Source organism: Camellia sinensis, chromosome 10 (genome assembly GCF_055761805.1).
Source record: "Camellia sinensis isolate YWXY chromosome 10, ASM5576180v1, whole genome shotgun sequence".
Taxonomy (NCBI): domain Eukaryota; kingdom Viridiplantae; phylum Streptophyta; class Magnoliopsida; order Ericales; family Theaceae; genus Camellia; species Camellia sinensis.
In genome coordinates, this window is record NC_138970.1 from 82,576,616 (window position 1) to 82,648,704 (window position 72,089).

At 37.3% G+C, this 72,089-nt stretch overlaps 2 protein-coding genes across 5 annotated transcripts; one reads left to right on the top strand and one right to left on the bottom strand.

The window, feature by feature from the left end:
• Window positions 1–3,112: 3,112 nt before the first annotated feature.
• LOC114281290 (splicing factor U2af small subunit B) lies at window positions 3,113–24,156 on the top strand. Of its 2 annotated transcripts, none has more exons than XM_028223729.2 (6): window positions 3,113–3,663; window positions 4,479–4,565; window positions 4,653–4,734; window positions 22,396–22,522; window positions 22,635–23,073; window positions 23,219–24,156. In XM_028223729.2, the coding sequence occupies exons 1-5, from the start codon at window positions 3,427–3,429 to the stop codon at window positions 23,050–23,052; spliced, it is 951 nt and encodes a 316-aa protein (XP_028079530.2). In that variant the 5' UTR covers window positions 3,113–3,426; the 3' UTR covers window positions 23,053–23,073; window positions 23,219–24,156. The 2 variants fall into 2 exon arrangements, with proteins under 2 accessions (XP_028079530.2, XP_028079529.2); XM_028223728.2 differs by having other exon boundaries at window positions 3,115–3,663; window positions 23,844–24,156.
• A 1,269-nt stretch (window positions 24,157–25,425) lies between these two features.
• Window positions 25,426–33,252, bottom strand: LOC114281291 (histone deacetylase HDT1). 3 transcript variants are annotated; one of them, XM_028223730.2, is made up of 10 exons: window positions 33,099–33,252; window positions 30,722–30,792; window positions 30,403–30,620; window positions 30,166–30,182; window positions 30,040–30,084; window positions 29,687–29,760; window positions 26,949–27,023; window positions 26,689–26,812; window positions 25,819–25,948; window positions 25,426–25,731 (listed from the first exon to the last, which is right to left on the bottom strand). In XM_028223730.2, the coding sequence occupies exons 1-10, from the start codon at window positions 33,109–33,111 to the stop codon at window positions 25,668–25,670; spliced, it is 831 nt and encodes a 276-aa protein (XP_028079531.2). In that variant the 5' UTR covers window positions 33,112–33,252; the 3' UTR covers window positions 25,426–25,667. The 3 variants fall into 3 exon arrangements, with proteins under 3 accessions (XP_028079531.2, XP_028079532.2, XP_028079533.2); XM_028223731.2 differs by having other exon boundaries at window positions 26,722–26,812; window positions 33,099–33,249; XM_028223732.2 differs by lacking the exon at window positions 30,040–30,084 and having other exon boundaries at window positions 33,099–33,251.
• Window positions 33,253–72,089: the final 38,837 nt, after the last annotated feature.

The following is a 72,089-nucleotide window of genomic DNA, read 5'->3' on the forward strand; positions in this document are numbered from 1 at the left end:
AGCGCCCTATCTTTCCACCAGTCCTACATTGGGAACTCCAACTTCCTGAACTACCTGCAGTAACAGTCACGTCAAAATATTAATGCAATTGTGCAATTGTACAATTAAACAAAAACATAAACGGCACAACGTGCAAAATGACAAGACACCCGCCACAAACACCCAACACATGAACTCCAAGGCAACAACAAGGCATGCAAGACATGGTGTTCACTTAGCAAAACGACAACGCAACGCGCAAAACCAAAAGCGTAACACTATTGAACTAATTAGCAAGCAATAACATTTTGCAAAATTATGCAACATATTACCACGACTCCTTCCGTTGCCAAACAAACACAAACACAAATGTACAATTACATGAAATGTTCATTATAATTGATTTAAACAACACCACCCATTTAATAACATTACAGTAATTCTTATTACAAATCCACATAACGCAACCAGACTCAATTAATAGGGGACCCCAATGATATTACAACGCAACGACAAACCCCTCTCACCGAATGCCACTTACACTACATAAAACCAAATGGGTTTCAAACACAGTTATTATCAAACAGACGGAACCACAACCCCACCAGTACTATTATTGAAAACAACCCCTTCCAACTAAACGTCTACTGTGCCGTAACAAAAGCATTACTAGTAGCATGCATCAACTTGCATTACAACAATGTTCGTACCATTTATGTGGAATATTCACTAACATGGACTTAAACACCATCACACATTGACTACCATGTCAGTAATTCATATTTCAAATCAACACTACAATGACAGACTCAAAAAACAAGGGATCGTAAGGACATTACAACACAACGACACTCCATTCCCCATTCATGCCATTGCAAATACACTTCATAACATGGGTGTGGTCAACATAACACTTCAACTACAATTGACAACATTGACAATCCAAATGTTAATTGCCGTACATACTTTCGGAAAACAGGTAATGCGGAGACACATTACAACATAACAACGCCACAATCACAACAAATAATCCTAACATTAGCTCATGCTAACACAACAACCACATACACCCACAAACAACACATTATTGGCGTATACAATGTTGGTTGAAACATAACTAAAACCCCAAAACCAATTGCTAATACACGACCATAACCCCAATGAAAATCGAAACCCACATTACCAACAACACCAAGCAATGTCATAGTCGACTATCTAACATCATGCCATCAACATCAAAACCATACAATATAACATTAACCACACAACGTATCGAACTAGCATAAAAAATAAATCAACATGGGCAACACATATCTAACGCCATACGTCACAAACACCAACCACAGACGCCGATGAAGATAGCATGCAAGCTCAATAGCAATACCTCGTCAACATCAACCATAGCAACGAAGCTATTCCGTGCCGCTCCTAATTGCTGACCCAAATTCTCCTAGAAAAGGGTCCTCATGTATCTAGGGTTTGGGAGAGGGAAACCAAATGTTAAATTAGGAAAAAACAGGATGTGGATTCAACGTTGTCAAATCTGTTGATTGAACTAATGGAGGATTCTACATCACATTAACATCAGAATTCTAGAACTTTCCATATTTGTTCTTCCGTTATGATCGGATAGGAGGGGAACCAAAAAGCTGTATAGTACGTTATTCTGGACACATTAGTAATTTCAACATCACCAAAAAACCCCTTTACCCCTAACATTCTAGGAAACACTGGTTCAAAATATGTGCAAATGTGTCATTAACATTGGAATGGGACTTGTTAGTTTATAAGAAAAAATGCAGGACTAAATGGTACACAACATTTTGATTTGGGATTTATTAATGCTTCACTCTTTAATGTTTGTCCGAAAAATTTGTAAAACCAAATCTGTTATTGATGAGACAAAATTGGTAAGGAAAATAGCATGAAGAAGTTCACTTAGGTGATGATAGTTCTCGTTGCTCTTTTTGTTGTTTTTGTCCTCAATTAAGAAGTTAAAATAAGCATAAAAAGCAAAGAGCTTGGTAATTTGTACAGTTCACACTCTTTAGTTTTACTTATGAATTATCCAGTAAAAGGTCCTAGTCTGGACAAGAGCTCAAACAAATCGTCTGTGATAGTCTAACCTGGATTAAAGGTATAGTTCTTTTCCTGATCTAGGTTAAGGTTCCAATTCTCTTCTCTTCTAGTATCAAAGGGAAAGTGAATTATAATTATTTTTTTATGATGATAAAATAGAGTTATATATTTTTATTCATGTTCACTCCTAGTTCTAATGGGAAAATATGAGTCATAATTAATTATAATCAAAATAAAATAAAATGACAGAAAATGAGTTAGAGCATCTCCAATCGTTCACATTTCCTTTCGTCAAATTTAAATTTGATAATAAAAAAACTCAAAAATCATTTCTAATCTTTTCATCAAATGTTTATGAAATCAATGTACATCCATTTCTTTCATCAAATTGAGAACTCATCACATTTGATGAAAATAGAAATTCATGATAAGAGGAGGATTTTTATAAAGATTTTGATTAAAAGATTGAAATAGTTTATATCAAAACAAGTTTTTTTTACTCTAATTTAGAATCAAATTGATGAATGGTTGCAAATACTTTTACAATTATTTTTTTTATCAAAACAGATGATAGTGTTTGGTTTGAGTTTTCTGGATTAAGTTTTTTGAAAATTGAGTTTTTTAGTTTTCGTGTTTTTTTTATTTTTAGTGAATATTTTTTAAATTTTAAACATTTTTTTTACTTTTTTAGATGTACCTTACTTAGATATATCTAAAAAGTAAAAAAAAATGTGAAAAAATATTTTAAAAAATTAAGAAATACATAAAAATACAAAAAAATGTACTGAATTCTTGTATTTTTTTATATTTTTGGTATTTAGTAAATTTTTAAAAGATTTTTTTAATAATTTTTTTTACTTTTTAGGTGTATTTATGTTAAGTGTGTCTAAAAAGTAAAAAAAAATTGCACAAAATATTTTAAAAATTCAATAAAAATAAAAAATATAGAAAATAAGAAAGTGGAATTTTCTGAAAATTAATTTTAAAAAAATGGAACCAAATTTTTTTTAAAAAAAATTATGAACGATATGTTTACAATAATTTTTCTTTTTTCTTTTTTTTTTTGGTCAAAACAAAATGAAATATATTTGATAAACAAAGTGAAAAATTGCTGGCTATGGGCTCGAACCCATGCGCACTTTTGTGCTCAAGATCTCGTGTCTCCCCCCCTTAACCTCTCGGGCAAACCAGCTACTGACTGTGATAGGCCTTGTGATTATTATTAATGTCAAATAATTAATACAATTTTGGAGCTAAAAACCCTTGATTACCTGATTCGAGAGAGAGAGAGAGAGAGAAACCCTAGATGAACAAGAAGAGGTGACTTCTGAGTTTGTGTGTGTATTGGAAGGAATTGAGTTTGTGTGAATGGCGGAGCACTTGGCGTCGATATTCGGAACAGAGAAGGACAGAGTGAACTGCCCTTTCTACTTCAAGATCGGAGCTTGCAGGCATGGCGATCGCTGTTCAAGGCTCCATACCAAGCCCAGCATCAGCCCTACTCTCCTCCTCTCCAATATGTACCAGCGCCCCGACATGGTCACTCCCGGCGTCGACCCCCACGGCCACCCTCTCGACCCCCGCAAAATCCAACACCACTTCGATGTCTCTCTCTCTCTCTCTCTCTCATTGTGTTTTCCTGTTCCAGTCATATTGATTTTCAAATGTGCTTCTTTATTTTTCATTTTCTGTTTTTATTTTTGAAAATTTTTCACTCTTCACTAATTTTTTTTACTCATAAAGACATTGCAATGACATATGACAGTTCATGGTCTAATTTTGATATGTCTCAAGCTGAACAATCATGTGGTGAATTTGATGATTTCAATTCTAAGATTGTTGCTCAGTCTCATGCAATACTTATCTGATTGTTTGATTGATTCTGTTGTCACTCATTCTCCATGATTTAGATTTTATGTTACATTTTTCCTCCCTCTTGTCGTTGACGGAAAAAAAATGTTGATCCCACTAAAGCGGGGTTTGGGGAGAGCTAGATGTATACTATGCAACCCTATCCATTTTTTTGTAGAGACTATTTCTGTGACTCGAACTCATGTCACTAAGGATGCTAACAGTTGAGAGAATGGAAATCGAAATAAATTTGATTTTGTTCATGTTTTATCGAGCTTCTTGGCAATCAAGCATAGTTTTGATGTAGCTCAAGGTTAAGGTTATAATTGTTCATAGCTATTGTGTGCCTTACTTGCTCAAATTTTACAATCTTTAGTTATATGTTGCTCTAGCAAGTTGATGGGTTGTTCGTTTTGGTGTGAATTGAGACTCTTGAAGATGATCTCATTCTCTATGTTTGATGGGTTGACTGTTTTAACTATTGTTTTTAAATTGCTAATGCTTTTAAGTATAGCCAAAAGATTAGTCTGCTATTTGCTTGAATTTGCAAGAGCTGCATTGAAATGCAGGATTTTTATGAAGATTTGTTTGAGGAGCTGAGCAAGTATGGAGAGATAGAGAGCCTGAACATCTGTGACAACTTGGCTGACCACATGGTATTTGTTAATTTTTAGTCTTTGTACTTTGTTAATTCCAATTCCAAGATTGAAATTCACTGTATTAGCTTTTATGGATTTATGCAGGTGGGTAATGTATATGTTCAGTTCAGAGAAGAAGAACACGCTGCAAATGCACTTCAGAATCTGAGTGGGAGGTTTTATGCAGGCTAGTTAGTCTCATCCTCATAGACACCATATATATATATATAGAAATAAACATAAACCAAATATATACATACATGTTGGTATGCACATTGTTTCCACCGGCCACTTCTGCACATATACATACATGTTGATATGCGAGTTCAATGTTTGTTGTTTTGCTATATTTTTAAACGCTACAGTTTTTTATGGGGAGACATTTGATTTTATCTTCCAAATATGATTCCCCTGTCAAGCTGCTAAACATAGATGGTCTAAATGTGGCGCAACTTGATGTATATGGGTTGCTTGAGTATTGCACCATGTAAAGATGGCCGAGCACGCGTTGAAGACCTGTCTAACAGAAGTTTGGTTGGTTATGAAAATCCTACGTGATTTGTGATTAGATCAAGATTAACTTATTCCAAATCCCAATTAATTCAAAACACTCAACCTAAAATCATCAAACACTTACGAGAGTGATTTTAGTTTGTTTGTTTTTGAGAATAAACAATAAATCGACACAAACGATTTTTTACGTGGAAAAAACCACAATTGAAGAACCTTCAATTGTAATAAAAAACCACGGGCGAACCGCCACTATCAATCCACTACTGAAGAACGAAAAGATTACAAAGATACCATACAAATTACCCAACCCAGTCAATTTGTCTCTGAATCTTCTGTAACTCTTTCACCACGCCTTCGTCATGGAATTGATCCTGAAGTTGATTCCACACCACAACTTCACTTGTCGAATTAACGACTGCGTAAAATCAAATGCCTTTTGGATTCTACGCTTTAATCTTCGGAATCCTCCAAAGAGAACTTACTTGAAACTTAAGAAGCAACCTCCTTGATGTATGAATCTCAATGCATAAGTTCAGAACTCTCTCAAAAACATCAAGGAAAACTATGAAAAATCTCCAAAGAAAACTTTAAACACAACTCTAGTGCTTGTAGATCAGATCTAGGAAAAACTACTTCAAAAAAACATCCTTAACAGCTTTAAATAGGAATCTGGATCCGCGATCTCCGCTCGAGCTCAACACAGCCCGCTCGAGCGGACTGACCAAAAACTGCGTGCGAACAAACTGAGATGCGCTCGAGCGTAGGAGAATCCGCTCGAGCGTAAAATCACACCCACCAGTATTTTTTGCTTGCCCTGACAAAATACTGAGACCTGCTAATCTACGCTCGAGCTCACAAGGATCCGCTCGAGCGGACAGAACAAAAACACAAAAAATTACATTTGTATCAACACAATGTTTTGTCTCCGGATTTGACAACATAGGGACCTAACAATCTTCCCCTTTGTCAATTCCCGGACAAAACCTTTCTAACCATTGTTCCTTACACACACGCACTATAAAAGTTTCAAAACAAATAAACAAAACATTCTTTTAAAACCCGAAAACACACAACTTGGGAAAGAATTCATTCATTCAACTTCATCCACTTATGCGCTTGTTTCATGAGCCTGAAAAAGAACACCCAAACACAAGCCAACCAAAAACAGGTGGAACTGGATTAAATAATAAACCATTAAGCCAATCATAAGCAAACCAGTTTAAATAATAAACCATTAAGCCAATCATAAGCAACCAGTATCCATCCATCCATAAACATATATCCAAAATAGAACCAAAAACTATATAAAATCCAACTGTACCAAGGAAGGATAACCAGAGAACAACTGTACCAAAAAAGTGGAATCAAAAGCTGTGTACCCAACATCAGAGGACAACTGTACCAAAAAAGTGGAATCAAAAGCTGTGTACCCAACATCACTCCCCCTTTTTGGCCGGGGATCAGAAATCAAGCATCGGGTGGCCGTGGAGACTGAATGAGACGGGCGAGATGGGTGAGAGTCTCCTCAATCTGACCAAGACGACCATCAAAGGCATCGAAGCGAGCATCCAAAAAATCCAAGCGTCTGATCATGGCCTCCGCGAACTGCTGAAACAGAGCAGGAAGATCCGGAGGAGGAATAGTAGCCTCATCATCATCACCGGCTGCGGTGGCATCAAACTCGGCTTCTTCAGCAAGACCAGCAGCAACTCCTGCAGAAGGACCAACCCGGGATGACTTCCCCTTAATATGAGCCCAACTTTGAGACACAGTTTTCTTGGTAAAAGGGCGAGAAGGAGAGGCGAACTCATCATCTTCTAGGATAGGGGTCCCAAGGTCAGACAAAATTCGGTTGATCAAGCAACCGTAGGGAAGGCCAAGCTTTTTATCCCCATGAGCACCGATCATCTTTTTTATAATAAGGGAGGCGAGATCAATAGACCGGTGACGGGCAATACAGGACAAAATGAATCCTTGGTCTTGTTTGACCTCGGATGAGTGTGTGGTGACAATGATATTGGCGCAGACAATCAGATTAAGCAGTCTGAACTCCGGAAGAAGTTCAAACTGTTTAATCAAACCTCTTTTAGGCCAATGACGGGCAACACCACACAGTTCCAAAGCCACATCATCAAAGTTACAAGTAGGACGATCAGGAACAGGGAAAGGATAGTATACGGGAAAGACTTGCTCAATCTTAAGAAGTTGGCGAATCAATACAGGGGTGACGGAAATGGATTTTGACCGAACCCATGTAGTGAAAGATGGCTCATAATCACGAATACCCTCCATATTACAATAGAATTCTCGAACCCAATCGAGATTCTGACGCCCAGAAAACAATAAAACAAGGTCACCACCTAGAGGGTCGAACAAAGAACGAATGTGGATGGACTCAAATGTATCAGGTTGAACATTCCGTTCTAAATGAACTGTGTGGTGTTGCCCGTCATTGGCCTAAAGGAGGTTTGATTAAACAGTTTGAACTTCTTCCGGAGTTCAGACTGCTTAATCTGATTGTCTGCGCCAATATCATTGTCACCACACACTCATCCGAGGTCAAACAAGACCAAGGATTCATTTTGTCCTGTATTGCCCGTCACCGGTCTATTGACCTCGCCTCCCTTATTATAAAAAAGATGATCGGTGCTCATGAGCATAAAAAGCTTGGCCTTCCCTACGGTTGCTTGATCAACCGAATTTTGTCTGACCTTGGGACCCCTATCCTAGAAGATGATGAGTTCGCCTCTCCTTCTCGCCCTTTTACCAAGAAAACTGTGTCTCAAAGTCGGGCTCATATTAAGGGGGAGTCATCTCGGGTTGGTCCTTCTGCAGGAGTTGCTGCTGGTCTTGCTAAAGAAGCCGAGTTTGATGCCACCGCAGCCGGTGATGATGATGAGGCTACTGTTCCTCCTCCGGATCTTCCTGCTCTGTTTCAGCAGTTCGCGGAGGCCATGATCAGACGCTCGGATTTTTTGGATGCTCGCTTCGATGCCTTTGATGGTCGTCTTGGTCAGATTGAGGAGACTCTCACCCATCTCGCCCGTCTCATTCAGTCTCCACGGCCACCCGATGCTTGATTTCTGATCCCCGGCCAAAAAGGGGGAGTGATGTTGGGTACACAGCTTTTGATTCCACTTTTTTGGTACAGTTGTTCTCTGATGTTGGGTACACAGCTTTTGATTCCACTTTTTTGGTACAGTTGTTCTCTGGTTATCCTTCCTTGGTACAGTTGGATTTTATATAGTTTTTGGTTCTATTTTGGATATATGTTTATGGATGGATGGATACTGGTTGCTTATGATTGGCTTAATGGTTTATTATTTAAACTGGTTTGCTTATGATTGGCTTAATGGTTTATTATTTAATCCAGTTCCACCTGTTTTTGGTTGGCTTGTGTTTGGGTGTTCTTTTTCAGGCTCATGAAACAAGCGCATAAGTGGATGAAGTTGAATGAATGAATTCTTTCCCAAGTTGTGTGTTTTCGGGTTTTAAAAGAATGTTTTGTTTATTTGTTTTGAAACTTTTATAGTGCGTGTGTGTAAGGAACAATGGTTAGAAAGGTTTTGTCCGGGAATTGACAAAGGGGGAGATTGTTAGGTCCCTATGTTGTCAAATCCGGAGACAAAACATTGTGTTGATTCAAATGTAATTTTTTGTGTTTTTGTTCTGTCCGCTCGAGTGGATCCTTGTGAGCTCGAGCGTAGATTAGCAGGTCTCAGTATTTTGTCAGGGCAAGCAAAAAATACTGGTGGGTGTGATTTTACGCTCGAGCGGATTCTCCTACGCTCGAGCGCATCTCAGTTTGTTCGCACGCAGTTTTTGGTCAGTCCGCTCGAGCGGGCTGTGTTGAGCTCGAGCGGAGATCGCGGATCCAGATTCCTATTTAAAGCTGTTAAGGATGTTTTTTTGAAGTAGTTTTTCCTAGATCTGATCTACAAGCACTAGGGTTGTGTTTAAAGTTTTCTTTGGAGATTTTTCATAGTTTTCCTTGATGTTCTTGAGAGAGTTCTGAACTTATGCATTGAGATTCATACATCAAGGAGGTTGCTTCTTAAGTTTCAAGTAAGTTCTCTTTGGAGGATTCCGAAGATTAAAGCGTAGAATCAAAAGGCGTTTGATTCTACGCAGTCGTTAATTCGACAAGTGAAGTTGTGGTGTGGAATCAACTTCAGGATCAATTCCGTGACGAAGGCGTGGTGAAAGAGTTACAGAAGATTCAGAGACAAATTGACTGGGTTGGGTAATTTGTATGGTATCTTTGTAATCTTTTCGTTCTTCAGTAGTGGATTGATAGTGGCGGTTCGCCCGTGGTTTTTTATTACAATTGAAGGTTCTTCAATTGTGGTTTTTTCCACGTAAAAAATCGTTTGTGTCGATTTATTGTTTATTCTCAAAAACAAACAAACTAAAATCACTCTCGTAAGTGTTTGATGATTTTAGGTTGAGTGTTTTGAATTAATTGGGATTTGGAATAAGTTAATCTTGATCTAATCACAAATCACGTAGGATTCAAGTATGTTAATGGGACCTTGGGGTTTGGTTTTCCACTGATACTACAGCCGAAATTACTGGTTTTTCTGATGCCGACTGGGCAGGGTGTGCTGATGATAGGAAAAGTACCTCCGGGGGGTGTTTTTACCTTGGGAATAATTTGGTTTCTTGGCATAGTAAAAAGCAGAATGCCATCTCTCTTTCCACTGTTGAGGCTGAGTACATTGCTGCAGGGAGTTGTGCACAAATGTTGTGGATAAAGCAAATGCTTCATGATTATGGAATAGAACAGAATACCCTCACTCTTTTTTGTGATAACACAAGTGCCATAAACATTTCAAAAAATCCAGTCCAACACTCTCGCACCAAACATATTGACATCCGTCATCATTTTATTCGAGAGTTAGTGGATGAAGGCCTTGTTGTTTTGGAACATATCCCTACTGAGCATCAAAAAGCTGATATTTTTACAAAACCCCTTGATCTTCTTCGATTTGAGTTTCTTAGAAAGACCTTGGGTGTAATGCTCAGTATCTAGGTTGTTTCCTGTGCTCGTGAGGTGAGTGTGAGTGGCTGACTTACTGTTCTTAGATGTGTTAATCTCATTGTGATTGAGTCCTGGTAACTTTTGCATCAAAATATTAAATGAACACTGCTCATGTTTCTTACAAGATTTGTTTTACATCTTTGTTCATAGCTCATTCTGAATGCCCATACTCATTTACTTCGTGATCTCATTCTGTACACATTCTTGAGCTAAACTGTTGCAGGGGTTTCCGCATAAGTAATCAAAGTTCTCTATGGACCACTGACAGCGTTTCTTGTACTTTTGCGGAGAAATTGACCTATACTAGTATATCATGGGTAATGTTAAGTCTCTTAACCATCTACCGCCTTAGTTCACTTCCATGGTTTCTCCCTCAGTACATGATCTCCGGGCATTAGGAAAAGGCTACCTCAGAGGCACCAACCAGGCCATCATTTTGAATTCATTCTTCTCTAGTTGGAATCCATACTCTTGAGCGTGCATGCCACCAGTGAGTGCTCACAAGAAAAAAATAAAAAATAAAAAAAATAATAATAATAATAATAAAAAAAAACAGTGTCTGAGGGGGAGCTTCCGCATTTACTTACCAAATACCCCGTGATTCCTAGTGGTTTGACTTTTCTCTATGATAGTCAGTTACTCGTGTCGGAGGTCCAGCCATCCGATCACTACTAGGATTAACTCTAGCTTTGTGGCTCTCAAGGATTGCACACACACACATTTTTTACATGAGCTCTCATGTGTGTTTTTGAGTTATGCATTCTCATGATGCGTGTGGCTTTGATTTAATACTATCTGTGTTGTTCATGAGCTGGTGTTTCATCTCTTTTCTCAAAATTTGCAGGACTCATAATTTGATGGATTTTCTTGTCTTTGTGGTTTAGTCTACACTTGCTCTTCTTGCTTGTTACAGAACTTTCTAGGTGTGTTTTGTTATTAAAAAAAAAAAAAAAAAAGTTTTTTTCCGCTCGAGCGGAATGTTTTACGCTCGGGCGCGTTTTTCACTCTTGCAGCAGTTTGTTCGTGATTTGGCAGTTCTGAGAGATGGGTTTTTGAGCTCGAGCGGCCCTATGCACGCTCGCGCGGGAGTCTGCTTGCATTGTTTTACGCTCGAGCGGTTATATGTACGCTCGAGCGGACCATTTTCATACTTAACTCCCTCTCTCGACTCTTCAAGTCATTTTTTTTCCCTTTTTCATTCTTTCGATCTAGGGGTTTGTTTTGTGGCTGCATTGTGGTCGATTTTCCCTCTCATCCTCCATCCTGCCTGCCGATTTGCTCTTTGGTAAGTTTTACCCTCTTTTATTTTCGTTGATTTTTGTTCTATTTGGTTATAGTGGGTGTTGGGTTTGTGATTTTGTGGGTTTTGTGTGTCGTTTTTGTGATTCTCTCTCTCCCACACCTTTTCCTCGTCCTATTGTCTGATTTTTGTGTGTTTTCTTTATTGTGTCTGTGGTATTCGGGTTTATCTGTGTTCCTGCTTTCATGTCTTTATGGGCTGTTGAGGTCACTGTGCGTGCGTATGGGTCTGGTCTTGAATACATTGCTTTGATTTTCTCATGATTCATACTTATACTTTGCAATTTCTCTCATATTGGGTGTATTAGTTATGAGTTCTACAATACCATGCTCCTCTTTGTTCATGCTTGATCTTTTGCATTGCACATTGAGGATTTCATGCCCTGTTTTTTTTTAATTTGGTTATTGAACTAATGATTTGCTTTGGTTTTGTTTTGGTGTGGTTTGGGTTTTGGGTTTGTTGGTTTGTTGGGTGTTATAGTGTCTTTTTCGGCATGTCTGCTCCTGCTCCTAAACGCCGAAAGGCCACCGTCTCTCGCCCTACCTATAACCCTGTTAGGTTTCAGTCGGCCACACAATCCAAGTCCTTCCACAAGTCTTTTGTGACTCGCACAGTTCATTTAGAACGGAATGTTCAACTTGATACATTTGAGTCCATTCACATTCGTTCTTTGTTCGACCCTCTAGGTGGTGACACGAACAAACTGCTGCAAGAGTGAAAAACGCGCCCGAGCGTAAAACATTCCGCTCGAGCGAAAAAAAACTTTTTTTTTTTTTTTTTTTTAAATAACAAAACACACCTAGAAAGTCCTGTAACAAGCAAGAAGAGCAAGTGTAGACTAAACCACAAAGACAAGAAAATCCATCAAATTATGAGTCCTGCAAATTTTGAGAAAAGAGAAGAAACACCAGCTCATGAACAACACAGATAGTATTAAATCAAAGCCACACGCATCATGAGAATGCATAACTCAAAAACACACATGAGAGCTCATGTAAAAAAATGTGTGTGTGTGCAATCCTTGAGAGCCACAAAGCTAGAGTTAATCCTAGTAGTGATCGGATGGCTGGACCTCCGACACGAGTAACTGACTATCATAGAGAAAAGTCAAACCACTAGGAATCACGGGGTATTTGTTAAGTAAATGCGGAAGCTCCCCCTCAGACACTGTTTTTTTTTTATTTTTTTTTATTTTTTTTTTCTTGTGAGCACTCACTGGTGGCATGCACGCTCAAGAGTATGGATTCCAACCAGAGAAGAATGAATTCAAAATGATGGCCTGGTTGGTGCCTCTGAGGTAGCCTTTTCCTAATGCCCGGAGATCATGTACTGAGGGAGAAACCATGGAAGTGAATTAAGGCGATAGATGGTTAAGAGACTTAACATCACCCATGATATACTAGTATAGGTCAATTTCTCCGCAAAAGTACAAGAAACGCTGTCAGTGGTCCATAGAGAACTTTGATCACTTATGCGGAAACCCCTGCAACAGTTTAGGTCAAGAATGTGTACAGAATGAGATCACGAAGTAAATGAGTATGGGCATTCAGAATGAGCTATGAACAAAGATGTAAAACAAATCCTGTAAGAAACATGAGCAGTGTTCATTTAATATTTTGATGCAAAAGTTACCAGGACTCAATCACAATGAGATTAACACATCTAAGAACAGTAAGTCAGCCACTCACACTCACCTCACGAGCACAGGAAACAACCTAGTTACTGAGCATTACACCCAAGGTCTTTCTAAGAAACTCAAATCGAAGAAGATCAAGGGGTTTTGCAAAAATATCAGCTTTTTGATGCTCAGTAGGGATATGTTCCAAAACAACAAGGCCTTCATCCACTAACTCTCGAATAAAATAATGACGGATGTCAATATGTTTGGTGCGAGAGTGTTGGACTGGATTTTTTGAAATGTTTATGGCACTTGTGTTATCACAAAAAAGAGTGAGGGTATTCTGTTCTATTCCATAATCATGAAGCATTTGCTTCATCCACAACATTTGTGCACAACAACTCCCTGCAACAATGTACTCTGCCTCAGCAGTGGAAAGAGAGATGGCATTCTGCTTTTTACTATGCCAAGAAACCAAATTATTCCCAAGGTAAAAACACCCCCCGGAGGTACTTTTCCTATCATCAGCACACCCTGCCCAGTCGGCATCAGAAAAACCAGTAATTTCGACTGTAGTATCAGTGGAAAACCAAACCCCATACCCCAAGGTCCCATTAACATACTTGATGATGCGTTTTACCGCAAGAAGGTGAGACTCTTTAGGACTGGCTTGGTAACGAGCACAAACACCGACACTGAAAGAAATATCAGGACGACTGGCTGTGAGATACAAAAGACTCCCTATCATACTCCTATAAAGGGTAGGATCAACATCAATACCAGAGGAATCTTTGGAGAGGTGAAGACTGGTGCTCATGGGAGTGCGTGCATGCTTGGAAGACTCAAGACCAAACTTAGACACAAGATTTTTCGCATACTTAGACTAAGACACAAATATACCTGAAGGAGACTGTTTAATTTGAAGACCCAAAAAATAAGACAACTCTCCTATCATGCTCATCTCAAACTCATGTGTCATGCAATCCGAAAAATATTTCACAAGATGATCAGCAGTGGATCCAAACGCAATATCATCAACATAAATCTGAGCAACAAGAATATGAGACTTAGTATGTTTTACAAATAAAGTCTTATCCACACTACCCCTTTGAAAATCATTGTCAAGAAGAAAGGTAGTAAGCCTATCATACCAAGCTCGAGGGGCTTGTTTCAATCCATACAAAGCCTTGTCTAACTTGTAGACATGATTAGGACATTTAGGGTCCTCAAACCCTTTTGGTTGCTCAACATATGCCTCTTCTTTTAAGTACCCATTCAGAAAAGCACTTTTCACATCCATTTGAAACAATTTAAAGCCAAGAAAACATGCAACACCAAGCAAAATACGAATGGATTCAAGACGTGCAACTGGGGCAAACGTCTCATCATAGTCAATACCCTCTATTTGTGTGTAGCCTTGAGCAACCAACCTGGCTTTATTTCTCACTACAGTACCATTCTCATCAGATTTATTTTTAAAGATCCACTTGGTACCTATCACATTCATGTTTCTAGGTCTGGGAACAAGAGTCCAAACTTTGTTACGCTCAAATTGACCTAATTCTTCATGCATAGCATTGACCCAACTATCATCTAGCAAGGCCTCTTTAATATTCTTAGGTTCAATTAAAGAAACATAACACATGTGTGATACCTCATTCCGAATCTGTCTTCGGGTTTTCATTCGATCCGAAACACTTCCAATCACCTGTTGAACTGGATGATTCAGTTTCACCCTTGCAGATGGTTTTAGTTCAGGACTTGCGGTGATAGAAGCATCAGGAGTGATGTTCCTTTGAGCACTCTTGGGACTTGAACTTACCTGTGAGGATGGTGCTGTAACTTTTTCTTGTGATTGAACCTCAGCTTCTCCTAGATTTTGTGGTTGAGTATCCAAGATTGGAAACTCACCATTGTCATCCTCATTTGTTGCTGGAGTAGGAGAACCTGTATCATCTATAACCACATTGATAGATTCCGTTATTGATGAAGTTCGCAGGTTATAGACACGAAAAGCCCTATTGTTGGTTGAATACCCTAGAAAAATACCTTCATCACTTCGTGAGTCAAATTTGCCCAAAGGCTCTCTATCTTTAAAGATGTAACACTTACTCCCAAAAGTTTTGAAGTATTTTACATTAGGTTTCAAGCCCTTCCACAATTCATATGGAGTTTGTAAAGTGCCGGGCCTTAAATACACGCGATTTATGACATAAACAGCAGTATTTATGGCTTCGGCCCAAAATTTTGGAGGAAGTTTCTTACTAAGGAGCATGACCCTAGCCATTTCTTGAACAACCCTGTTCTTCCTCTCAACAACTCCATTTTGTTGTGGAGTAATGGGTGCAGAAAATTCATGCTTAATTCCATGTATATCACAAAAATCCGAAAACGAACTATTTTCAAACTCACGACCATGATCGGTTCGGATTCTTATGATACAATCAATGGAAATACCTTGTTCATTCTGGATTTTAAAGACTAAGGCCTAGAAAGCATCAAACGTATCAGATTTTTCCTTTAAAAAATTTACCCATGAAAATCGAGTAAAATCATCAATAGTTAAAAAAATGTATCTTTTACCTCCGATGCTTTCAGTGCGAGTAGGACCCATTAAATCCATGTGAACCAATTCGAGAGGACGTTTGGTTGTAAAGCTGTTCACCTTTTGATGAGGGGCACGGGTTTGCTTTCCAAGTTGACATGGTCCACACACATGGCTCAAATTCTTACCCAATTTAGGTATTCCCCTCACAAGCTCTTTGTTGGCTAATCTTAGTTAGGTCATTGAAATTCATGTGACCTAATCTTTGATGCCACAGGTCAATGTTACTAATGATGGCAGAGTGACAAGTGAGATCATTAGTAGTAACAATCCCATAGCAGTTATCAGATGTGCGAACCCCATGTAAGACAGTATTTCCCTTTTTATCCAAAATTTCACATTTATTTTTTGAAAACAATACTTCATGATCGGAATCACACATTTGACTAATGTTTAAAAGATTTGCTTTAAGACCATCAACTAGTAGAACATTATCTAGCTTGGGAAGACCAGCAACACTTATAGAGCCCTTACCAATGACTCTCGAAGTGCCGCCATCTCCAAAGGTAACAATTCCTCCTTCATATTTTTCAAGAGAGGTGAAGTAGGATTTGTTACCGGACATATGACGAGAACACCCACTATCAAGATACCACATGTGTGAATCACGTGCTTTTAGAGCAGTGTGAGCAACAAAACAAGTCAAATCCTCTTTTCTAATCCAAATCTTTTTAGTCTTGGTGTTCTGCCTAGACATGTAAGGTTGTCTCCTAACCCAAAAAGTAATAGAATTTTTACCCTTTTGAGACACCTTACCAAACAGTTCAAAACAGTAAGGACGAATGTGGCCATACCTACCACAGTGATGACAAATAAAAACAGGTTTTACCTCCTTTTTGTTGATCTTACCTACTTTTGCTTGATGAAGTGAAGGATCAACCTGGTCTATCTTCAGTTTTCCTTTTGCTTGAGTCTTCAAGTTCTCAGAGGTAGAGGCCTGTCCTTTGTGAGCCGTCGCACCATAGCCTAGCCCTCTTTTGTCAGAACCCATTTGTTGAGACCCGAGTATGTCTTCTAGAGATCTGGAACCTTTGTTCCACATGGCAATTGTTGCTCTAGCAATACGGAGTTCTTCATCTTTCTGACTGACTTTCTCTTCCAATGCAGCTTGTGACAACTCAAGACTTTCAAGCTTTTCTTCATATGTGGAATACACCTTCAGAAGTTCATTCCTTTCAGTTTCACAGGATAGAAGTTTTTCACATAAGTCTTGCCTGTCACTCGAGATCTTGATGACATTCTGTTTTGCTGTCTAGAGTTCTCCTTTGAGCCGGACATTCTCACTCTCACATATTTTGAGCTTGAGAGAGAGTTTGTCATTGGTTTTAGACAAATTCAGAGATTCCTCGTACAGCTTCTCGTAGGCTTGTTGTAGTTCTTCGCCATTGGTCTCATCCATGTCTTCAGATGTTTCATCATCCTCTCTTTGCTCCTCATTCTCCTTGACCTCATCCAATTTAGCAACCAAGGCAGACAAGTTGCTGGATGGAGGTGGAGGTGAATCTCTTCTTTCATGGAATTGGCTCAGAATTTCCCATGCATCTTTAGCCTTTGTGCAGTGAACAACCCGTTGTTGTTCTTCATTAGAGATTGCTCTACGAATAATGATCAGGGCTCTCAGATTGCCGGATTATCTGCACTTTCTGTATCTTCTTCAATGGCTTGCCAACCTTCTGGTTCAAAAGCTCTGAGAAACGCCCTCATTCTGATTTTCCAATACAGATAGTTAGCCCCATCAAAGGTGGGAGCATGATGCAGGTTCTGGCCACGAGCTGATTCCAAAGGCTTTGGAAGAGGTTGAGAAACCGTGGCCCAAAATGCCATGAATGCACTATCCCCATCTTCACCGGATTCAGGTTCTTCGGGTTCTTGCTCCGACCCGCTTTCATCATCCCAAGTTACGGTGTAGACTTTCTTCCGATTCTTTTTCGAAAGACATTCAAGAGACATATGGCCAAACCCTTGACATTCATAACACTTGACCCCTGGTCCCCTTACAATCTTTTTTTCAGTAGTTTGAGCAAATTTTGGTGGAACAGTTTTGGGTTTGTCATTACTCTTATCTTTTGAAATAGGGGCTCTGAAATTCGGCTTCTTTTTTAAAAAAATTTTAAACTGTTTTGTAAGCATAGCCGTCATCTCAGACTCTAAATCAAATTCAGTCTCCGGAGGTTTTGCAGTCTCATGGGCACTCGTGAAAGCCATATTTTCTTTTTGCTTTTTCTTAGAAATTTGGTGGGCTTCATAAGTCTGCAAATTTCCAACCAATTGATCGAGCTTGAGGGTATCAACATTCTGAGCCTCCTCAATGGCTGTCACCTTTGGTTGGAACCTCTCGGGAAGGGACCTCAAAATTTTTCCAACAACTTTTGCTTCCGGGATTTTTTCACCAAGAGTGAAACAGGAATTCACGATATCACTGAGTTTTGCATAAAATTCATCGAACGTCTCATCGTCGTGCATAAAAATGGTTTCAAAGGCGGACGTGAGACGTTGAAGTTTTGACCTTTTAACAGAGGTAGTACCTTCGTGAATCGTTTCAAGAATATCCCACGCCTCTTTTGCTATTTCACACGTGCAAATTCGACGGAATTCTTCAGGTGTGACAGAGCAGAAGAGGGAGTTGAGAGCTTTGCTGTTCCAACTCGAATTCTGGTAATCGGTTGTGTCCCATTTATCAAGGGGTTTAGGAATATCAATCCCATCAATGGTGATTGTAGGTTCACTCCACTCAAAGATTACGGAGTGCCAAACTTTCTCATCGATGGATTTTAAAAATGCTCTCATACAAGCTTTCCAATAAGAATAGTTTGTACCGTCAAGTAATGGGGGTCTATGAGTCGAGTTACCTTCACGAATAGAATCCATGATACTAATCACACAAAATCACACTCCTATAGTTTTGAAAAAACAAAGAGTGACCTGCTCTGATACCAATTGAAAATCCTACGTGATTTGTGATTAGATCAAGATTAACTTATTCCAAATCCCAATTAATTCAAAACACTCAACCTAAAATCATCAAACACTTACGAGAGTGATTTTAGTTTGTTTGTTTTTGAGAATAAACAATAAATCGACACAAACGATTTTTTACGTGTTGAAGAACCTTCAATTGTAATCAAAAACCACGGGCGAACCACCACTATCAATCCACTACTGAAGAACGAAAAGATTACAAAGATACCATACAAATTACCCAACCCAGTCAATTTGTCTCTGAATCTTCTGCAACTCTTTCACCACGCCTTCGTCACGGAATTGATCCTGAAGTTGATTCCACACCACAACTTCACTTGTCGAATTAACGACTGCGTAGAATCAAACGCCTTTTGGATTCTACGCTTTAATCTTCGGAATCCTCCAAAGAGAACTTACTTGAAACTTAAGAAGCAACCTCCTTGATGTATGAATCTCAATGCATAAGTTCAGAACTCTCTCAAGAACATCAAGGAAAACTATGAAAAATCTCCAAAGAAAACTTTAAACACAACCCTAGTGCTTGTAGATCAGATCTAGGAAAAACTACTTCAAAAAAACATCCTTAACAGCTTTAAATAGGAATCTGGATCCGCGATCTCCGCTCGAGCTCAACACAGCCCGCTCGAGCGGACTGACCAAAAACTACGTGCGAACAAACTGAGATGCGCTCGAGCGTAGGAGAATCCGCTCGAGCGTAAAATCACACCCACCAGTATTTTTTGCTTGCCCTGACAAAATACTGAGACCTGCTAATCTACGCTCGAGCTCACAAGGATCCGCTCGAGCGGACAGAACAAAAACACAAAAAATTACATTTGAATCAACACAATGTTTTGTCTCCGGATTTGACAACATAGGGACCTAACAGGTTATAAGGTTGAACTTGCTTTCAGCTTTGTAATTGAACATGATGGTAGAAATCCTCAAGTTATGTTATTTTACTGTTGTAAAACTTGTTAGCATCATGTAGATGGAGATGTTTGATTGGAATATCTGCCACAAATTTTGGTACTTCCTACATATACACAAGGACTAATTACTGTAATAATCTCCAAAGTATGTATTTTATGACATTTTGGTCCTTAATCTTCCAATTGTGTCAATTTAGTGTCCTAAATACAAAATGTGCGTTTATGTAGTCTCAACCCTAAACTAGGGGTATTTTTTAGGAAACACCATTTTTAAAATTTTAATGTGGCAATTAAATCCTTATTCAACAAAATTTAATAAGAAATATGTATACATTCATATACATAAAATAATTTAAACAAATTTAATTTATGTTTTAGTCATATTTTGCTACGTAAACAGTTGCAAAGTTGGCTTGATGAGCAGAGATGAGGAAGCGGGACCAAGAAAACCAATAATATCTTTCTTGTCCACACTAGATCAAAACCACGCACTATCAACCTTAAGATCAAGTCAGATCACCCAATCCTACCCATGCACTTGGCCTCAAAATATCCTTCCTTTTCTCTCCCCCCGTCAACGTCAACCACCACCCCTTTTTTCTTTGTTACCCGTCCCTCCCCCCCCTCCCCCTGACGTGCCGATCCACCTTAGCCTCTCTCTCTCTCTCTCTCCCGTTAGTTGCCCATGCCCATATATCGTCGACCTTTTTCCGCCCTACAACTCCTCTGCCCCTCCTCTCCCGCTTGCATTTTGTCATCCTACTATCACCATACCTTTTCACTCTCTTCTCTTTTGCCCCCATCTTTGGTCGGCACCATTGCTTGCCAGCTCTCTCTCTCTCTCTCTCTCTCATCTTCAATGGCAATCATCTATCGCGGGTGGGCTTCTTTTTGTGTATGTTTATGGAAGATGAGTGAGAGAGAGAGAGGAAGAGAGATCGGGGGGGGGGGGGGGGGACACTCTATGGGTGTTGTCAGAGAAAGAGACCATGACGGTGATGGTGATGTCAAAGGTGGATGAGAAAGAGAGATAAAGATCAGAAAGAGAGATCATGGCAGTGATGGTGGTGTCATTGATGGTATGGTGCATGACTCTCAGTTGTGGTTTGGCTATGTATCTCAACGACAATGGGGACGGTGATTGGTGGTTGCTGGTTGGTGGTCCGAGGGTGATGAAAAGGTGAGCCGAGTCAACAATTGGGTTAACTTGGAGTGAGTGAACTTAGTAATTTTGATTGATGTTTAGGTGTTTTTTCCAAAAATATCATTGGTTCCATTGACAAATTTGGACAGTGTCTAGCGTGGGGACCACATAAACACACATTTTGTATTTTGGGCACTAAAATGACACCATTTGAGGATTGGTGACCAAAGCACCACATAGCTCATACATTAGGGACGATTAATGTAATTAGTATTATATATAATCATGTTTGCAGTCTCTACCATTTTTTTCATATTCTCATTTGTGTTTGTTGAGGATCTAATTCCAACATGGTTCCACTATTTCTTTCCTCTGCAATAGAAACATTGAATTCATTAGATATTGATTCCTGAAATAAATGGAAAACATTAGGCCATGGAATTGTATGTATTCCTCAGTGTTGTGAAAAGCGCACTGAGGTGATTGCCTAAGTGTGAGGCGATGCAAGGCGAGGCTTTGGTGCCTTGGAGGGACTGAGCCGAGGCAATATAGAGAAAGTCTTACTTAGGTGCAAATAGCAAGTGCCTTTCGATGTCTATTTTTTTTATCTTTTAATCTGGGCTTTTTTTTTATCTTTTAATCTGGGCTTTTTATTTTTTGACTTTTACATTAAATCCCTATTACAATTACCACACCATAATAGCTCTATAATTATAAATTATTTGTGTGCCCCAACTCATACAATGGACGGTTGGCGAAGGTGAGTCATCTTCAACTCTTATACCAAGAAGATCCTTCAATTGGTTTGTCCTTTATTAAATGACTTGTCTTTTTGTTGGTTTTTTGTATTTGTGATGTTGGGTTTTTATCTTTTTTATGAATATGTAGTATTTGGAATGGTAGATTTGTTGTATTTTTTTTTTTTATGAATATTTAGTATTTTGAATGTTGAATGCATTATGGTTCTTAGAAATATTGAAGTTTTTGTCTATACTACTAATTGTTAAAAGGTCATCCTTTGTGTTTGCCTTGCTTCTATGAAGCCCTCATCTCACTTCATCGCCTTGCGCTTAGGAATTTGATTCCCCCACTCCCCCATGGGAATCTCACATTTCTAGAGGAATGTTAGCCATTTAAGGATAAAAAAAAGTAATTGGGCCAACAATATCTAAAATTGTATTATTTTTCTATTAAGAATTCCTAACGAAACCAAAACGCTTGAATAGCATTGACATTGAAATCTTATTTCTAGTAATCTCATTATCCCATTCCCCCTTAAGTTTTTTGTCATTCAAACATAACTTGAACTCTTATCTCGATTCATGAGCTTTTTTTTTTTTAATGCGTGTGTGGGTTAGAACAAACTGAGGCAATTACAAGGAGAGGTCTGGGCATGCACAATGAAGAGTAATAACTACAAAAGTTCAAAGTCAAGTACATTATGGACTAGAGAAATGTGACTTAGTATGGATATTGGTATTCTAAGAAATGATCCCCCGGGGACAACAAAACATCTTAGACCACATTCCCCCAGTAAAGAGAGTAAGAGTCTCAAGTTTGAGTCTCCTTAAATTACCTATCAAAAAATGTGATATTGCAAGAAGAAATGCAACTAAGTTTACATGATTTATATTATTACTGCCTGTCACTATATTGTGTTCCCACAAAAAATAAAATAAATAAATATAAAATCATTAGTCGCAGCCAGCTGACATCATTAACTCCAATTTTTAGGGCGCCCCATCATTGTCGACTTCTCCCCAGTGACAGATTTTCGTGAAGCTACTTGTAGGCAATATGAGGAAAATGTATGCAATCGGGGTGGCTACTGCAATTTCATGCATTTGAAAAAGATTGGCAGGTGAATTTCATGGTGTTATTTCTTCACCTTTCATGTTTTTTTCCAGTTTCTCATTACCTATTCTTTCGAGATTGATGCATATTTTTTTTTTCTTTTTTTAATTATTAAATAGAGAGTTGAGGAGGCAATTATTCGGGAGGAGTAGGCGAAGGCATAGCCGTAGTCCACCGAGGCATCACAATTATGAGGAGCGTTCGCATGGTGGCCGTGGTTCTGGTAGGAGGGGTGATGATCGAGACCACCGCCACCATGACAAGGGAAGGAGGCCTAGAAGCCGAAGTCCTGTACGAAGGGGAGGACGAAGCAGAAGCCCCGGGGAAAGGAGAAATAGGAGCCCAGTTAGGGAAGGCAGTGCTGAGAGAAGGGCAATGATTGAGAAGTGGAATAGGGAAAGAGAACAACATGTGGAATCTGCTAACAAGAATGGTAACAATGATAATGACGACAATGGCATTACAGAGAACCGAGAACAGTATAACGACCCTCATGAGGAGCAGCACCCGCAGGAACACAGAGGCTATGACTACTGATCCAAGTGGCAGTGTTGTTGGGTTTGTCCCCCGAGCCCTTTCTTAATTGATTCAGCAGTCTTTGCACCTTGATTTTAAAATGGAACAAATTTGGCTGCTTTTTTTTTTTTTTTGAAAAATAGCCCTTTTGGAAAAGACAGCTTACTGTCCATTTTCCACTGTGCAGGTGGAGTACAGGTTCATTGTCATATGATATTCAAAAACATTTTTTTCTTCCTTTTTTCCTCTCATCCGTTAAAAGAAGCTGAAAATGAATTTCAAAGAAAAGACACAAAGGACCACCTCAGTACTTGAATGCCTACACTAAAACCCTTCCAATTCTCCAATTTGTCATCTCCCATTCAACGATTTTTCATACTCTTTTTTATGCAGATTTTCTAAAACTTGGTTATGGTGATACCAAACCTTTTTCTCAGCGAGTTTCTAATAGTCCAATATGTTTGCAAAATTTGACCTACTTTCTAGCTATTTTCTTCTCTTGAGAGCACACGGAGAGTCTCATGTTTTGATATGAAAAATGAGTGTCAAACATGGTGAGAGATGCTATTTCAGGTTCTCAACTTTCTCAATCCACTCTTAACTAAAAGATGCAAAATACTTTTTTCCCTGGAAAATTTTGGACAAAAGCAAGTGTGGTACAGTGATACTCATGCATGGATTATAATTCATTATTATATTTTTATCGTAGTTTGTGATTCTTACATATTTCCCAAGTGTTGCAGGTTCAGGTATTCCTGGTTCCAGGATTGAGCCTCATTTTTATGCCAGCTTACCATGATATTTGTATACAGGTTCACACTACCATTGTCTGCAGACCAAGTTTATACAGGACCTAACATCGTTAGCTGGAAAACAACTCAAGCAGCTTTCAGCTTTTAAACTGATGAATATCATCACTGAAGGTCGTTGGCTAATGTCATCTTCGTCATGTGTCTTTTTAATATTAGCTTATGGATACTAGATCATATGGTGCCTAAGAAGCAGCCATAATCCTGCTTTGTCACACTATCTCTTCAAGTCATTTCAGAATTATTCTGTGCTATTTGTATTGTGCTTTTGGTTTTCTATAGTTTGCTTGTTAAATAGTACACAGAACTTTCAGCATGATTGGTACTGTTCTTAGCATTTTTGGTTTATTTTGAAAAACTGTCAAAAGTGTTTAGTGCAATATTTGCTTACAACTTATCAGGAAGAAATATAAGCTGAAAAAAAAATATATATTATTGGGAAGCAAAGGAAAGGATGTTTTTCAACTTCTGCTATTTGATTATCAGTTTACATTATACACGGTGCACCAAACATGCCATTATGCTTAATATTGTGGCAGGAATGAAATTTTGGAAGGCTACTCAACTTATGTTTTGACTTTTGAGAGCAAATTTGCAACATACTAATCTCGAGAATGCCGGCGTGAATGATGGTTATATTATTATGTGCCAAGGTCTCTTCTGTGTTGATTTTGAGCCCTAGGTACCAGATGTTCATAAAAGCATGCGCCTTGTTTGGTTTGTTTTTAGAAACAAATTTTGGAAAAAAAAATTTAAAATTTTGTTTGGTTTAGTGATTTTGGAAATTTTTTTCCTTCCAAAATCACTTTCTATCTTCTACACATCAATCAATTATTTCTTCTCTCCCTCTCCTTTTCAGTCATTTTTTCTCTCATACACATCTATTCAACTATAACAAAATATTAAATCATTCTAAACTCCCACACTTACAATTTTTTTTCAAAATATATAATCAAACAAATCAAAAAAAATTCTAAACTCTTTCCAAAATTTTTTTGAAAATTTCTTCAAAACCAAACCATACCAAACACACCCATGGTTTTGCAATTAGATTTGAGTAGTGGACTAAGGAGTTGGTGGCCATCCTCTGAACTCATTGAGCAACAAGCCAAGCCAAGCCAAACAATGAATAGTTGCATAACCCACCACATTTCATGTCCATCGAAATGCCACTTCTCAACCTAAAGAGCTCCCATATATGCATAACAGCACATTCCAAAACTATTACGGCACTTCCTTGGCTGATGACCATACCAGACACTGAACTTAACCATGATGCCATTCGCTTGCAAAGGGCAACCATAAACAGATAGGAGTATTCAAACAACCAAGAAGCAGCCAACAGAGACACAACGGACCATAGCAATTATCCACCTCTTAAACCGGAACCACCATTGGAATTTTGATTCCACCAGTTATAGGGGTAGGGAGTGAAGAGAATTTTCTTAAAATCATGATTGGCTTGGAGTGAGGGAGATAGATATGTATAAACTCTAAGCACATGGAAAATGATCAAGAGGTAACTAACAGCAATAAATCAATGGGCACCCACATTTCAACGTCATAGAGTAAACAAAATGATCAATTGCCGCTAATGGAAAAACCTAGCACCATATTTTATTCAGACCATTTGACAGTAACACCCCTAGTGTAAAAAGCTAGTTGACAGCAAAGTTTGGTGTAGTAAAACAGTACCAAATAGACTAAGCCTGCATTTACATCTAATAATATGAACCCTCAAAAACACCTTAATACAGGTGGCTTTCTCTCAAATCCTATACCGAACAAGTTCCAAAACTCAAGCAGAAGCTCTCCCTTTAAATCCATTTATTTTTCTGCACTGTGCTTGGCCTTTGTGTGTGATTCCAAGGCATTTTCCGAGTTAAACGACCTACATAAATTTTGGTTTAAAAAAAATTTGATAAACTGCACCAAGTCCACATCTTAACAAAATTCAACAAGTCCCAAGGATATTTACTTGTTACATGACTTGCAAGAATTTGATCCAGCTGATTTTGGAGTTGGCTGCTTTGACTGATTACCAGGAGTTTTCCCAGCCTGCTTTTCGGGATGAGTGGTAGCCACGTGGACACTTCCTTTCTTGGCATCTACACCAACAAAAGGGTTACTCTTCAAGCATTAACTTATCCACATACAAACTGCCTATACAATCATTACTTTAAGTGTGGCTTATGATTAATTCTGAGCATTTCATATATGAAGCAAGATAACCATGGCAGGAAAAAACAAATCAACAGTAGTAATTAAAACAATATCAGAGTAGAAAACATCCATAAGAAAAGGCAAATATAAGTTAGAGAATTGCTAGCTTCTTAAAAAAAAAGAAAGAGAATTGCTGTAGTACTCAAAAACATTATATCCTAAAAGAAGTTACAGAGGAGAACATCATTAATTTTAAACAGGAATCTCTGAGAACATGACCGCAACAATTCCACTAATAAAAACTTCACTACTAGAGAAGAAACCTGTTTTTTACATAATCATAAGGAAAATGAGTGAGAACACTAATTAGTGCTATCACTAATGATGTGGCAGTGAGCCCCACCAGGAATGATTTGATGTTTTGGTCTTGGTGTTGTATTTTTTTTCTTTTTTTATTGAGTGTCATGTCATTAGTGGTCTTTTTAGAGCTCCAAAATTAGTGGTCTCTATCATTGTTGTAATCATAAACATAACTAAAACTCTGGAAAGATAGCCTATGTGACTGATAATAGCTAGGTAAACTGCTACTCCATTAGTTTCCCCATGACCCCTATAAATCCACATCATGGAAAATCTTGGCTTTATGTGCAGAATGGACTGTCCAGGAGAAAGTACTAGTACTCACCAGTAGAAATAAAACAAAAAACAAGAACAATACCAGACTTTTGAGGAGTAACCAATTTTGCCTTCTTATCAGGACCAGGTGTCTTAGTAGCAGATTCTGCAGGTCTCTTCTTGCTCAGTACAACCTTGAAAGAAGGAAAACAATGTGAATTTAGCCAGCAAATAAAAAAAAAAACAAAGAAATATTAGACGTAATTTCCAACCATCCTTCAACCTATTAAAACTAGTAAGGGGAATATAGACAATAAATTGTAAATCTACCTTCTTTGGAGCCTCTTCCTCCTCGTCATCATCCTCAGTCTCAACTTCCACACTCTCAGATTCAGTATTATAGCTCTAAGCCAAAAGACAAGCAAGTGTTTGCTACACTTAGTTACAGAGGTATCTAGAAGGCATTTGTTCTTTATCGCCATAGATACCAACTAGAATTGGCAGAAACATATGTTGGGGACACCATGGTATAAGATGACAACATATATATGCATATACATACATACATATATCAAAATCACTGCCAAAATGCAAAGAATTGCTCTAGGCAACTGCATTGCAACTTCCAAAATGTAAGTGCCTAGAAAATCAAGGCTTCGTTTGGTAAGCAATTCAAATTATAGTTTCACCCATTGACTTGAGTGTTTTATTTGTTTTGAGCTTTCAAATCATAATTCTACACCCATTTCTCAAAACTCAATTCAAAACATAATCATTACTTTTCAAAACTCATAACCAAATACATAATTCAAAACTCTTTTCAAAACTCAATTCAAATCAATATTTTAATTTTTTAAATATTTAAATATTTTAATTTTGTTAAGATTTTAAATATTTTATTATTTAAATATGTTACGATTTTTTAAATTTTTTAATTTTTTGAATATTTTTAAATATTTTAATTTCAAAATATTACGATTTTAATTTTTTAAATTTTAAAATATTTTAATTTTTTTGTTATGCATTTGGTTACGATTTGATTGTAAAATTGTGAAAGTAATATGGAATTTCGAATTATGTATTTGATCATGAGTTTTAAAAATAATTTCTTAATTGAGTTTTGTTTTATGTGTTTGGTTACGATTTGAGTGTAGAGTTGTTTTTAAATTTAAAATATTAACATTTTTAATTATTTAAATTTTTTGAATATTTAAATTATTTAAATTTTTACGATTTATATTTTTTGAATATTTATTTTAATTTTTTACATATTAAATTTTTTAGATTATTTAAATTATTTAAATTTTTTGAATATTTATTTTGAAAAAAAATTATTTCCTTTGTAGTATTTTCAATTAAAAAATTGATTAATGTTATTTTCTGTTAATAATAAATTTTTTTAATTGAATTTTAAAAAGAGTTTGGTTGAGTGTTAAATCAAAATTTTCAATGGTGTGAAAGTAATGTTTTGTTATGAGTTATAACAATTTGAATTAAGTTTTAAAAATTCTTTTCAAAACTTATAATCAAACAAATTTTCTTACTTCACGTGTCAAATCAAACTTTCAAAACTCAATTCAACGCTCTATTCAAAAACCATAACCTAACAAGTTTTCTACACTCAAATCGTAATTCTACATCTCACAAACTCAAAATACAACTCATACTCTCAAATTATATTTACAAAACTCTACCAAACGCAACCCAAGATGCATGATATTTTCCCTGTCAATAGTAACATGTACCCTTACTGCTATTTACCAAGGCATAGAAATGGACTTGTTTCAACTCAGAACAATAAAACACAATCTATTTTTCCACTTCTACCAACTGCACCTACAGACTTGCATTACAAGACATAACACCATAATATACAGAGGCAAATGTGCATGCATGTGGTGTTGGCTCTGGAAGTTACAGATTCCACAGAAACTGAAAGGGTTCTTGTGGTGTTGTCTCCATGGGAAACTCCTCACAAATAAGCTTCTTTTGAAAAGGGGTTTATCTTTGGAGGCCACTTGCCCCTATTGCTGTAAAGAGGAGGATATGAATCACCTCCTTAGAGACTGCTTTAAAGCAAAGGAAGTGTGGTTTGCTATTTTTGGAAGGCATTTGTACTTGAATATGTGTAGCAAGCCTTGGAAGGACTGGATCATTTGTAATTCAAAAAACAAAAATCATTTTAATGATAACCTTACTGTCTACACTATTTTTATTGTTACTCTTTGGGCTATTTGGAAGAATAGGAACCACAAAGTCTTTAATAATAGTGTAAATAACATTCTTGACAGTGGCAGGTTCATCATGCAATATTCTAATGATATTCATCAAGCTTTTGTTGTCTATTGTTAATCCAAAGACCTGCTTTTAGACTCATTTCATGGTCTCTTCCACCCGCAGGTAGACTGAAGTTAAACACAGATGGTTGTAGAAGAATGGGAGGTGAAGGTGGATTCGGAGGTCTAATTCGCGATGAAAGGGGGACATGGGTGTGTGGCTATTATGGGAAGCTTCACAGTGGCACTAGCTTGGAGGCTGAACTATGGGCGATCTACAAAGGGCTCACGGTGATTTTACAAAAGGGAATGAACAATGTAACCATTGAGACAGATTGTGAGCAAGCAATGAAGCTGCTAAAAGAGGAACCAAATGCCAAATGCCAAATGCCCATTCAAAGGGCTGGTGGAGGATGCTCGTATCATCATGAGAGGTTGTGAATGTACTGTGCAGCATGTGTATAAAGAAGGCAACCTTTGTGCTGATGCTCTAGCCAAATTTGGTGCTACTCAACCTAAAGAGATCTTAGTGGTTAATGAACCACCAGCTGGTATCAAGGAGTTCCTAGTTGCAGACATGATTGGCATGTCTTGTGAAAGGGCCTAGGCCTGTGTTTTCTTTTTTTATTTCCGTTGTACCTAAAAAAAAAAAATGTGCATGCATGCCCATGTGTACATATATAAATCAAACAATCAAAGTAGGCTTACAACAAATACACACCATAAATCTTCTTTTTTATCAGAAAACACAAGAGTAAAAAGCCAAGATAAATTCTCGACAAAAAAAATTACCTCATCTGAATCAGTGAAAAAATCAGAAGAAGTTGAATCATCAGTGCTACTACTACCTTCTTCAACATTCTTAGCTGCAGGAGGTTTATCTTGCTTAGCATGTGACTCGGATTTTCTTACGATGACAAATTATAAAGGAAGCAGACATGGTGCTTTTAAAATTGGGGAATTACAATGCATGGGATAGAGGAAAAAAATTACAAAAACATGTGAGGCGCAAGTGATTCTATGATGGGATGCAAGTGAAAAATTATGGCGGTGCAAACTTGCACCCCTCTATGTTTGTGTTATAAAAAAAAAAATTCTGTCCCACTGGGATGTAATTCCCCCTTTTAAAATTTCAATGTACATACTATTATCAGCAGCATTAACTGGATGTTTCAACTCAGACTTAGACTCTACAAATAAGAAATAGGTATGAGTGCAATGACAAAAGGTGAAAAATAAGGAACATTAGAGCAGTGTGTTGACAAACTCACCAGAATCGTTCTCAGGCGTGATCATAAAAAAGACAATCAGTTAAGGGAGACAATAACGACAAATAAACACACCCACCACCCAGAAAATGGGGAAAAAGGAAAGCCAAAACTGGAAAAAGGAAGTAAAAATAATGCCAAATATAACGGCAGTAAGACCAAAAGCCAAGGAAAAATTTGCAGGAAATAGAATTCCATATAAGAGGAGAGAAGAAAACAAACAGAAAAAGGAAAGGATATTTATCCGATGGATTATCACATCTATATCCTGACAAGCAGACATAGCCACTTTTCCAGTTGTGGGATAGCTCAAATTTTCTGTCGAACACCACATCAAATTGTTGCTGAGGGAATTTCTCAGGAGAAAGTGTTCCAAGGACAAGCTTCTTGCCATCAACGGTGGCATAGAGGTAAATGGATTCACTCCCTTTGTTCTTTTTAACCTCACCAAGACAAGCCTGTAGACAAGTATTTCACACACTTCAATGTAAATGCAAAGGATGCAACAATAATTAATTAAAACAACTACCAACTAAAATTCTGGTTGTTCAACTATAACCTGTGAAAGATGCACGATCTTGCCTTTCCCAGGTCTTACTGGGCGACTCTGTCCACTTTTGACCTTAAGTCCTGTGCAATTATGACATGGTTAAGAATTCTCAAAAACTGCATTCAATAAACCAGTATAAAAATAGAAATAAAAATATAATAGCTGCACAAAAACATAACATAGAGTGCAGCCAAAAATTGACACATGTAGCTTGACAATTCAATAAACAACCATAACTCTGTAAATGATTGCACCATTCTGTAAATATAAAAAACCATTGTCTGATTTCAGTCAAATAATTATATATAATTGTATAAGTAAATATGTCTATTTGTTAAATACATGCATGCATACATTTTTTCCTATATCCTTAAAAGAAACAGAAATCTAGCACAAGATTCGACTTGAATATCTTTTCCTCCTCTAATAACAGGAAAACTTATCACAAAGGAAATTAATAATGGATGCATTTAGAAATAACAAAACAAGTTTAACTTAAGTTAAAAATGATTATTACAGGCCATTTATGTGCAAAGTGGAATTTAATCCAAGAAAATATTGGAAGTATATTTTCCATCCATTAAAAATCTTTCCATCATGAATAAATAAAAGACAATAGGATGAAAAGAGCGGTATTAATGAAATATCAACAAATATAAAAATAAAAATAAAAAAATCATTAACAATCAAAATGTAATGAATCAATCAACAAATCTTATGTCAATAAAAACCATGTGTTCAAGGCTTCCAGCGCCAAAGGTTCACACTATTTTTTGCTTTTCCACAAAGGCAACCAAAAATACAATCAAGGGCTTCAGTTTAAAAATTTTGATACTGTTGTTAATAAGGAACAAAACCAGTATTTTTACCCATGATACCAAATTCAACCATGAGACGGGTAAATGAATGAAGTTCAAAACATGATTTAAACAACGAACAAAAAATCTAAAAATACGTAACTCCATACCAGACAGGGATTGCAACTAAAATATTGACTAAAATTAGAATAGCTTAATTATGTGCAATTTCAGAAACCTGTTTTTTTTATAAATGCCAAGACAAGTTACAAACACTTCTAAAACACTTTCTTTTTTTTTTTTGATAAATGACACCCAAAAATAAATAAATAAATAAATCTGTACGTACAAACTGTTGAAAATCTAAACATCTAATCAAATAAATAAGTGGCAAAAAAAAATTCATAAATCTCATAGCAAAACAAAAAGCTTTTTTAGAAGACAAAAAAGAAACAACAAATGCAAAATACTACTGTGCAAATTGTAGAACTGATTAATTTGTGAGAAGTGATTCACATGGACCCTTCAAAGGTCGCTATCTCTTCTTCTTCTTCTCTAGTTATAAAAAATTTCGGAAAGGAAAAAAAAACCTACAATGTATGATTTAATATTCAACATATAAGATGATACAGCAAGAAGAAATTTCTATCTAGCGCAGTTAACAATTGAACCCAAACATAGACTGAAAGAACAAAATTGACAATAACATTAACTTGAAGGATTGGGATTCTCTCATGTTGAGATCTCAACATGAGAAAGCTTGAGGGGCCTATGGGGCTCACCATGGATCCCGTTTCGAAGATCTGAACTGTTCATTTTGTAGGGTCGTCAAGGTCTATTATTAATGAAAAAAATTAGTTCGATCTAATAATCATAACTTTTTCATTTTATTGCATTTCTCTGAAAAAATGTATGACAAATATATTTTTGAAATTGACCATCCATTTTTTTAGACACAAATGTGACAAAATAAAAAGGTTACGATCATCAGATCGTCTGAAATTTTTTCATGGATAATATACATTGAAAATCCTACAAAATGAACAGTTCAGATTATGAAATGAGACCCGTGATGGGTCTTATGGGCCTCTTAAGTTTTCTCATGTTGAAATCCCAATAAATTTCTTGCAGTCAATTTAGAGCATAAATTACATCCAACAAAACCTTAAATGTACACTTCCTCGGTGCATTTTCCATTTCCAGACAGAACCATGTAAATTAAATACCACAACCCACGACGTCTACACACTATACAGATATGCCTATTACCATTTTCATACACCTTCAAATACACACAATGTAACAAACACAATGTATACAAAGCGTATATATATGCATACATGAACACCAAAACTATTGTCACACAACAATGAGCGAAATCGAAGAGCCTAATAAAATATGATCAACATCAGAGCTACAAGACAACGAACAAACAACAAGCCAACAAAAAAAACTGTATGTAGATGAAAAACCACAAAACCCTAATGCGTTTGAAAATGTAAAACAATAAGGCCACAAATGAAAGGTACGACGTTGCAACAGATTAATAGATATGAGATTAGGAGAAGAAAATGAGAGAATATTATTACCCCAGAACTCCATTGATCGATGTTAATGAGAGCTTCAAAGCTATGGAAACTTTGGAGAGACAGAATTAGGGTTTTAGGATAGAAAAAGCGAGAGAGAGTGAGGGTTGTGGAACGAGGTTTGTAAAGGTGGTGTTGGGGCGTGCGGAGAGCTGCGCTACTTTGCGCGTACTACCAAAATTTCAAAATGAATTTTTTACTTGAATTATGAAAAAAAATTGGAAAAATTAGTCTAAAATCATTTTTTCATTTTTAGGCCAAGTTTGGATGGTATGAAAAAATCTAAAAAGTCAAAAAGTTATTCAAAAAGTTAAAAAGTTAACACTATTCACCAAAAGTCAACAATTACGGCTGCACAACTCTCAATCCTAATTTTTTCGTACAAACTAATTTTTACAATTTTTTATTACACATTTTTTCATAAAAGTCAAAAAATTAATCCAAACATCCATATTTTTTCCCTCAACTTTTTAGTCTAAAAAGACAAAAAGTGCACTTATTTAGGGCACTCCAAACAACCCCTTAGTAATAAAACAGATTTTTGATATTATTTTTTGATGTCTAAAGTTTCTCAATCCCACACTTATATATCACAGAGAAATTTGATTCTCTCTTTCTCTGCAATCTTCATTCTAAGGCGAGTTCATTTCTCTCTCTCTCTCCAAACCAAACCCCCTCTCTCTTTGCACACTCCTCTTTCTCTCTGCTCCTTTCTCCTCTCTTGGTTTTCATCTCCGACAACACCACCACAGCCCTAACATTACCATCCCACCGTCAGCAATGGAGGTCGCCACTATGGCCTTGCACTTTTTCCCCACCACTGCCACCGCCACCGCCACCGCCACCGCGACTCACATGCTATCTTCATCCACCAACCGAACCCTAAATTGGTCCTCTCCCAGAGCTTCTCTCTCCTTCAATTTCCTCTCTTCCTCCGTCGCCGTCAGCATCTCTGGCGATTTCTCCGGCTAGAAGCTCTGCCCTGCCTTTCCTAAACCCTACTCCAGCTCTCATCCCAAAAAAGGCATCGTCACTATGGTATTGTTCCCAAAACCCACAAATTTGAGTCACCTTCTTTTTTATCTAAGGTTTTTCAATTTTCTAATACTCTCTCCGTCCCAAAATATTAGTCTCTTATTCCATTTTTCATTGTCCTAAAATATTAGTCCCTCTTCAAAAATCAAGTACAAAAATAATATAAATTTTCTATTTTGCCCTTCTTTTAAATTAATAAACAATACAAAAGTACAATTATGACATTGATATTCTCAAAAAATGTACTATTAAAAGGATAATTTTGAAAAATCAACTTTTTTCAAATGCAATAATTGTACTACAAAAAAAAGTTGAATTCCCCAAAAGGGACCATTATTTTGGGACGGAGGGAGTATATAAAGCTCTAATCTAGAAGTTCCTTCATTTTCAATTCAACATTTTTAACTTTCTTCGTTTAATAGTAATATCTATTATATATCTTGCTCTACTTTGTAGAGGGCTCGATCCAACTCTTTTTCGCCATTGAAATTTAAAGAAAAAAAATTATCTAGCTTTGATTTATATTGCAAGTTTGATTTGATTTATTGGGGGAAAAAAATTCCACTTTTTTGTTGGTTGATGTCCTGTTTGGTTTCTATTAAAATTGAGAGAGCCATTCATGAATGAGCAAGTTATTCTCTGAGATTTTGTAGAGCTGATTATAAATGATCTAGCTTTTTGAAGCAAATTCCAAGTTTCAGAAATCAATTGACAATTTTATTGCCTGTTGTTGGTTATATATTTATTTTGTTGTTGGATAAATGGTAGTTGTTCAATTTTCTCTGGTTTGTTGTTGTTCAATTTTTCTGATTTGCTGTTGTATGTATGTCTTACAGTCTAAAGAAAATTGTTCAAAATAGTGGTTGTTCAATTTTCTCTGATTTGTTATTGTTCAATTTTCTCTGGTTAGCTGTTGTATGAATGACTTATAGTCCAGAGAAAATTGGTCAAAATGGTGATTGTTCACTTTTCTCTGATTTGTTGTTGTATGAATGTCTTACAATCCAGAGAAAATTGGTCAAAATGGTGATTGTTCAATTTTCTCTGATTTGCTGTTGTATGGATGTCTTACAATCCAGAGAAAATTGGTCAAAATGGTGATTGTTCAATTTTCTCTGATTTGCTGTTGCATGAATGTCTTACAATCCAGAGAAAATTGGTCAAAATGGTGTTTGTTCAATTTTCTCTGGTTTGTTGCTGTTCAATTTTCTCTGATTTGTTGTTGTATGAATGTCTTACAGGCCAGAGAAAATTAGTCAAAATGATGGTGGTTCAATTTTCTCTGGTTTGTTGTTGTTCAATTTTCTCTGATTTACTGTTGTATAAATGTCTTATAGTCCAAAGAAAATTAGTCAAAATGGTGGTTGTTCAATTTTCTCTGGTTTGTTGTTGAGTGAATGTCTTACAGTCTAGAGAAAATCAAACAACAAAAAACTAGAGAAAATTGGTAAAGAGCCACACAAATTTTCTCTAGATAGAGCCACACAAAGCCACACAAAGTTTTTCTATACAATTTTCTCTGGATTTCTTTGGTACTTAGAGAAATGTCAATTTTCTCTGGCTTGAAAGATGAGGAATAAAGTTGGAAGAGAAGAGAGAACTGCAATTTTCTCTAGTTTCATCAATTTTCTCTAGTTGAGTCAAAACACAATTTTCTCTAACATGTTTAATTTTCTCCATGATGTTCAATTTTCACTAGATTTCTCCGATTTAGAATTTCTCTTGAAGGGAAGAGAGAACTGCAATTTTCTCTGATTTGATCAATTTTCTCTAATTGAGTCAAAACACAATTTTTTTTTCCTTGAATAATTTTCTCTGTGATGTTAGAATCTTGTGACAAAATGCATTTTGTTGAGTGATAGAAGTTAGAATCCTGTTATTGAAATAGGATCAGTATTAGTTGTAACGCCCTCAAAATAATACATAAAACCCCATAATCATGCATTAATGATACAAGAAAGAGAATTCACATTCCCAACATCAAAGTATTCTTACAAGAGATATTACATGTTGACAACAAAAGTAAATACCCTATAGGCTTACAACTTTCCAAGTCAACACTTGGGTTCAACAAAATAGAGTTATAACTCTTTACACAAAATAAGCCATTGGCTTGATATACATGTAATACAAAAAGATAATCACAAAAAGATCTTTCAGCCTCTAAGCCTCCCAAGCTACGTCCTTGGAGGTGACATGTCACCTGCACCTGAAAATGATGTCCCATATAGGGTGAGCCAACGCCCAACAGAGATATGTTAAACATAATATGAACAATAACTAAAACATTAGCATCTGATAAATGTTTAACTCATATAAACCAACTTATAACATATTCCATTTCCATGACAAATATGTCCATGTTTCATTCCACTTTCCTTTACTTAACGAATTCAATTCATAAACATAGCTCAGAACCTGGCCAAACAATTCAATTCATAATCATGGCTCAGAACCTGGCCAAACAATTTAATGAGACTATAACTCATATTAAAACACTTCCATACTTCACAATTCACATGAGACAGCAACTCATATTAAAACACTTCCAATACTTCAATTAATACACATATTTGCTGTATTAATGGAGTCCATCCCCTATCTCCTCCCAAACAGGTTTGAGAGTCCATCCCCTATCTCCCCTCAAACCATGGAGTATATCCCCTATCTCTTCTCAAACAATATACATATACAATGTATTTAAACACTTATCATAAACAATGATCAAGCGAAGCACATATTCAATATGTTATTCCATCCGTCATATTCAATAACTTATCCAATTGATTAGTTTTAATTCACCTAATCATCATGCAGTGTCTACAACAATCAAAATTATCCTCCACCGATAGCCCAAAGCAATTATTTTTAAACAGATAATAAATGCATCAACAGATAAATTATCAACAATTTCAAAGATGAGTAATTAATCAATCCAACTCCACCATTCATTCTCATAACTTCCCAATTTCATTATTTCCAAACCAATTTCATTATCTCATAATAAATGTCATTAATTTCACAAATGACCCAATTAATCCCAACTAAGGTATTTTCCATTTTTCTCAATATTGACCCAAAGGTTCAATTTCATCAATTAAACAACAATGATACCACTATCCGAGACCTCTCATACACATGGAGTTTAACATTTTGGAAGCCCCCTTTTTATAACCACAAGTCAAACCCTAACTTTCCCAAAATTACCAAATAACCACATCTAATCAAAATGACCAAAATTTATGTCAAAACCCATAAGAAGGAGTAGGATATCCCTACCTTAAATGAAAAGACCAAATGGAGAAGATGATGAAACCCGAAATGCTCCAAACTCAAAGATTTTCGGATTAAAATGTAGCCCACACCAAGCTCTACACTTTATGCAGAGGAACTATGGTAAAAGATCACTCAAACTAGATGATTTCTTAGAGAGAAGTTGCAATCTAGAGAGAGGAGCTCTCAAATGAGGGTTTTGAAAAAGTCAGAGAGAGAGAGAGTTGAAAAGTGATTTAAAATGACCCAGCTGCGATATGATATACGTATGACCGGATCGAGCGGATAATAGGACGCTCGAGCGTCAAGCACAAAAACTTAACCCACTCGAACACCAAAGCACAACAACAAAACACTACCCGCTCGAGCGCAAAGATGTCCGCTCGAGCGTGACCCGCTCGAGCATAATGAAATCCGCTCGAGCGTGAAAAACACACCTGTAGTATTTTTGCAGACGCACAAAATGCTGAAAGGATGCAAACTTCGCTCACGCGCAAAGGGACCCGCTCGAGCGGATCATCAAAAATCTGGGTAACAAGAATAGAGACCAAAGCTCAAGAATTGTTAAACTCAACCTCAAAGAGTTAAAGGACGAAAATGTAATACAAACAATAACAATCATCCACGGAACTGAGTCCAGGATACAATAAACATTGAGAGGAAAACCGGGATCGCTATAACCTCCCCCCTTAAAGAATTTCGTCCCCGAAATTAGTTATAAGTTTCAAAACTGAGATTTTTCAATTATCAACAATATTACAATTCCACATTTCACATCCTGACCCACTATCGGTCATCCCATCTCTTTTCAAGAGGCAAATTACAACATATGATACAACATGCATTATCAACATGCATTTCCTTGAAATTCAACAATTTCCAACACCATGTTCCAACATTTCATAACATATTCAATGTTAATGATATATCTATATTTCTAAAATGTTATTAACATATACAATGTTAAAATAAATTTCCATTTTCAAGGCATATCCAACAATTACCATACTTCCAATAACCAAAACATATACAATGTTTTACAACTTAAGACATATTCAATACTCTTAAAGTTTATCAATACAACAAAATTCCCAATACATGGTTACACGTTAACAAACAAGTCCGGATATTTCTCACGGACCTCCAACTCACATTCCTAAGTGGCTTCTTCCACTCCGTGATGTTTCTACAAAACCTTTACCAAGGGTATCGTCTTGCCTCGCAAGACTCGATCCCGTATATCCAAGACCTGTACCGGTCTCTCCTCATACGAGGCATCCACATCAACCTCTAAGTCGGTCCAATCCAATACATGCGATGGATCTGGCTCGTACTTCCGAAGCATACTAACATGAAACACGTCATGCACTCCGGACAACTGCGGCGGCAAAGCTAAACGGTAGGCAGCCTCGCCAATCCTCTCAAGGATCTCAAAAGCGCCAATAAACCGAGGGGACAACTTCCCACTCTTCCCAAACCTCATTAAACCCCACCTAGGTGATATTTTCAAGAAGACATGATCACCCACCTAAAATACCAAAGGTCTCCTCCTATGGTTGGCATAACACTTTTGACGACTCTTGGCTGTAACAAGTCTGTTACGGATAAGCTCAACTTTCTCCGTCGTCTCCCGAACCAACTCCGGGCCCAATAAAGGTGCATCACCCACCTCGGCCCAACAAACTGGAGACTTACACGGTCGACCATACAAGGCCTCAAACGGTGCCATACCAATACTCGATTGGAAACTGTTGTTGTAGGCAAACTCCACTAAGGGCAAGTGCCTCTCCCACGATCCACTAAAGTCAAGGACACAACCTCAAAGCATATCCTCAAGGATCTGGATAGTACACTCAGACTGTCCGTCAGTCTGAGGATGATAAGCCGTGCTAAAGGTCAATCTAGCGCCCAAGGCATTCTGCAAACTCTGCTACAACCTAGCAATAAAGCGTGGATCTTTATCTGAGACGATCGACACTGGGACCCCGTGCAATCTCACTATGTCCCGAACATACAAGTCGACAAAATGATCTACCAAATCTCTCACGTGCATAGGGATAAAGTGTGCCGACTGAGTCAACCGGTCAACTACCACCCAAATAGCATCACTACCCTGCTGAGTCCTCGGAAGACCTACAACGAAGTCTATCGTGACATGCTCCCACTTCCACTCAGCTATAGGCAAGCGTTGCAACAAACCCGCTGGCCTTTGATGTTCGGCCTTCACTTGCTGATAAGTAAGGCACTTAGACATAAAAACGGCCACATCTTTCTTCATACCCTGCCACCAAAACTGGCAACCCAAATCACGATACATCTTAGTGCCTCCCAGATGCACTGCAAGGCGCGAATGATGAAACTCTCGGAGTACCTCCTCTCGACAAGACTCCGACACAAACAGACGATCTCGGTATTTCACACTCAAGTCGGGATACACAGTCAAACCCTTCTCAGCCTTCCCACTAGAGATCTTCTCCCATAGGGATTCTACCTCAAGGTCACCTCTCTGTGCCTCTAACACTCGATTCACAAGTGTAGGCTGCACAACTACATAAAGCAAGGTCGTAGCCTCAACAGATTCACCCAGAAACAAATCAAACTCGCCAAGTGCACCCAACATTTCCCACTCCCAGATGGCTATACAAGCTATATCACTGATGGATTTCCTGCTAAGGGCATCGGTCACAACATTGGCCTTCCCTGAATGGTAATGCAACTCAAAATCGTAATCCTCAATAAACTCCATCTACCTCCTCTGCCTCAAGTTCAAGTCTCTCTGTGTGAACAGATACTTCAGACTCTTATGATTCGAGAACATCTCGAATCTCTCACCATATAGGTAGTGCCTTCAAATCTTCAAGGCAAAAGCCACAGCTGCTAACTCTAGGTTATGTGTAGGGTAATTCCTCTCGTGTATTTTCAACTAACGTGAGCCATAGGCTACCACTTTCCCCTCTTGCATCAATACGCAACCCAAACCCTCTCGTGAAGCATCACAATAAACTGCATAACCTGAACCTCTCTCCAAAATAATCAAAACCGGAGTGGTGGTAAGTCTAACTTTCAACTCTTGGAACGACTTTTCACAAGTCTCACTCCATACAAACTTGACCCCTTTCCGCGTCAATCTAGTCAATGGTGAAGCTAGCCTGGAGAAATCTTTCACAAATCGGCGGTAATACCCAGCTAATCCCAGAAAACTGCAGATCTCAAAAACACTCTTAGGCTGTGCCCAATCTTGCACTGCCTCTATCTTGGATGTATCGACAGACACCCCTTCCCCGGAGACTACATGGCCTAAGAACTTAACCTCTCTTAGCTAGAACTCACACTTCCCAAACTTAGCATACAACTTATGGGCTCTAAGCAACTCAAGCACCACTATCAAGCATTCCTCGTGCTCCTCCTCAGAAGGTGAATAAATCAGAATGTCGTCTACAAAAATGACCACAAAGCGATCTAAGAACTCTCGGAAGATCCGGTTTATCAAGTCCATAAACACTGCCGGTCCATTGGTGAGCCCAAAAGGCATCACCAGAAACTCATAGTGGCCATACCGCGTACAGAATACCGTCTTCGGAATATCCTCCTCCCTGACCCTCAACTGATGGTAACCCGATCTCAAGTCTATCTTAGAGAAACAACGGGACCCTTTCAACTGGTCAAACAAATCATTAATACGAGGCATAGGGTACTTATTCTTAACCGTAGCTCGATTCAATTTTCGATAATCAATACAAAGTCTCAGAGCCCCATCTTTCTTTTTAGCAAAGAGGGCTGGTGCTCCCCACGACGAAGTACTAGGGCAAATGAAGCCCTTATTTAACAATTCTTGGAGTTGAATCTTCAACTCACCCAACTCGACTGGGGCAAAACGATACGGTGCCATAGAAATCAGCGCCGTATCGGGCACTAAATCAATAGAAAACTCGACCTCTCGATGGGGTGGCAAACTAACAAGATCCCGGGAAAAGACGTCCGAGTATTCACAAATCACTCCGGGTAACTCAATCTGGATCTCATTACACTCACTACTCATAAAGCTAGCGAGAAGACCACTAAGCTCACTCCGCCCTCGCGGATCATACACTGGTGGCAAAACACTACCAACCCGATCCCTTAAGAAATGAAAACAATCCCCGCTCAAGGTACATACAGTAACTCTCTGGCAGTAGCAATCAATAACAGCCCGGTATGACGATAACCAATCCATACCCAAAATCACATCAAAAGCCGACATAACCATAACTACAAAAGAAAATGGAAGCTGGCGGTCGGCGACCTTTATATCACAACCCCGACACCCTTGTTTCAAAATCAATTCACCCCCCAACAGGTGATAGAACACAAATAGGAGATGTTAACTGTGCCAACTCTAACCCCAAAACAGATGCAAATGCAGCAGATATAAAGGAATGGGATGTACCCGTATCAATCAACACATTGGCAACCGAGTTACAAAACAAAAAGGTACTTCTCACAAAAGATGGAGCCGGTACAAGATCCTGCGCGGTAACAACATACACGCGCCCTGAAGGTCTCTGATCTACCTTCTCACCTCTCGGAGCATAAGACTGCTGCACAGACTGAGACGATGAGGCTCCTTGATTGGCCCTCGAGGCCTGAACTGACTGTGCTGGCTGAAAACTCTACGTCTGCCTCGAACTAGACGCACCAGATGTGCCACTCAACTGCGGGCAAAACCTCTTCAGGTGCCCCGCCTGACCACACTGGTAACAAGAAAGCGGCTGGCCTCTGCCCTGACTCTGGCTCTGAGGGCGAACCGAAGATGAAGCTGCTCTCTGCCCTCCTCCCTTCTGCGGGCAAGCTGGAGACTTGTGGTCCAGCTGACCACATTTGTAACAAGTAATGTCTCCCTGACTGCCTCTCCTAGAGCCTGAACTCGGCACAGGAAAGGTAGATCTCGCAAAAGCACCCTGGGACTGTTGAGGGTTAGAACCCCTCTGCCTCCTACCATCCCCCTAGCCATCCTGACTCCTCTTGGAGCCTCTCATCCTCTCCTCCTCCTCGTGCATAATAATCTCAAGATGCGCCGCAGCATCCATAAGGCGTCCATACTCCCAAGTCATGGACCCCGCAACTCTAGTCTTGAGCCCGTGTCTTAACTTCTTTTCGAACTCAAGACAACAGCGTTCCTCAGATGCCACTAGCTCAGGTGCAAACCTAGATAAGCTAGTAAATACGACCTCAAACTCGGCCACTGGTGTATTCAGCTACTTGAGCTGACAGAACTGATCTCTCAACTTCTCCCTAACAGCGGGAGACAAGAACTTCTCCTGGAAGGCACCGACGAAAGCCTCCCAAGTTCCTTCAATACGGCCCCGAACAAACTTCCACCACTGACCCGCGTCTTCCTTCAGCTAGAAAGACGCCAAGGTCACCTTCAAAGCCCCGTCTTCGGTGCCAAGCATCTTAAACGTCTTTGTCATCTATTCAAGCCACTCATCAGCCTTAAGTGGCTCTTTCGGATCGCCAACAAACTCGTCCGGGTTAGACCGGAAAGGCTTTCTCTTCAGAAAAGAAGGCCCTGCCTCAGTAACATGGGCCTGGACTTGATTATCAGCTATGAGAATGTCCATGGATTCCCTCAATGCTCCTGCCATCTCGCGGGCTAAGGCGCCCATGGCCTGCTGACCTACTGGCTCGACCACATTGATCTGACCAACCCCCTCCTGCTGCGCCAGAATTTCATCCAGTATAGGCATTTCCTGCCTCCTAGGCCTACCTCGCCTACTACCACGTCCTCGTCCTGACATCCTAATAAAGGTAACGAAAACATTAGCACATTCACAAATGTGCCGAAGCTATTTCACTCGCGTCCTAAAGCATTGAACAACAGTAATTCATTCGACGTAAGCACATAATCACATAAGCACTTACGAATTTCATCTCCGGATAATGACAGTCCCGAGGCGTTACTAGAGTTCCGGTCAGAAACGGTAGTGATCAAGTGCCTTTCCAACAGGACTCCCAGAAACCCAAGGATCGAATCAACATCCTAGAAACTAAATCTCATACCCAAATAGTCATGTAAACATGTTATCACATAAGTACATAACATCTAAGCCTCTAACAAACGAGGCAAAACCATTGTGGTACTAACCACTTCTCACGTACCCAAAGTATTCAAACCCGGTACGCTCGGATACCAAGTTGTAACGCCCTCAAAATAATACATAAAAATCCATAATCATACATTCATGATACAAGAAAGAGATATCATATTCCCAACATTAGAGTATTCTTACAAGAAATATTACATGTTGACAACAAAAGTAAATACCCTATAGGCTTACAACTTTCCAAGTCAACACTTGGGTTCAAGAAAATAGAGTTCTAGCTCTTTACACAAAATAAGCCCTTGGCTTGATATACATGTAATATAAAAAGATAATCACAAAAAGATCTTTCAGCCTCTAAGCCTCCCAAGCTACGTCCTTGGAGTTGACATGTCACCTGTACCTGAAAATGATGTCCCACAAAGGGTAAGCCAACGCCCAGTAGAGATATACTAAACATAATATGAACAATAACTAAAACATTAGCATCTGATAAATGTTTAACTCATATAAACCAACTTATAAAATATTTCATTTCCATGACAAATATGTCCATGTTTCATTCCACTTTCCTTTACTTAACCAATTCAATTCATAAACATAGCTCAGAATCTGGCCAAACAATTCAATTCATAATCATGGCTCAGAACTTGGCCAAACAATTTAATGAGACTATAACTCATATTAAAACACTCCCATACTTCACAATTCACATGAGACAACAACTCATATTAAAATATTTCCAATACTTCAATTAATACACATATTTGCTGTATTAATGGAGTCCATCTCCTATCTCCTCTCAAACCATGGAGTACATTCCTATTTCCTCCCAAACAATATACATATACAATGTATTTAAACACTTATCATAAACAATGATCAAGCGAAGTACATATTCAATGTGTTATTTCATCTGTCATATTCAATGACTTATCCAATTGATTAGTTTTAATTCACCTAATCATCATGCAGTGTCTACAACAATCAAGATTATCCTCCACCGATAGCCCAAAGCAATTATTTCGAAACAGATAATAAATGCATCAACAGATAAATTATCAACAATTTCAAAGATGAGTAATTAATCAATCCAACTCCACCATTCATTCTCATAACTTCCCAATTTCATTATTTCCAAACCAATTTCATTATCTTATAATAAATGTCATTAATTTCACAAATGACCCAATTAATCCCAACTAAGGTATTTTCCCTTTTTCTCAATATTGACTCAAAGGTTCAATTTCATCAATTAAACAACAAAGATACCACTATCCGAGACCTTTCATACACATGGAGTTTAACATTTTGGAAGCCCCCTTTTCATAACCACAAGTCAAACCCTAACTTTCCCAAAATTACCAAATAACCACATCTAATCAAAATGACCAAAATTTATGTCAAAACCCATAAAAAGGAGTAGGATATCCCTACCTCAAATGAAGAGACCAAATGGAGAAGATGATGAAACCCGAAATGCTCCAAACTCAAAGATTTTCGGATTGAAATGTAGCCCACACCAAGCTCTATACTTTATGCAAAGGAACTATGGTAAAAGATCACTCAAACTAGATGATTTCTTAGAGAGAAGTTGCAATCTAGAGAGAGGAGCTCTCAAATGAGGGTTTTGAAAAAGTTAGAGAGAGAGAGAGAGTTGAAAAAGTGATTTAAAATGACCTAGCTGCGATCTGATATACGTATGACCCGTTCGAGCGGATAATAGGACGCTCGAGCGTCAAGCACAAAAACTTAACCCACTCGAGCACAAAAGGACCTGTTCGAGCGCCAAGGCACAACAGCAAAACACTACCCGCTCGGGTACAAAAGGACCTGCTCGAGCATAGATTACATTCCTCCAGTACTTTTACAGACATCGAACACCCGCTCGAGCGCAAAGATGCCCGCTCGAGCGCGACCCACTCAAGCATAATGAAATCCGCTCGAGTGTGAAAAACACACCTATAGTATTTTTGTAGACGCACAAAATGCTGAAAGGATGCAAACTCCGCTCGAGCGCAAAGGGACCCGCTTTGCGCTCGAGCGGATCATTAAAAATCTAGGTAACAAGAATAGAGATCAAAGCTCAGCCAACCTGTTCGGAACGCGCCCAAGATATTTCTAAACTCAACCTCAAAGAGTTAAAGGACGAAAATGTAATACAGACAACAACAATCATCCACGGAACCGAGTCCGGGATACAATAAACATTGAGAGGAAAATCGGGATCGCTATATTAGTTGTGAGTCATTTTTAAAAGATTGTGAATTAGATTGTCATAATGTTGGTATTTACCCCCATAATTGGTACCAGTTTTCGAGTTGTAGTTTGCAAAAATTTGAACTCAGAGAAATTTCAATTTTCTATAGGTTTGGGTAGTCTAGAATTTCTCAATTTTCTTTGGTTTGAAACTACCACTCAGACCACCACTGCATTCATCAAAGGCAGTGGTAGAGATATCAAAGATGAATTGTGGGAAAAGAGTACTAAAAGCTTGAAGAAATTTGTAAACTAAAGAAAATAGCGAAGAGATCTGAATAATAATGAAGCCTTGTGAATTTTCTCTGGATTTTGCAATTTTCTCTGGATTACTCTTGAATTTTTTTTTGGATTTGGGAATTTTCTCTGGATTACCTTTGAATTTTTTCTAGATTTGACAATTTTCTCTGAATCGAATTTTCTCTGGATCGATGTTGAGGAACCTTAGACATTATGAAAATATTAGATGTCCTTTATACTATAAAATTTTAATGTTAGGGACCTTAAAAAAAATATTGAGTACAAAGTTGATATTATTTGGGGTGTTATTGATTAATAAAAAATTATAAAAAAAATAAATGAATAAATCTTATTTTACATTAATTCAATATTATAGTTGAGGTATACGTAAGTTGATTCAGTCATTTGGATATCAAAAAAAAAAAAAACTCTATATTATAGTCTCTATGAAAAATTAAAATTACTTATTAGATAATTTATTGGAAAATTAAAATTACTTATTAGATAATTTATTGACTAATGTGTCGTGGTCATAAAAATAAAAATAAAAACTCAATATTATAATCTCTACCCAAAATCAAAATTACTTTTAAATAATTTATTAGATAATGATACTGTTACATGGTATTATCATTAACATCTAATATTTGCTCCTGCATTAGGGTGAGTATATTTTTTACAACAACAGTGCTATATTCATATAATTTTCTCCTCCACAAATGAGATAGCAAGTAAAATTTTAAAAGTTGATCCATACTCTAATTGATATAGAAGTTGCATTATATATTTTCACCTCATTTGTGAGAATTGTGAAAAAAGAAATGGTGTGAATGAACATTTTTGACTGTGTTTGGAGTAGCTTTGGAAACATGATTCCTGTTTTCAATGTTTTGTTTGGTTAAAATTTTTAAAAATTAATTCCAATATAACATTTCAAAACTTATTTCAGCTTTTGTTTGGAGAAGAGAGTTTTTTTTTTTTTTAATTTTAAATTTTGAAAAACGCAACTTGGGTCTACCCGACCATCCTCCCGAACATCCTCCTGAATATCTGACCAGTTGACCAAAATAAATTTTTTTTTTTGGCACTTGTTATTTGGAAAAGAAAGATGGGAATTTTGTTTTTGATTTTTTTATATTTTAAATCAAAAATATTTAAAAATAATAATTCCAACCAAATATACAATCAAAAGTTATTTTAAAACAGTAATTGAATATTTATTTTGAAAAAAAAATTATTTTGTTTGTAAGATTTTCAATTAAAAAAGTTTTATGTTATTTTTTTTAATAATTATTTTTTTGAATTGAATTTTAAAAAGAGTTTAGATATGAGTTTTAAATAGAATTTTTAATAGAGTTTTGAGTTGTGTGTTTGGTTATGAGTTATAACTTTTTGAATTAAGTTTTGAAAATTCTTTTCAAAACTCATAACCGAACAAATTTTCTTATTTCACATATCACATCAAACATTCAAAACTCAATTCAACACTCAACTCAAAACTCTTTTTAAAACTCATAATCAAACAAATTTTCTACACATAAATTATAATTTTAAAATTTATAAACTCAAAATATAACTTTATTTCTAAATCATATTTCTAAAACGTTACCGAACGTTACTTTCATTTTACAAACGTATTCATTTTCGTGTGTGCGGATGGATTCGCAAATAATCGCCTAGTGACTTGGTAGTTCTTGATGACCCCATGTGAAATTGTAAGTCTACTAGTAGACATGGTTGCGGCCTCTAGTGCTAGGCCTAATGCCTTGTTTGGCTTTTCATTTGTTTGTTTTTCTTTCTTGACTTGTACTTCTTTCAAATATATATTTTTTGTATTTTTGTGTGAACTTTTAAATATATATATATATATATATTACATTTTAAATGAGATGTACTTAAAAAGTAAAATTTTATGATTTTTTTTTTTAAGGAATTCACTAAATAGAAAAAAAAAAGGAGTATAATTTCATATTTTTTGTATTTATTGATGTTTTTTTATATTTTTTACAAATATTTTACTTTTTAAATAAGTGTATCTAAAAAAATTTAAAAAATTTACTAAATTATGAAGAACAAAAATTCTTAAAGACAACAAAATATGAAAAATAAAAAACTTGAAAATTCAAAAACTACATTTGAAAACTCAAAACCAAACAAAGAAAGATATTTGTTTTTTATAACCAAATAAAAAAATTATAAATATTTATTAATTTTCGTCCCATTTTCTAAGCTCAATCAAACAAATGAAATTAATGAAACTTTATATTACTACATAATGTTTAGAAGCTTAAGTTATAGTTTTACTTTTTGGACTAATAAAATAATGAGTGTAGATACTTTGGAATTATGAGGACAACCCAATTCCAAAATAGCATGTTACCCTTGTTCATACTCATTAAGTGGGCCTCTTTCAATACCACCAATTCTGACTTGGTATTATTCTTTTGCTTTCTTAGGATATTTTTCTTCATTTTGCATTCTAAATTCTTTTTTTTTTGGTGTTTTTCTCTAATGCTCAATGAAAACCCAAAAAGAAGAAGAAGAAGAGATTCTTTCGATGTAGTTCGTCATGAAAATCAAATTGGAAAACTATTGATAAAGATAATATTAAACGAGCTAATAAAGAGTATTGGATTTGTCATTGTAATAATCAAATGAAGAAGATGAAAAGATTAAAAAAAAAAAAAGAAAGAGAAAAACAAATACTATCACATTTCTATAAATTATATCATGTGTGAGTGAAAAATGTACCTCGTACAAGTGAAAAATTAGGGACGAGGGGTACCTGCTGTGCTTAGAGCACAGCAGGGTGGGCTGTGTGGGCAAAACGGCATAGCTTTGACGCTTTTTTTTTTTTAAATTGTTGTAAAATTTCTTTAACAGCCTAATTTTGCGGTTTGAAACAAAACAAAGATAAAACCTTACAAATGTTCAAAGGAAAACATTTATTGATATATTTTTATTTCATTTTTATGAGATTTAATGAGTATTTATTGACTAATATTTTTGGCATTTAAAAAAAAAAATTAGATGAGACTAGTTTTTTTTTTTTTTTGGCAATAGGTTGTCTCCAGTTCAATTTTTGGACTGGATAGCACTGTTCAAGTCCGTGGAATCTACCATGGGTCTCATTTTTATCATCTGAACCGTTTATTTTTTTAGTTTACTATGTGTAAATTATCCACCAAAAAATTCAAGTTGATTGGATCTTTGTAACTATATAATTTTATTATATTTGTCTCTGAAAAAAATGAACAATAAGAATGATTTGAAAATAAACCAAATCTTTTTTCAAAGACAAATATAAAAAAATTATATAACGATGTAAATCAAATCAACTTAACTTTTTTGTATGGATGATCTATCCAAAGTGACCTAAAAAATGAATGATTCGGATGATCGAAACGAAATCCATGATGAAGCTTAAGCGCCCTAACAATGATGTCTAATCTAATATTTGGACTAAACACATTTCATTCCTCTTTTTTTTTTTTTTTACATTGATATTTATTAGAGTGTAACTAATTATATTTTATTTTTCACAAATAAATACATAAAATTAACAAGTCATCTACAATATGTTTTTCGTTTTTTACATATATTATTTTTAAATTTATCAACACTGACAAATAATTATACTTTAGTCCTTGGAGAATAAAATATACATAGTTATATTTTAATAAATATCAATGTAAAAAAAATACAACTAGTAACATTTGATTTTTTAAAAATCAACGTACTGTCAAAAAAAAAAACTAGTATCATCTTCTTCTTTTTTTTAAATGCCAAAAATATTAGTCAATAAATACTCATTAAATCTCATAAAAATGAAATAAAAATATATGAATAAATGTTTTCCTTTAAAGATTTGTAAGATTTTATCTTGTTTTGTTTCAAACCACAAAACTAAGCTATTAAAGAAACTTTACAACAACTTAAAAAAAATAAAAAACAAAACAAAACAAAAGCATCAAAACTATGCCGTTTTACCTGCACAGCACACCTTGCTGTGCTTAGAGCACAGCAGGTACCCTTTGTCCAAAAATTAGAAAGGTTTTCATAATTTTGGTTACAACAAACATGTTTTTCACTTGCACATAGGCAAAATAAAACTCCACTCCCTCATTTTTCTTGTCGCCACCCTTGTTGCTTCCCCACTCTCTCCACCATATACAACAACCTTCGTCAAAAACTTAGCCATCACAACCACTTCAACACCCTTCTCTTCGCGACCCCTCCCTTTCCCAACCCCTTATAGCTAATGCAAATTTTGTTGTGTACTAGTGAATGACTTACATTGAGCATGTTTAAAAAGCAAAAGGATGGCATTGGATAGAGACAAATGTAACAGGATGGGGGTAGCAAAGAAGAATAGAGGATGGGTTGTTGCGGTGGAAAAATGTAAAAGGAGAGACTATAGATAGTGAGTAAGATGTTGTAGTAGATTGGCGATATGGTAAGATAAAAAAGTGGAAGAGGAATAAATACAAAAAATTATAATAAAAAAAAGAGTGAAGGCAAATTTTTTGTATGATAGTTGATATCCTAACAAATGATATTTTTGCATCACATTTGTTTCTTTTTTTTTTTTTGATCAGCAAAGAAAAATTTCATTAATCAACATGAAATTAAAGGTACAGGAAGATGAGAAACACTGAGAGAGATTCGGAAGGTACAAAATACCCCTACTACTGCTACTCACAATCATACAACCAACCCCTTCGCCTCACGATTTTTTTTTTTTTTTAAACAAAAAAACGTTAAGAAGGACTTAACAAAAAATAAAAAACATGATTCCACAAAATCAATCCACCAAAACACCCAAACTACTAAGATAACCTAATCTAACACCCAAGGTGGTAACCCAAAAAATTTCAACATCTGCTGCACTCCCAATGCTGTTGCACTCCAGGCCTTTGTTGCCACGCCTAAGCTACACACCTATGTTGTTCAATAAGCAGGCTACCACCCACCTGCTATTTTTGAAACTACAAACATCACACCTAAGCCGCTCCAACTTCCAACGCCTACCTGCTACAACGCCCACCTGCTGCACGCACCTCCGCTCCTGCACGCTTCTGTGCATGCACCTCTGCTCCTGCCAGTGCCGAGGACATCTCCATGGCTGGAAAGACTCCAGCTCTCTTGACCGGAAACCAATCTCCCTTGACTGGAACTATGGCCGGAAACACCTCCAACCATTGGATTTCCAAACCCACCTCTGCCGCTCTAATTGCAAGCTCACCCACTCCTGACAACACTCTACCGAGACAGTTCTATGGCCGGAAAAACTCCATAACCAACAGCTCAATGGCTGGATAAAAACTCCACCATACGAACAACACGCCCACTCCCAATCCAAACTTCAAACATACCCACTCCCGATGACACTACCACACATCCGGATGAACATCACCCCTCAAACTCCCTCTCGAAAAGGAGCGCACGACTGAAATCTAAGACAGATCTGGATCAACTTCAACACCCTAGTTCCCCCCAAGCAAAGCACCAAAGCAGACTCCAAAGATCCGAACCCGAGCTCAACCCTCAAACTCCCACTCGCAGAAGAGTGCCCGAATGAAAATCCAACCAGATCTGACCAACCTCTATTCCGGTCCAAAACCGACCTCCTTCTACTCTGTTTTGATCCTTAAACCAAGTACCTTGTTGATACAAAACAACCCCCTGTTGAAGCAATATAAACACCCCCTGTTGATACAAAACAAACAAACCGGGGCTCCCCCTGATGAACCAAGAGAAAGGACACCTAAGTGGAAAGAAAATGTGGGAATCAAGTTTATTAGAAACAAAAACCAGCACACAAACTCACAAGAGAGCTGGGCCAGCCGACCGCCATAGCCAAAGGCGGCGGTCGGCTGGCCAAAAGTGAGGCTCGGGGGTGGAAGTTTTTAGAGAGAGAGAGAGAGAGAGAGTACAAAGGTTGTTTCTTATTCTATATGTTTGATGAAATTTTGTTCCTCTTATATAGAGTATGATGAAAAATTTTAAATAAAATTATTATCTCTCTTTTTTTTTTTTTTTGAACAGAAAATTATTGGGGCATAACTGATATTATTGTTTTTAAAATATTTATTTTTTTATTAAGTAATTTTATTCTTAATCTTTCTTTTTTTAAGATAATTTATTTTTACTTTCCTCCCATTAATCCACTTCTTACACTGTTCTCTGTTAGTGTCATCTCTCAAAAGTACATGGGTTTTCTTTCTTTCATTTTACAAAAAATTAAAAAATAAATAAAAAATAAAGTTTATTGAATTATGTAATTTTGTTTTATATATTTATTACTTACTTTTATTGAGGTAGCGTTTGATACCTCAATTCAATACTTGAAATTGAATGTATTAAGTAAAAAATTATTAAATTTGTTTGACAACTACATTTCATACCACTTAAAAATTTAAGTGATTTTAAAATATATGTTGAAAGTTTAGACATTTTGAAGTTGTAGTATCTTAAATTTATAATGTTTGTATGCATAAATATTGATGTGCACCGATATAATGGTTGTATGCATAAGTATTGACGTGCATCATTATAATATCATCACTACCAACATCACTGCTATCTTGCCACTACCAATGTTGTTACTACTATCACCCCACCACCATGGTTATTGTAACGGCCACCTCTATGCTATACCCCATTGCTATACCCCGATGGTTATTGTCACCGTTAACATTATCACTACCACTATCATTGTCATTGTCACTATCACCATAAGCATTTTCAACTATCATCAATAGCCTCTCTCCGATCTGTTGGGATATTTTAATAAAAATAATATTATGTTTATTTCATTCATTATATTCAACATTATTACAAAATTAAAACTTATACTTATTGTGTTTAATTCCAAAACTATTTTAATATTTATTAGTATTATTATTCATCATTGTGCTATATCAAGTGGTTTGGCCAAAAAAATCCTATAAATACCTATGATTTTCTAAAGGTTTTCTAGAGGTTAAGAGACACAAAAAGAGATGGAAAAGATGATTTGAGAGATGGAAGAATTTATGAGAGTTCTTTATATTTTATATTAATATTTTGGGCAACTCTGGTTTATGACATAGTTCAAGCCTCCTAGTAGTCGTGAACATTAGATGATAGACGTTGTAACGCCCCGAAATAAATAATAATAAACTCTTTTCTCAATAATACAAAAATGACAAACATTTTGATTATAATGTCCTTCCATTTCATATGATTCAAATATATAAACGATAACATATTCAATTATACATTCATAAGCCTTAACCCTAAATCTATAGCATGTGCCATAACGAGAAATATGAAACAAAAGTTAAACAGATAATAAATGCCTTAAAGGCTTACAACTTCCCAAGACAATACTTGATTACAACAAAGATGGATTTAAAATCCAATACAGTTAAAAGTCATTGGCTTGTACAAAACACGTATATCAGATTATCAAAAAGAAGCCTTCAGCTCCAAGTTCCTCCCAAGCTATGATCTTGGTAGAGGCATATCATCAACACCGAAAAATGGTTTTCCAAGTAGGATGAGCCAAAACCCAGTAGAAATAATCCAACACAGTATATGAATCTTAACAAAGATATAAGGTGAGCGCATATGCAATGCTCGTGCCAAAACATTTTATATCTCTTTCCAACCATGCAATGCCAGGTTAATGTCACAATTTATAAAATCATTTCCATTATAATATAAAACAGGGCAGTGAATCACACTCTAGGAATCCCTAGGTACATGTCTGCAAGTAGACTATACAAATACTACCAATTGTCAGTTTTACCGATATTAACCGAAAAGCTCGACACCTATCCGCACGGGTTTTTGGTCTTTCACCAAGGACACACAAGCCAACTTAATTTCGATAACTACATGTCACGACCCAAACCCGGCCCTATGGGTTTAGCACCGTAACCGGCCAGTAATCCGAGATTACCGAAGGCCTGCATAACAGTAGTACAGTAAAACAGAGTACAGGGCCTGGCGAAAGCCAATACAGTAATTAAACAATGCCCAATGAGCTGTGACAGTCTACATGCAAAAAGACTTTCCAAACGTATTTACATTCAGTGGAAAGGTATATACAATATATACAATCATTCAGAATAGGGACTCAATCCCTATGTAACAGTACAGTAAACATTCAGTCTATACAATCCACTCGGTTATTACAAAACAGCAAGACAGTATAGAAGGGGGAGTCCTAAAACACCCCTAAGCCTTAGCAAGATAGGCTTGGAACCTCGCAGTGAGGCACGGTAGTTGGCTCGACAAAACTGGAGTAACCTTGACACTCTTAGCTGCGGTCTGGTGCCTGTACACCTACATATATATATGAGCAGTGAGCTAAAGCCCAGTGAATAACATAATGCGTAAAGAGGTTACGAATGAATGTCCTTACAGTATGAAAACAGTTCATTTAAACAGTATTTCAGTTGTTCAGTCAGTGCAGTCATATGTGGTACATCCATTAGCATAACAGTACAGTAAACAGTAGGTCTTAAAAGACTCAGCAGTAAATGATGGCCATCAGTCAGTAACAGTAGTGGTTCCAACGAGGGAACCGACAGAGATCTCTGTAACAGTAACAGTAAACAGTAGGTGCTAAGGATGCCACAATACAGTTCAGAATATAGGACATACATTCAATCAGTTAACAGTAATAAGTTTAGAACAGTACAGTTCAGTTGTTCAGAAAATAATCATTTGTGAACATATCTTTACACAATCGTTACTCACAGAGTTCGGGCTACAGTAAGCTAGAGCGTGCCTCCCCAGTCGCCAACCCTACACAGTTAACAGATTGAACACACACTAAGCTACACAGTTGGAAAATATAATAACTTAATCCCTAATTTGCCTCGGTGTGTTCTACATCTAAGCCCTCAATAAGATGTCTTAAACTAGGCCTAAGAATGCCTAGGATGAGATGAGGATGCAAAGATGTGATCAGAAAACAGTTTCAGAAGTTTCAGAAAAACAGAGTCCCGCTCGAGCTCAGGTTTCCCCGCTCGAGCGGTCATGCAACAAAGGTACACGCTCGAGCGTCAAATATCCCGCTCAAGCGTACTGTAAAAGTACTCGATGGGTGAAATCTCCGCTCGACGGACGCTCGAGCTTGAGACACATGACTCCGCTCGAGCGCCCAATCCTCCGCTCGAGCGGACTGTAAAACAGTGCAGAGATATTGGATGCTCGGATTCCCCGCTCGAGCGTCACTTCCCCCGCTCGAGCGGGAGTGCAAAATCTGGAAAACCCAGATTGCACCTCCAAGCCAAAAACCAAGTTTTAACAACTCAAAACTCGACCTCTTGGGCTGAATTTCTAGAAAACATTTGTAAACACATAGGATAACATGGTTGAAAGCTCAATTTTGAGAAATCAAAGCCCAAGGGTGTTTAATTCAAACCCAATTTCAAACCATTTTCAAGAACAATCCTCAAACATGACATGCATGATCTTCAAATACTTTCAAGCTTCAAAACATGCTCTAAAGAGCCAATTGATTCACAAACATGATGAAAACATGGCCTACACTCAAACCATGGACATGCATGTGACAATTTGCCATGAATTCAACTCAAAATCCAACAATACTAACACGCATGTATGAATTATGTTCTATTTCAACATATAAAGCTATTTCGTGACTCAACCCACTAAATTTGACATGAATCATGTAAGAACAAGCTCAATTCATAAACAATAGGGTAATTACTCTACCTTAGGTCTCCAATGCAAGACGAGAAGCTCAAATTAGCAACCTATACTTCAATCCTCTCAATCCAAGCAAGATCAAGCAAACGTGATGAAGACACTCTCACTCCCTCTCTCAAGTCGGTGGTATGCTCAAAATGAGCAGAGTGCAAGTGTTTTGATTCAATGTATAAGGCTCAAGAGTGCATAGATAATGGCCACTAAGTGGTCTACTTTTAATAAAGTCAAACTTTGCAATTAACCCAATATTTAATCTAATTTAATCACACTAAATCAATTTCAGATAAATACACCATAAAATCACATTAATTATGAGGGTCAAGAAACATTAATCAATTCCCGGTTCGGCCGCCGATAAGGCCTTCAATTAGCAGTTTAAACATAAAACATGAACAGATCAAATAAACAATCAAACAGATAGAATACAGATTAACATACATACTCAGTCAATTCAGTTCCAGTTTTCAGTCAGTCAGTTCAGTAATTTAATCAGTTCAATTATCAGACATGATCAGTTCAATTTGACGGTAATCAATGTTTATCGGTAAGCAGTGGTGAGGGTTATTACAGTCTCCCCTCCTTATAAAGAGTTTAGTCCTCTAAACTCGAGTTACCTTTGTTCTGGAAGAAAACAGGATTCAGTGAAAATAGTTCGGGATATCTTTTAGCTATGTCATCTTCCCTTTCCCAAGTGGCATACACGCCACCATGGTTTTGCCAGTCGACCTTCACTAGCGGGATTTCTTTGTTTCTCAGTTTCTTGATCCGTCTGTTTACAATCTGTATAGGCCGTTCCTCATAAGTGTAGTCATCACTCAGCACTACACGAGTAGGCTCTATTACATGGAAAGGATCCCGGAGGTAGTCTCTCAACATAGAAATGTGGAAGACGTTATGCATATGCTCCATTTCAGAAGGAAGCGCAACTTGATACGCCACCGGGTTGATTTTCTCAATAATCTCATATGGTCCGACGTATCTCGGTGCTAACTTGCTTTTGACTCCAAAACGAGTCTGGCCTTTCATCGGTGTCACTTTCACAAATACGTGATCACCCACTTCATACTCTCTGTCTCGTCTTCTGACATCAGCATAACTCTTCTGTCTGCTCTGTGCAGTTTTCAATCTCTGTTGTATCAGTTTCACTTTCTCGGTTGTTTCATATACAATCTCGGGCCCAAGCAAAGGCCCATCTCCAATTTCTGCCCAGCAAATTAGAGATCTACATTTTCTGCCATACAATGCCTCGAAAGGCGCCATGCCCATACTCGAGTGATAGCTGTTGTTGTAAGCAAATTCAGCTAAGGGCAAATGACTTTCCCAGTTTCCCTGAAAATCAAGGACACACATTCTCAGTAAATCCTCCAGAGTCTGGATGGTCCTTTCTGACTGGCCATCTGTCTGAGGATGATAGGCACTACTCAGTCTCAATTCGGTACCCAGTGCAGTCTGTAGGCTTTGCCAAAATCTCGATGTAAACTTCGAATCCCTGTCAGAAACAATGGACACAGGTACTCCATGCAGCCTAACAATTTCGTCAATATAGAGTATAGCCAATTTGTCCGCATTATAAATTGTCTTAACAGGTAAGAAGTGAGCAGATTTAGTCAGTCTATCAATAATAACCCAAATCGAGTCCATACCTTTACTGGAGCGAGGCAATCCCACAATAAAATCCATGGTGATATGCTCCCACTTCCATTCCGGTATTGGTAAGGGCTGTAATAAGCCTGCGGATCGTTGCTGTTCGGCTTTAATTTGTTGGCAACGAAGACATTTCGATACAAAATCAGCAATTTCTTTCTTCATTCCCGGCCACCAGAAATTCAATTTCAGATCTTGGTACATTTTCGTATTCCCCGGATGGATAGAAAATCTTGAGTTGTGGCCCTCTTGCAGAACTCTTCTTTTCAGTTCAGTATCATTTGGTACGCACAGTCTTTCTTGGAATTTCAGTACATTATTCTCAAATTTGAATCCCGGTCTCGGTTTAGATTCTCTTTCCTCGATGATCTTTTTCAAGAAGTCATCCAGTCGCTGTTTCTCTTTAATCTCTTCAATCAGTGCCGGTTGAGCAGAAATAGCAGCTAAGGTTCCACCTTGTTCTCGTAAAACAATTTCAATTTCAGATTTTTCAAGGTCACAAAGCAACTCTTTCTGTCCGGTAAGTAAACATGCCAAGTTTCCAATCGATTTCCGGCTCAATGCATCGGCAACGGTGTTGGCTTTTCCCGGGTGGTACAAGATCTGTAGGTCACAGTCCTTTATCAGTTCTAGCCATCTCCGCTGTCTCATGTTCAGTTCTTTCTGTGTGAAGAAATACTTTAAACTCTTATGGTCGGTATATACTTCACATGTTGCCCCATAAAGGTAGTGACGCCAGATTTTCAGTGCAAATACTACTGCAGCAAGTTCCAGATCATGGGTCGGGTAGTTCTTTTCATGCGGTCTCAGTTGTCGGGAAGCATAGGCAATTACTCTCCCATTCTGCATTAAAACACATCCCAAACCCTTATGAGAAGCATCACTAAATACAGTATAACCATCCGTACCTGAAGGTAAGGTAAGAACCGGTGCAGTCACTAATCGAGTTTTCAACTCCTGGAAGGCAGATTCCCTTTGGTCAGTCCAATCAAATAATATCCCCTTCTGAGTCAGTTGAGTCAACGGTAAAGCAATTTTGGAGAAATCTCTGACAAATCTTCTGTAATATCCAGCCAAACCCAAAAAGCTTCGGACTTCAGTCACTTTGGTTGGTCTAGGCCAGTTCACTACCGCTTCGATTTTCTGCGGATCAACAGAAATTCCATCTTTGCTAACAACATGCCCCAAAAACATAACATGGTCAAGCCAAAATTCACATTTAGACAGTTTAGCATACAGTTTTTGTTCTCTTAGGGTTTGTAGGGCAAGTCTCAGATGATGTTCATGTTCTTCTATACTTTTGGAGTAAATCAGTATGTCATCAATAAATACAACAATAAAGTCGTCAAGGTACGGTTTAAAGATTCTGTTCATGAGGTCCATAAATGCAGCTGGTGCGTTCGTGACTCCAAAAGGCATAACTAAAAATTCGTAATGTCCATACCTCGTTCTAAAAGCAGTTTTATCAATGTCATCCGATTTAACTTTCAACTGGTGGTATCCGGATCTGAGATCAAACTTCGAAAATACTTTAGCACCCTGTAACTGATCAAACAGGTCATCAATACGCGGTAATGGGTATTTATTCTTTACAGTTACCTTATACAGTTCACGATAGTCAATGCACAGTCTCAGTGAGCCGTCTTTCTTCTTTACAAACAAAACAGGTGCGCCCCATGGTGAGGTACTAGGTCTGATGAACTTCTTGCCTAACAGTTCTTGCAGCTGCACTTTCAGTTCTTTCAGTTCAGTTGGAGCCATTCGGTAAGGAGCTTTAGAAACTGGCTGTGTTCCGGGAATCACATCAACGGTAAATTCAATCTCCCTGTCAGTCAAATCTCCCGGAAGATTATCTGGAAAAACATCTGGGAATTCTCTGACTATAGGAATACAGTTCACATTAGCATTATCATCAGTAGACACAGTCAATACAGAACACAGATATCCCTTACAGCCCTTTCTAATCAATTTTACCGCTTTCACAGATGAAATCAGATACGGGGGAGGTACTACTCCAACCCCATTAAACACAAATTCAGGTAGACCAGGTGGATGGAAAACTACTTGTTTCATTACACAGTCTATGGTGGCATGATATTTCGTTAACCAGTCCATCCCCAATATTACATCAAAATGATCAATGTTCAATGGCAGTAAATCGATAAACAGATGTGCATCTCCAACAATAATTTCACAAGCAGGGTACATGTATGCATAGGTCATAGATCCCCCAATGGGTGATGATACAGCTAACAGATAATTCATAGGTTCTAAGGGTCTATTCAATTTACGCGAAAAAGCATGCGACACATAAGAATGCGTAGACCCCGAATCAATCAGTACATAAGCATTCTGAGTACAAATAGAGAGAATACCTGACACAACGGTCTCGGTATTCTGGACGTCTCCCGGTACTAGGGCGAACACTCGGCCTTGCCTCATAGGCTCCTTCCCGGTAGCTTTGGGGTTCGGTTTCGGTGTAACAGTTGATGCCGCTACGCTTGGTGTAGCTTTACTACTAGTTTGTAGAGCAAAGGGACAGTCTTTAACCATGTGGCCCACTTTGCCACACCTATAACAGGCTCCTGATATCTTGTAACAGACTCCCTTGTGATTTTTGCCACACTCAGAACAGGGCGGTATTGCACGGTTTCCTTGACTAGACGTAGTCGTTGACCCCGTATTCTGTTTCTTGTTCAATGGACTATGCTTTCCTTTCTTAAACTTAAAACTCTGCCTTTTTCCCCGCCATTCAGGCAATGGCGTTTCAGTTTTCAGTGCTTCAATGTTTGATTCAGCCATCAAGGCTCTGTCAAGAACATTTACATAATTCGGTAGTTTCAGAACATTTATTCGGTCAAGAATTGCAATATTAAGGCCGCCTTCAAATTTTCTGGCCTTTTTATACTCAGTATCCACCATATGCGGTGCATATCTAGCAAGCTCGGTGAATTTCGTCTCATATTCAGCCACAGACATTGCCCCTTGTCTCAGCTGCTCAAACTCAGTTACTTTTCTGTCCCTAACACACTGAGGGAAGTACTTTTCAAAGAAGGCTCCCTTGAATTAAGCCCAAGTCAGAACGGTATTTTCATCACGGATGAGAATCCACCACCTTCTAGCTTCTTCTTGCAATGTAAAGGTGGCTAATAGTACCTTGTGTGCTTTAGAGCATGGGAAAACTTCAAACAATTTTTCAGTCTCCAGAACCCATGCTTCAGCTTTCAACGGTTCTAGGCCTCCCTGAAAGGACGGCGGTTTCATTTTGCTGAACTTATGGGTCAGTGCAATTATGTCCCCATCATTAGCATTCATATTTTGTACATTCACATTCACATTTTGTTCCGGTACAGCCGGAAGAGGAGGAGGTAGGGGCCGTTGGTTCAGTTGTTGATCCAGTCTCGCAGTTATCAGTTCCATCATTTGCTCCAGTCTGGCCATTCTGGCCTCAGAGGATGAGGATTCAGTTTCATTTGCAGTGTTTGCGTTATCTATTTCACTATAAGCAGTTATAACAGTTTTAAATATAAGCAGTCATTTGTTTAACAGTTTAACACGTTAGCATATATTCAGTCATAACATAACTACACCCTTATCATGCTCATGAGATGCCCTAATTACTTTTCTAGGACACCCTATAGCTCATTTGGACACGTGTGCGCGGTATAACTCGTGGTAAGTATCGCTCTGATACCACTCTGTCACGACCCAAACCCGGCCCTATGGGTTTAGCACCGTAACCGGCCAGTAATCCGAGATTACCGAAGGCCTGCTTAACAGTAGTATAGTAAAACAGAGTACAGGGCCTGGCGGAAGCCAATACAGTAATTAAACAATGCCCAATGAGCTGTGACAGTCTGCATGCAAAAAGACTTTCCAAACGTATTTACTTTCAGTGGAAAGGTATATACAATATATACAATCATTCAGAATAGGGACTCAATCCCTATGTAACAGTACAGTAAACATTCAGTCTATACAATCCACTTGGTTATTACAAAACAGCAGGACAGTACAGAAGGGGGAGTCCTAAAACACCCTAAGCCTTAGCAAGATAGGCTTGGAACCTCGCAGTGAGGCACGGTAGTTGGCTCGACAAAACTAGAGTAACCCTGATGCTCTTAGCTGCGGTCTGGTGCCTGTACACCTACATATATATATGAGCAGTGAGCTAAAGCCCAGTGAATAACATAATGCGTAAAGAGGTTACGAATGAATGTCCTTACAGTATGAAAACAGTTCATTTAAACAGTATTTCAGTTGTTCAGTCAGTGCAGTCATATGTGGTACATCCATTAGCATAACAGTACAGTAAACAGTAGGTCTTAAAAGACCCAGCAGTAAATGATGGCCATCAGTCAGTAACAGTAGTGGTTCCAACGAGGGAACCGACATAGATCTCTGTAACAGTAACAGTAAACAGTAGGTGCTAAGGATGCCACAATACAGTTCAGAATATAGGACATACATTCAATCAGTTAACAGTAATAAGTTTAGAACAGTACAGTTCAGTTGTTCAGAAAATAATCATTTGTGAACATATCTTTACACAATCGTTACTCACAGAGTTCGGGCTACAGTAAGCTAGAGCGTGCCTCCCCAGTCGCCAACCCTACACAGTTAACAGATTGAACACACACTAAGCTACACAGTTGGGAAAGATAATAACTTAATCCCTAATTTGCCTCGGTGTGTTCTACATCTAAGCCCTCAATAAGATGTCTTAAACTAGGCCTAAGAATGCCTAGGATGAGATGAGGATGCAAAGATGTGATCAGAAAACAGTTTCAGGAGTTTCAGAAAAATAGAGTCCCGCTCGAGCTCAGGTTTCCCCGCTCGAGCGGTCATGCAACAAAGGTACACGCTCGAGCGTCAAATATCCCGCTCGAGCGTACTGTAAAAGTACTGGATGGGTGAAATCTCCGCTCGACGGACGCTCGACGCCCGCTCGAGCTTGAGACACGTGACTCCGCTCGAGCGCCCAATCCTCCGCTCGAGCGAACTGTAAAACAGTGCAGAGATACTGGATGCTCGGATTCCCCGCTCGAGCGTCACTTCCCCCGCTCGAGCGGGAGTGCAAAATCTGGAAAACCCAGATTGCACCTCCAAGCCAAAAACCAAGTTTTAACAACTCAAAACTCGACCTCTTGGGCTGAATTTCTAGAAAACATTTGTAAACACATAGGATAACATGGTTGAAAGCTCAATTTTGAGAAATCAAAGCCCAAGGGTGTTTAATTCAATCCCAATTTCAAACCATTTTCAAGAACAATCCTCAAACATGACATGCATGATCTTCAAATACTTTCAAGCTTCAAAACATGCTCTAAAGAGCCAATTGATTCACAAACATGATGAAAACATGGCCTACACTCAAACCATGGACATGCATGTGACAATTTGCCATGAATTCAACTCAAAATCCAACAATACTAACACGCATGTATGAATTATGTTCTATTTCAACATATAAAGCTATTTCGTGACTCAACCCACTAAATTTGACATGAATCATGTAAGAACAAGCTCAATTCATAAACAATAGGGTAATTACTCTACCTTAGGTCTCCAATGCAAGACGAGAAGCTCAAATTAGCAACCTATACTTCAATCCTCTCAATCCAAGCAAGATCAAGCAAACGTGATGAAGACACTCTCACTCCCTCTCTCAAGTCGGTGGTATGCTCAAAATGAGCAGAGTGCAAGTGTTTTGATTCAATGTATAAGGCTCAAGAGTGCATAGATAATGGCCACTAAGTGGTCTACTTTTAATAAAGTCAAACTTTGCAATTAACCCAATATTTAATCTAATTTAATCACACTAAATCAATTTCAGATAAATACACCATAAAATCACATTAATTATGAGGGTCAAGAAACATTAATCAATTCCCGGTTCGGCCGCCGATAAGGCCTTCAATTAGCAGTTTAAACATAAAACATGAACAGATCAAATAAACAATCAAACAGATAGAATACAGATTAACATACATACTCAGTCAATTCAGTTCCAGTTTTCAGTCAGTCAGTTCAGTAATTTAATCAGTTCAATTATCAGTCATGATCAGTTCAATTTGACGGTAATCAATGTTTATCGGTAAGTAATGGTGAGGGTTATTACACTACACCCCCTACCCGGATTCACCAAGTATTTACCAATTTTTTCTCAAAACAACAACATTTTCAAATATGTTAAACATGCAATAATGCTCAATTCCATGGATGAGAAAATAGTTTCAATTCACCTAATTCTCATGCAATTTCTACAACAATCATAGCTATTCTCCACCGATAGCCCAAAACAGATATCTCTAAACAGATAATTAATTTCCATAAAGATAAGCTTTTCAAATTTCAAGATGTGAGTGGTAATACATATCCAACTCCACCATCTTCATCAACATCAATCCAATTTTACATTTCTAACATCAATTTCATTTATTTATACAAAATCAACATTTCATAAATTTAGGGCAAAATCCCATTTTCTTCCAAAATCAATGCCACGTATCAAACCCAACCATTTTATCACAACTTAACCTTATTTCTAATCCCACAACCATTTTCAAGAAACCATTTAAAAACCTCTCTTTTGAGTTTTAACCAAAACCCTAGATTTGTTTGAAAATTCTCAAATCACAATATTGTTTTAGAAAACAACAAATAACTAAGTTACAAATCATAAGAAAGTGCAGAGAATCCCTACCTCAAAGAAGAAGACCCAAAGGAGAGATGGGTATAACTCAACGGAACCAAAAACGTGAACTTCACCAATTAAAACGAAGCCCTCAACGTGCTCTCTCTTTATAACAAAGGGACTAGGGTGTAGAAATAGGTGGATCAAGGTGTATTTGGAGCTTAAAGGCGATTTCTAGTGAGAGAGAGAGTAAATATGAGATTTAGAGAGAGAGAGAGCTGTGAAAAAGTGACTCAAAAAGTGAACTTTACGACCTGATATATGCGCAAACCGCTCGAGCGAAGGATTAGTCGCTCGAGTGACCAAACACAACAAGCGAGACCGCTCGAGCGCAGGAAATGACCGCTCGAGCAAAGAATACAAACTCCCAGAAGTTTTACAGATAGAGGACCATCGCTCGAGCTCAAGAAGGACCACTCGAGCCAACATCGCTCGAGCGCAAAAAACACCGCTCGAGCGAATAACACCATCTCCTAGTATCTCTGCAGACTTGCAAAAGTACTGGGGATTCACAAAGACTGCTCGAGCATAGGAATCACCTCTCGAGCGAAGAGACAAAATTTTAGGCAACAACAGTTTTGAAAAACAAGCTACCAACCTGTTCCAAATGCAACCGAGACACTCCAATAACCAAAATCAATGAGGAATAAAGAGAAACAAAGTATGAACAACCATATAAGATAATGAGATCCGAATCCAAAACATCAAATGGGTCGGGTCTAAACTAGAATCGCTATAGACGTTGTGAGTAACATGGATTTTATCTTGGAATTGCGTACTTTCACAAGGGAAGGAAAAAACAGTTTTAGAATAGTGACAACGCGACTCCCAAAGTCTCACAGCTATGTTTCTCTAATCTTGTTTTTTATCTATATATATTATTGTTTATCGTTATTGTTATTATTTAATTGTGCTAAATAATTTGTTAATTTTGTTGCTAGACTAACATGATCTATGCATAAATTTGACATTTTTTGCCTTTCTCACTGATCTATTTCTTTCGCTTGTCACAGATCTATGCATAGATTTGGTGAAGAAGCTTTAGATCAGGTCGATTTGTTTCATCTCTCTATATATATCTTCTTCTTTTTAATGTTGATGGAAAAAAGCAAAGGCAATTGTGATGCTGCCACCGTTGAAAATAATGGAAATAAGTTTGAAAGGTTTATCAACATAAACATGGTTTACAACTAAAGGTCGTGAGTTTACACAAGAGAGAGAAAGGTTTTCTTTCTTACATTGCAAAAATCTCAGTGTTTAACACACTGTGTTAACAGAGATCAAATTTCATTAGTTGGATTGAATTTTTTTTCAAACTAAAATATTTTTCATATTAAAAATGTGTGTTTGCATTAGTGATAAAGTTGAAGTTCCTTTTCCTTCAATTATGAAGCTTATTCATTTGAACAGAGAAATTTCACTTCATCAACAAAGACCAATTTTCATTAATTCAATCGAGAATTTCCTTCAACTAATATTTTTTATTTTTAGAAAATATTTGGTTTAACTCACTTTTTAGAAAATTAGGGTTTGTTTGGTTTGTATCTCAAGATACAATTTTTGAGAAAAATTTTCAAAATTTTGTTTTGTTCAAATTTTTTGAAAAAAGTTTCCAAAATCACTTTCTCTCTCCTACACATCAATCAATCACTTTTTTTCTATTTTCTCTCATTTTCAATTATTTTTTCTCTCGCACACATCTATTCAACTATAATAAAATATCAAATCATCCCAAACTCCCAATGTGATGCCCCTGTTCCGTATTATGCTAATTTATCCTCCTTATGCATATGATTATGTGTTTGTTATGATTTTGAGTGCCATTTATATGAATATATGTGGTTTTTAATTTCTATCTATTCACCGTAGGAATATTTGTTGGATTATCTGCTTCGGAATTTAAATTGAAGGCCTTATCGGCTACAGAACCTGAAATTGATTACGTCATTGTGATTAGCGTAATTTTTAGAGCATGCAGTGAAATTTAATTAGAAATTGATTCGGATCAAATTAATCAGATTGAATTTGATGAATTAGTGCTCAATTACTTTATATTAAATAATGTGACCAAGGGAGCTCTTATTAAGGCCATTATACTCTCATTTTGTTTCTTTTTGAGCCCAACGTCTGCAATTATGCTCTAGAGAGAGGGAGGGGCCGAATTTAGTGAGAGAAGAGGCTCAAGGTAGAGATTTGCTAAGGAACTTGGTAATCTTGAAGCTACACTCAAGAATTAAGCATAAGGTTGGAAGATAAAGCTCCTAGGTGAATAAATTCATGAGTTTGAACTTGTGATTTTGTGAATTAAAGATTAATTGGTGATCAAGAACAAGAGTTGTGCTTTAATTGATGAATTTGAAGTTAATGTGCACATGCATGTATAGGATCACCATGATTTTTACATAACCAAGCATGTATTAAGTTGAATATGGAAATATGAGTGTTGAATCATACATGCAAGCATAGTTTTGTTGAGTTTCATGGTTATAAGCACCATTTGTACCATTTGAAATAGAAATAGAGTCAAGAATTGACATGCATGCATGATTGGTGAGGATATGAAGCCTAAATGCATGAATTTAATGTATTGGAAGCAAGTTTGGTATAATTTGGGTTTGCATGTGATTGATTCATGGGAATTGAGCTTCAATATGTTGTAATTTGGTGTTTATATCATGTTGGTGTATGTATATGAGAGTTATGGGCTGTGAAATGCAAGAATTGTGGTTGAAATGTCGAAATTGAACTCCCAAAACAGTTTTAGAATTTCCAGAAAGTTTGATGTCCGCTCGAGAGGGGGAACCGCTGCTCGAGCGTGAAATTCGTGCTCCCAGAATATTTTTGCAGACATGGTTCTCACTCGAGCGGGGGAAGTTGACACTCGAGCGGGAAGCTATATAGATGGACTTTCCGCTCGAGCGTGAATCTGATGCAACCAGTATTTTTGCAGACCTATTAGGCCTTCTCGAGCGGGGACCCTGTTTCTGAAAATTTTGTGTGATCGTTCTGTGTTTCGTTTTCCGTTCTCTTTCACTTGCAAGCACTCTTAGGCATGCATTAAGTATTGTAATTGAGTTAAAGAGATAAGAATGAAGCCTAAAGAGGAATATGTGAATTAAAGAACGGATTGAATCGTTTGTGACCCATATGTGTTATATGATGTGTAGGGTCAAGCTCCAGGGCAAATCCACAAGCCGATCACTGTGAGTAATATCGATATTTTGAAGTTTGTCAATTGTCCAATTGCTTATTTCTTTACAAGTTTGCTAGTTTGAATTATGGACAACCGATTGACATGAATGATTGGGCCGAAGACCGATTGACATGAATGATTGGGCCGAAGGCCGATTGACATAAATGATTGGGCCAAAGGCCGTTTTGACACAAATGAAAGTTTGACATGCATGAATGGGCCAGAGGCCAGTTTGACATGCATGAATAGGCCTAAAGGCCAGTTTGATATGAAAGTTTGAAAGGCCTGAAGGCCAGTTTGATATGAAAGTTAGAAAGGCCTAAAGGCCAGTCTGATATGGAAGTTTGAAAAGGCCAAAGGCCAGTTTGACACGAATAACAATTTGACACGAATAACAGTTTGACACTAATGAATTGGGCCCAATGCCGTATGATGTATTTGGAACCGCAGTTACTTAACTTACATATGTCTATGTATGTATGTATTAGTAGAAATATAAATTGGGCCCAAGGCCGTTTGATGTATATTAATTGTTCCAATGTATATTCTTTATTTGATATTATTCACTGGGCTTTCGCTCACACTCATTCATGTGTTTGTAGGTGAGCCAAGAGAGGTCCAAACCCAGCCCCAGTGAAGTCTGTATGGAACAACTAAGGTTTTGAAGAGTCAGCCCTTGCGTCTCACGCACGAGACACGTCTTCTCCCTTCTGCCATTCTATGTTATTTTTTCATGTTGGCGAGGTCTTTGGTGTACGTCTGTATATAGCTTTGTTTTGGCTGACTTAGATTTGAATGATCCTGTCTATATAGAACTTCATGTTACTATACTTTCTGTTGTGAGTTATTAACATATGTATGTATGGAATGTTATGATGTGCATATAAGCACGACTCTATAGACAAGGTTTTAAATTTTGCTTCGGATTGGCCCCTTTACTCTGATGAGTTACGTTTGGTTTGATTTGAGGCCGTAGGTAATCTCAGGATTACTGGCCGGTTATGGCCTAAACCCATAGGGGCGGGTTCGGATCGTGACACCCAAACTTCAAAACTATTTCAAAATGTACAACCAAACAAACCAAAAAAAATTCTAAACTCTTTCCCCACATTTTTTTTTTGAAAATTTATCTCAAAACACAAACCAAACACACCCTTAATTTTTTTGTTTTCCGTATATTTTTATTTTTAGTGAATTTTTTTAATATTTTATGTAATTTATCTTGATACACTTAAAATGCATAATATTTGTAAAAAAAATTAAAAATTCTCCATATACCAAAAAAAAAAAATTTTGAAAATTCAATACATTTTTATATTTTGTTGTATTCAATGAATTTTTTAAAAATTTTTGTACAAATTTTATATTTATTAAGTATATCAAGATTAGAAGGATCTAAAAGTTTAAAAAAAAAAATTGACTAAAATATTTCAAAAATCATTAAAAATATAAAAATACGAATTGAAAATTCAAAAAATTGCTTTTAAAAACTCCAAACCAAACATGGTATTGAGAACCATTTTAGAAACTTGTATTGTTGTGATGATAGTGTTTAAGTTTGTTTTCGGCCCAAAAGTTTTATTGTGTTTATATAGTGAATATATGTCCATGTGAACATTGTGAAATCTCTGTGTTGGTAGATAGCAAATTTCAATAATTGAAATGAAAATTTTCTCTAACCTAGAAAATTTTCTTTCAATAATAGATAGTGTTGAAGTTTATTTTGTAGGATTCATTTTTGTTAGCCATCTCCAACCCTTATATTTTTACTCGGATTTTAGTAATAGTTTCATTTGATATAGAATATTGCAATGACCAAACTCGAATTTGAGTAAAAATTTGGTAGATGGCACAATTGTAAATTTAAAAGCAACTATATCATTACAAACGACTTTTAGAGATTTGAGTAAGAAAATAATAATAATTTGGACTTCCTGGAAGTTCAAATTTGAACTTAATCATCATGTTCAAGTTTATTGAGCTTCTCATGGATCTCATTTCGATGATTCGAACAGTTCGTTTTGTAGGACGCTCCATCTTTATTATCCGTAAAAAAAAATTAAGTTAATATGATAATTGTAACATTTTTATTCATTGTATTTGTCTCTAAAAATAGATAGTCTATTTGAAAAAGATATGTTGGTCGTCCACTTTTTTTCCAAGACAAATGCTATAAAATGAAAGTCTTACGATTATTGGATTGACGTCATCTTTTTTTTTTTTTTTTTATGAATGATATATGTGAAGGGTTGTATAAAATAAATAGTTCAAATTATCGAAATGAGACTTGTGGTAGGCTCCACAAGCTTAGACATTATGGTAAATTTGAATTTGAGAGAAATCCAATAAAAAATTTGTCTCCCTTGACTTGAGTTTATATTTGTAGACACCCCATTTTTTACAACCCTTACAACTTGGACGCCATTGCATGTACACCCGATAATGTGTTTATTTGCTCGTCAAGTGCTCGAAGCCCTCAGCGGAATGCCATAGCTTTGAACCTTTCAAACCCTACACCCTTGTTGTTTCATTCTTGGACCAAGCCTTGTGTAGACACCCCATTTTTTACTGTCCTTGAGATTTGGGTGCCACTGCTTGTTTACTTGATGGTGAAGGTTATGTTGTGCAAAGGTTCGATTTCTTCGACAAGGAAAACTTCAAATTCCAACGTCACAACCCCTTTTTGGACCAAAGCCTTTTGACCAAAATGATTTTTAGATCTTAAAACCCTCTCTTTCAAAACATTTTTGAAAAAAAGTTCCTACAATGTTCCGAGACTTGTATTTCGTTAAATGTTGCACTTTTCGGTAAACTGAGCAAGGACCAAGTGGAAATGAATGAAAGGGAGGCAAAATTTTTGAAAAATATTTTCAAAACACCTTATTTAGAGGTTTGGAGTTGAAGAAAAGAGGAGAGGAGGGAAGAAACCAAGTTGGAGAAGAAGTTGGGTATGAATCCTGTTAGGACCGAAACTGAGTAGTCTTCACTAAAATGAGCATATCTTTTTGCACACTTGGAATTTTGATATGAGGATGCCACCATTGGAAACAAGACGTCCGGGGCTACAATTTAGACTCAATAATGACCTACAAAGAAGTCTAGAGGAAGGAGATATGCCCATTTGAAGTTGAACCTAGAGAGCATATTTTTCCGGTCGGCCACTGGTGGAGTATGTCGACCATGAATGGAGTTTGACGGCCATGTATCGACCACGAGTGAAGTATGTCGGCCACCAGCAGTGGCTGGTCGGCCACCAGTGATGGCCGACCGGCCATGGGTGCAAAAATCAGATATTTTGTGCAGATCTTTTCTTCCAGCTATTTCACACTGCTCCAGCTATCTCTGATTCATATATTTTTTACCCGAGCTCATATTTTTCTATATATAGAGGCCATTCTCTATTGTTTTAAAAGTTGGAAAAATTTTGGGATCCTCTCTCTCTAGTATCCTATCTCTCTAGATTTCTCTCTCTCTAGACTTCTCTCTCTCTTGAGCTTTTGTGCTTAGAAGCTTGCATACTTCAAACTTTTGCCTAGCAACCCTTAATCAAACTTGACCACCATTGAGTTGAGATTACTTGAGGCCCTCTTTGAGCTCTAGAAGAGGATTTTGGCTTGATTTAGCTTGTTTTGTTGCTTTAAATTGCATCTTGTCTTCAAGAGGTAGAACACTTGTATTTTAAGCTTGTTTTAAATACTTGTTTTGCCATCTTTACATACTATTTTTGAGCTGGTTTTGAACTCCAAAAACTCTATTTTTATGGTTTAAAAATGGTGGTTTGAGGTTTATTTTGAGTTAGGGGTAGTTCACTCTTTTGTTTCTTTGGTTGTTAATCTTTTGTGCCATCTTTCAAGGCTTTTAAATCAATTTTTTTTGGCCTTTTAACCACTGAATTTCAAAGTATTTTCAGTGGTAGAAAACATGTTTTGAAGTCCAAAATTGGAGGGGTTAACCTTCTCACCTTGTGTCTTGCTTGCATGCCTAGTTAGCTTCATATGTTGGCATGTTTTTATAGCTTAACTTAGCTTATTTCTAGCATGTTTTTGCCTCTAATTTGGGATTTTTTGGCTCTGTTTTGGGCTGTTTGTGTTGCATGAGTAGTCTTTTGCATAGTTATAGTGTAAAGGGCTTCACTAGTTTAGTGTTTTAGGCCTTTAAACATGAATTGCTTAAGTTGCTTACATGTTGTAGTGCTATTTTGCATGTAATTTCAGCATCATAAGCTCTGTCACATACTCTTTTGTTTCACTCTTTTATTTTCTTTTAAGAGTGGTTTCAAGTTTGGGATCCTTTAAGCTTGAGATTGAGTTCATTGCTTAATGGTTTAATCCTCTTTGAGGGTTTATTATCAACGGCATGAACTCTCTCTTGCCTTACATCATCCCTTGGTTGACACTTCTTTCACTTTAGAAGACACTCACCAATGGACAAATTGACTAAAGAATGGTTTGGTAACTAAAATGAGTAAATAAAATTTGACAAGTAAAAGTGTGCAAGATAAGCATTCTTTGTGTTGCATTGCATGTATTCAAATCAGACGTTAATTTGAACACAAGGAAAATGGGACATTCCATACTCAAAGTGATGAAACGTGTCACTTTCCTTGGTCACCATCACCCTTGATTATGCATGATAGGGTGGTGGTCTTTTGAGTCTTGTTTTGCACTCATTCAACTTGTACAAGCTTGGTTCTTTGACCATCATGCATGGAAATTGCTTGGTTGATGGTTTGAGAGCCAAGAGTTACACTCCTTTGAACTTGTGTAATGATAAGGAGGGTAACAGTACACACACTTCTTGAGAATACACTGCTTTGCCTCTGTTTGCTCTCTGTTGCAGAAAAA

Coding starts and splice junctions, on each gene's coding strand:
- LOC114281291 (XM_028223730.2), bottom strand. Junction 25,949..26,688: donor TTTTTGTTTTATTTCTACTG/GTGAGTACTAGT, acceptor TTGTTGGTGTAG/ATGCCAAGAAAGGAAGTGTC. Junction 25,732..25,818: donor TCTTGCAAGTCATGTAACAA/GTAAATATCCTT, acceptor AAATTTATGTAG/GTCGTTTAACTCGGAAAATG.
- LOC114281290 (XM_028223729.2), top strand. CDS start 3,427: ATGGCGGAGCACTTGGCGTCGATATTCGGAACAGAGAAGGACAGAGTG. Junction 4,566..4,652: donor ACAACTTGGCTGACCACATG/GTATTTGTTAAT, acceptor GGATTTATGCAG/GTGGGTAATGTATATGTTCA. Junction 4,735..22,395: donor GAGTGGGAGGTTTTATGCAG/GCTAGTTAGTCT, acceptor TCCAATTTTTAG/GGCGCCCCATCATTGTCGAC.